This window comes from Nicotiana sylvestris, chromosome 6, assembly GCF_000393655.2.
Source record: "Nicotiana sylvestris chromosome 6, ASM39365v2, whole genome shotgun sequence".
Classification (NCBI taxonomy): domain Eukaryota; kingdom Viridiplantae; phylum Streptophyta; class Magnoliopsida; order Solanales; family Solanaceae; genus Nicotiana; species Nicotiana sylvestris.
In genome coordinates this window covers 61,622,106-61,694,194 of record NC_091062.1, presented here as the reverse complement: position 1 = coordinate 61,694,194, position 72,089 = coordinate 61,622,106, and the positions used below count along the sequence as shown (strand labels likewise).

Here is a 72,089-nt window from a genome sequence, read left to right as displayed (position 1 = left end):
AAATATATAAAATAAGGGTTTGTTCATTTGGTCATATTTTGAGTTGGGGAGCTCGGATTTGGGCAATTTTGGAGGCAATTTTCACCATATGCATTGGGGCAAGTATTCTCTACTTGGTTTTGGTTATATTTTAGGAATCCATCTTCGTTTTTGGTATTTAATTGATGATTTCAAAGTGAAATTTGGGAGGTTTTGCCTAAAATTTCATAAAGTAAATTTTTAAGTTTTGAACATCGATTCAGAGTCGGAATTGGATGAAACTAGTATGGTTGGACTCCTAATTGAATGGATTGTCAGATTTTGTGAGTTTTGTCGGGTTCAGAGATACGGGCCCAGATTGGGTTTTTTGGTCAACTTTGGGCTTTTGATTAAAGATTCGACCTTTTCAATTGGGATTGATTGTTTTAGCATTATTTGATGTATTTGAGTTTTTTGGTTAGTTTCAAGCCATTGGAGGTCAGAACGCGTGAGATGGCATTTTTGGAGCATCGCTTGGCTTGCTCGGTATTGGAATTGACTTGTTTGAGGTAAGTAATCATTGTAAATCTAGTCTTAAGGGTATGAAACCCCGAATTTCACATTGCTTTTCTATTTTAAGGTGACGCACATGCTAGGTGATGGGCATGTTGGTGTGCATCGTTGGGGATTATGACTTGGCCCGTCCCGTGGCAACTATAAAGTTGCGTATTTGACTTAAATTATATGATACTTATGTTTTTAGAAAGAATTTCCTATAAATTGGGTTGAATGCCATATTTGGGCCTTGTGCCAAAGTTGTTTGGACCCTTAGGGGATTTTTCTTATTATCTTCTCACTGTTTTTGATTTAAGATCTATACTCAGTCATGTTGTGTTTACTAATTTCATAACGCAGTCTTTATTACTCCATTTTGATGCATAAAATGATATTTTTGGGATGAGCACCCTATTTTACTGATAGCCCGAGTGTCTTGAGAGATTTCTGACTGAGTGAAGCCGAAGGCTTGTGTTGTGAGGATATTATGGGATCGGGCTGCATGCCATAGCATGTTGTTAATAATTCATGATTTTTGTGAGGCTACGGGCCTGATTGATTTATGCCACGAGGTGGCTTGTTATAACGTTTGGGCTGTAGGAGCCCCTCCGGAGTCTGTACACCCCTAGTGAGCACGGGTACCCTGAGTGAGTGATATGATGTTTTGCTCGAGGGGCTGTTCTTGATTCATATTGTGCCCGATGGGCTGTTCACGAGCGATTGTGAGGTAATGCCCGAGGGGCTGTTCACGAGCGATTGTGAGGTAATGCCCGAGGGGCTGTTCACGAGCGATTGTGAGGTAATGCCCGAGGGGCTGTATATGAGTAACTGTGAGGTTTGCCCGAGGGGCTATTTATGATTCATGTTTGCCCGAGGGGATGTTTATGATTCATGTTTGCCTGAGGGGCTGTTCACGAGTGATGTTCGCCGAGGGGTTGTTCTTGATTTATGTTGCCCGAGGGGCTGTATACGAGTGAGTTTTGCCTGAGGGGCTGTTTATATTTTCATCATTTTTACTCACTATTTCATCATTTCGTTGAAAGATGTTTTAAATAGTTTTACTGAAACTGGATTTAAATGAGCTGAGCTGATTCAAAACCCTGATTTTAAAAGCATGTTGTATTTTACTGAGATTTCATGATATGAACTGTATATGTTTTATTGCTCGTCACTACTGCTCAGTCTCTATTTACTTTTATTACTTACTGAGTTGGCTTACTCACATTACTCCATGCATATTGTGTGCAGATCCAGGTATTTCTAAACCCGGTAGAGGGTGTTGTTTACTCAGTGGCAGGTCCATCGGAGTTAGTAAGGTAGCTGCCTAGCGATCGCATCCCTGCTTTTCTCCCTCCTTATCCTCCCTTAGTTGTATTTAGTTATTTCCAGGCTATGTTAGTCTTGATGTTGTCAGATAGTTGTAGTAGATGCTCATGACTAGTGACACCCCGATGTCGGGCTTTCTTTCCGCACTGTTATTTTGATTTAAGCTCCTTATGCAGGTTTATTGTTAAATAACTTTTGTTTTGTCTTAAAAATGAAAATATTAATTGGTTTTGGTGGTGTGTCGGCTTGCCTAGTATCACGTTAGGCGCCATCACGACAGGGTTAGTTTTAGGTCGTGACAAGAGGTTTTTGTAAAATTGAGATTTAAACCTCAAATTGAGGTCGAATTTTGAAACCAATCACATAACTTAGCTCGGGGTGAATGGGTAATTGAGTTTTGGTCTGAATCTCAGGTTTTGACCAAGCGGATCTGGGTTTTACTTTTTTTGAAATCGTTAAAGATTGAATCTTTTTCACTCATGGGTAGTTTCTAAAGCTTATTTTGAATTGTTTGAATGATATTTGATTAGATTCGAGTGGTTTGGAGGCGAATTCTAGAGGAAAGGCTCCGGTTGAGCTTTGATTTAATTGCAGAGCGAGGTAAGTATCGTGGTTAACCTTGACTTGAGGGATTATGACTTATTTGCCTATTTGCTACGTGATTAAATGTGTGGGTACAACGTATATGTGAGATGACAAGTACTTATGTGTTGTTGTTGGGTGAAAGCATGCGGGTGAAATTTATTTCCTTGTGATTTATTGTCTTTTTAATTATGATATCTATGCTTAGGATAGGTTATTACTTATTTGATCATTCTTTCCGTATTTATTGCTTATTTAGTAATTTGTGAGTATTTTGGAAGTTGAAATTGGTGCCTTAGCATCATATATGACGTTAAATACAAATCACTGCATTCATTACTTTCCGAAATTATATTATTTTTGTTCCATGGTAAGAAAGAGTGTTAAAGTACGAAGGGTGAGGTCATGCCATTGTATTTATCTCATTTATTGATTTATACATAGTGAGGAAGGGTGATGTTGTGCCATTTATATCATTTATTCATTATATTGTGGTAAGGAAGAGAGTAAAAGCACGAAGGGAGATGTCGTGTTATTTCATGTTACTTATGTCATCATTTTATGGTAGATGAGAGTAAGACCATCTCCAACCCTAACACCAAATTTCACACCAAAATGGTGTAACACTAAATTTACTTCAACCATTACACCATTTTTTATACCAAAAAAGAATATTTCTTTTTATATTCTTCTCTCTTCTATATTATATTATTATCTTCTATTTAAATTTTATTTTTTATTTTCTTCAAAAAAAATCAATCTTTTTTCTTTTTTCCATATTCATCACATATAATTCACATTCACCATTTACATTATCATTTATTACAATATTATTTTAAAGGATAAATCAACTAAAAGGAAAATCATTGATAAAAGATAATTAAATAAATATTACATCATAGTCAAATTTAATTTAAGTACCACATAAATATTTAACTTTCGCCTCTATTCTCCCATAAATGCTCGATTAATGCATTACAAAGTGCGAAATGTGCATCTTTATCCTTAATTTTTTTGTATCGAGCTAAAAATTGTTCAAATCTATGATCTTCATCTACTATCATTTCTACCGTAGGAGCTAGACATTCACGTGCATCTTGAATTGGTGCATTAAGATCACGCTCATCCTCAATTATCATGTTGTGCAGTATAGTACATGTGGTCATTATATCACGTAGCACCTCTTTTCTCCAAAAATGTGATGGACCTGCAACAATTGCAAAACTCCGAATGCACGTTCAACATCTTTTCGACATGATTCTTGTTTCATTGCAAAATATTTCTTCTTTGCTGAAAGTGGCTCCCGAATAGTTTGCACAATAGTAGACCATTTTGGATATATACCGTCAACTAAATTATAACCCATGTCATATTCTTTTCCTTGAATAACATAACGTGCTGGAGGAGCAATACCATTAGCGAGATTGGAGAATAAATATGATAATTCTAAAACATTAATGTCATTGTTGGTGCCGGGCATACCAACAATCTTCTACCCCGTTCTCTCAGTTTTTTAGTAATTTTGGTGCACCTAGAAATGACATACCGGATTACTAAACTTATGTTTTATGTTTTTTAATGTAATTTCAATTCTAATGTATCCTCCTTTGATGTACTTTTAATTTTAATGTATTTTTATTTTATGTATTGTTAATTTTCTTTTTTAAATTTTAGTTTTCACTTTTCAATTTTAGCAACATTAGATATCGTACATTTGCATTTTTTATTTTTAAATAATGGTTATATTTATTTTTATGCAATTATAATAATAATAAAATTAATTTACAATTTTATATAAATATAATATATATAAAAATTAATATATCAAAAAATAGGATATAAAATTAAAATTATAAATATCTTAATATAACACAATATATGATAAATTAAAAGTCCAAACAAATAAAAAGATGAATAAAATAATAATAATAATAATAATAATAATAAAAAAAAAAAAAATCAAATTTGGTGTTGATTAATAGTGTCACACCAATTTGGTGTGACACTATTCACACACTAAAATGGTACAAAATTTGGTGTTCCCTTGGAGCAAAAAAATACCAAATTTTACACCAAATTTAGATTTGGTGCAAAAAATAGTGCACCATTGGAGATGCCCTAAAAGCACGAAGGGTGGTGTCGTTCCATTTTTATATCATCGGTTCATCTGTCTTCATTGTCGATGATTTATGTTGGTTGTTACAGGATGTTACTCCTGCTGCAATTATTGTATCTTTCCCCTTTCACATGTCCCCTCCTAGTTTGTAAATTGTTAATCTCTGTGTTTGTTACTGCTTCGTATATATATTCTTGCTCAGGTTTATTTATGTAGGTATCCTGTCAGAGCCTCGTCACTACCTCGTCAAGGTTAGGCTCGACACTTACGGAGTACATTGGGTTGGTTGTACTCATACTACACTTTGCACTTCTTGTGCAAATTTTGGAGTCGGTCCTAGTGGCGGTCAGTAGATTGCTCGAATCGAACATCCGACGAAGACTTGGGGTACAGGTGATCGGCGTTCGCAGACCTGAAGTCCTCTTCTACCCTTTTCATAGCTATTTATTTCATTTCAGAATGTTTTACTTTCATTCAGACCATTATATATATTATTCTAGTTGCTCGTGCATTTGTGACACCAGTTCTATTTCGGTTATTATGGTTTTTTCGCACTTTACTTCAGATTTATTTCATTTATTTTAATTTCTTTATCATCATTTAATTTGAACTGTAAAAAAATTATTCTAACATTGGCTTGCCTGACAAGTGAAATATTAGGCGCCATCACGGTCCCGAGGGTGAGAATTTTGGGTCGTGACATAGAACCTCTTCATAAGACATGGTATCTATAATCTGAACCTTGTGTGCTTTTGTAGCATAGATTCCTGATCCATTTATAGCTACTGGAACCTTCTCATAAGATCGACCCTCTATTACTTGTATATCATTTAATGCATTTCTTCAACATCAGAACATGATAACCGGGTAAACGGATCCTAATTCTGAGGAAAAATTTTAATTTAATCCCTTCTCTAGGTAGTTTGAACGTGGCTTTATATAAGGCTTTATTAGCTTGTCCCATTATGTTATTATGCTCTTCGTAAGTGAAATTTTCAAGAATACCTCATTATTAACTCAAGATTTTCTTAAGTATCGTCATCGCATGTTGGGGTTCGATTTGTGACGCTTCACTTGCTAGAATTATCTTATGTACCCAAGTTCCTTTGAGAAGACTTTCAGAAGTTATCTATAACTAAGCACCTCTATTAACCGTAATCGATGGGGAAATATTATGTACTCTATCTATCTTTTGCACCCTTTCATTTTACATAACCTTTAGTAAATTGTTCATTAAAAGTAAATTGATTTTTGTCAAACTAACCACAGTCGTCCATGTAGAATCGAACTTGCTATATTTGTAACGAATCTTATGCCAATCACTTCTCCTTTCCATATTGGATTACTTTATTCAGTGTCAATCCATTGGGTTCCTGATATCGCCCAATTAGCAACAGGAATATTAAACTATGAACCCCAATGGTTTTCTTCATGTCGTCCTACCAATGTAATCCTTTGACATCATGGTATATCTTCGATGTTCCGAGATGAATAGAATAGCGTGAATAATGAACATCTATCCTAATATGCAATTGTCCATGATATTTCATTGAAGCACTGGAAAATGTTGATCACGATTTCTAACACTTTTCAAAAACCATTTGCTTGTAATGCCTTGAGTGGACAGATAATTATGGCCACTAGATCCTCCATACTCTTACTAAAGTACACTTAAGACTCAACCAATCTTGAAAGTTCTGTGGACAACTGGCATATTTTGAATCTAGTTTCGAATACCTCTTTTAACTTTTCCTCAAAGGAAAATCATCCCTATCTATAAGAGATAACTCTGCCATATCCAGGCCATAATACCTTTATTACTGAGTCTGCCAAGTGTATTTCGAACTTGTTAATTGGTGAAGACCTCTAGTCAGCCTTTTTTCCTTTTGGGCTTGCTCATTTATCAAGCCACCAGTGGCTTAAGACTAAATGCATTCGTTACAATATTGATTCCATTCTTTTTTATTCTAGTTCTAAGTCGTCATATATGAAACATGTATACCATTATGGTTTTTCATTCCTCCTTATTTTTCACACTCCCTCTAGTTGTCAATGGGTTCTTATTAGGCTTGTATTATGATATTCTTTATTTGCAACTCCGATCTAATTCTGTTACATTATGATTCCCTTGTACATATAGTTCTGGACCTCATCTATTGATTTTAATCTTCTTGTTACTGTATACATTTGATGTATTTGTTCCTTGGAAGCTTTTATAGAAGCAACTGACGTTGTGAAATGGCTTATCTTCATATTGGTTCTTTCTACTTTGTCCTTTCCTTATTGTGTACCCTAAGTCTTATCCTTGATGTCGACTTTATTGTTTCCTCCTTGATTGTTTATTTTCTTTAGGTTTTTCCTCTAAATATTGTACTAACTCCCATGGTCTTGTTGTCATCTCGACTATCCCTCACGATTGCAACAGTTAGATATTATCATGGTCTATCTTTAATTTCAAGAGTCATCGTACTCGGGTTCTTTTCTAACACATTATGATTTCTCTTCCTTCTCTTTCCAATCTCAGCAATTTTCTTTGGAGTCATATCTTCCAGCTTTAACACATTCTTCAGGTTAGCATTCCCATGTATAAAGTGTTTGATTGCGCTTATTGTCAATTTATAAACCAATATCGTCTCTTTTTCCATATTGTTTGTACCCATGCTTTACTTTAAAATTGGTTATACTCCTTTCTATATAAATTCTCCCATCTTTTAGTTGGTAAACAAACGTGCTTGCAACTTAGTGCTTTACCACCTCGTCTTCCCCCTTAGGAAAATAGTTCAATGTTTCACGCTTGAAGTCCTACTCGTCTTTCCTCCTGCCGTCGGTCTGTATTCCTGGTAGCTTACGGTTGACCTATGGATGCCATTTCTTCCTCTAAGACAATTTATAGGGGTCCATATACATAGCGAGTCATATGTTCTTGCTGGCTTTCGACAAGTTTAACTTTAGTTCACATGTCTTGTCAAGGTGATATTTATAAATTTCTTTCATGTCTCTTCTCTCACTAATCCTCTTCCTCCTTCTGCTCATTCTATCACTGCAGTGCTAGCTAGTGTGAGAGTCCGTTGAATCTCTAATCGATACCTTAGTTGTAGTTCATTCTAAGTCATCCTCCAATATGGGTACCTCACATCTGTTTGGTTAAATTGACCTTTCGATAATCCCCATTAAACTAACTAATATACATGTAATGAGAATGGGGCTCACACTACTTTATAACCTCATAACCCACTTGCCTACGAAACCTATTTCACTTCCATACTTTAACTTACGTCCCTTAATAGTCTTCCCTATTCCCTTATATTGTTCTATTTTGTTTCATACAAACCATTCATAATATTCCACTTCTCGATTCTCGAAGTAATTTCAACAAAACATCCTTGATTCTGGACTTCTATACTCTAACTGGCCTAATTCTTTAGTCGTCTGATATTGCTTTACTTATCTTATACCCCATATGCTATAGAAACTTCTCGATGATATCTTTCGCATGCTCCACTTATCTTTTATATTTACTACATTTGCATATATAACAAGTTATCCATAAGGGTCGAAAACTATCCATCTGAGCTTCCACCACCGGGTAACTTTCTACTACTCAACATGAATATTATAACAGAAAATTGGGTCATGTATCTGTACTCAAAAAGTAATCTCCAGAGCCCGACTCTCCATCTCCACTCATATCTTGGTCTATATGCTTAAGCATTGGACATGCCCATATCTTGTGGCTCTTACTTCCACACCAAAAACAAACACATGTTCCTACATGCCATTGGCCAACATGCGCCCAACCGCACTGATGACATAGTGGCCGAGGCAACTCTACTTTACCCGCATTAACCCATTCTGCTGCAACCTACCACCATCTTGAATTTCTCTATCATCACCAACTGTCCTAGCATCTTAGTCCATCTAATAATCTTACATGGATCATATCCTATATATTCATATGGTCCCCCTCTAGAATTCCATGGTTGTGTACTCCCTTACCCTTCAAGGGGTCTATCCCTATCGGGCACTTTCGGGTGGCGCAAGCCTGTGAGAAAACCAACTGCGTCAATACATGTAGTAACCTCCTCACATCCTGATCAGATGTAGCCGATAGTGGAACTAGAAAAATGGTAGGTGTTGTAGCTTCTCTCTGCTCCGATAATACTGATGGAATCAGAGCAATCTGATACAGTGACTCACCCTGGTCTTCAGACAAGATCGATCTCAATAAAGGGTGTACGTCTCGTAACTTCCTAACTCTAGGCTTCAGATAGATCTGTCTCAATAGAGGGCATACATCTTGTACCCTCTCCCAAACCTTTTGTATCATTCTGGCCCACAATAGTTCTTTTAGGCAAAGTCATTGCTACACAGCTTAAATCAATGTATACATTAGACTGAATTTTCTAAAACTCAGCTCTATCGCACGATCTAGAACATGAAAGGAAGGTAACCATCCTAAATTCCCCATAGCCTACTATTTATAAGTGTGGCATGCAACACATCCATAATCAAGTGTCACGACCCTAAACCCGGACTCGGTCGTGATGGCGCCTTTTATGAAGACAAGGCCAGCCGACACTTTCTCATTCCAGTTTTAAGCAATTAAACAATAAGAATTAAGTCTAAAAAGTAATAAATAACCTAAAGGTAAGTAGTTAACCGAACAGTTTGCGAAAAATAAACCCAACACAGCCCGATATCGGGTGTCACTAGTCACGAGCATCTACCAATTCTAACACAAGTCTGAAAAGTCTAGGAAGCTATTACAAAGCCAATAATAAGGGAAAAGAAATGAGATAAGGGGGCAGAAACATGGGACTGCAGACGCCAAGCAGCTACCTCGTGAACTCCGAAGTCTGCCGGGAGCTCTCAACTCTCGTTAGCAGGATCAGCAACGCCTGAATCTGCACACGGGGTGCAAGGAGTAAAGTGAGTACTCCAACTCAGTGAGTAATAATCATAAATAAAGACTGAAAGCAAGAAATCACGTAAGGGACATTATAGGCTATAATGAAGCAGTAAAAGCCAGTTAAACGATAAATCAGTAAAGATATGTAAAAATCACTTCAATTCAGTTTAAACTTCATAAAATGCCTTTTCAACAATTAAGCAGGAAAATGACAGGCAATAAGAAAGATTGACACATAAAGGTTCTCCCCTCGGGCACAATATCAACAAAGTCGCCCCTCAAGCAATATCTTAGAACAATACCAAGCCCTCGGGCTATATCTCACATCACAATGGGTACCCGCACTCAGTGGGGGTGTGCAGACTCCTAGAGGGGCCCCTTACAGCCCAAGCGTAATATCAAGCCATCTCGTGGCATCATCACTAGGCTCTCAGCCTCATATCAACAAGCCACCTCATGGCGTACAAATCTCAGCCTCTCGGCTTCATAATCATAATTAGTATTTCCTCACAACATAGGCCCTCGGCCTTACTCAGTCCGAATCTCACAGCTACTCGGGCAATAGTAAAACATAGTACTCAGTCCAACATATCATTTAAAATATCATTTAAGTGTTAAAGTAGAGTAAACATGGCTGAGTCATGAAAAACAGTAGAATATAGCATGACTGAGTTCAAGTATAAAGTTAAAATAGTGAGGAAATATCAATAAATATCCCCTAAGGGTTCAGATAGTTGGCACGAAGCCCAAATATGGCCTTCAGCCCAAAACATGATGATAGCAAATAGTTTACAATCAAATACGCGGTAAAACAGTCATTTGGGATGGACTAAGTCACAATCCCCAATAGTGCACGACCCCACACTCATCATCTAGCATGTGTGTCACCTCAATATAGCACAATGATGTGCAATCCGGGGTTTTATACCCTCAGGAATCATTTACAATCACTACTCACCTCAGTCCGGTAAATCTCTAGCCTGCGATGCATTTTCCTCTCGAATCGGCCTCCACTCGCGTCGAATCTATCCAAAATCAAAATCACGGTGTCAAAATATGCTAAGAAAACGAAGCCCAAGCAAAAATAATCAATTTACAACTTAAATCCCAAAATTACCAAAACCCGACCCCCGGGCCCACGTCTCGGAATTTGATAAAATTCACACTAATAGATTCCTCATCTCCCCCACGAGTTCATATATATCAAAATTACCAAAATTCAACCACAAATGGTCCCTTAAATCCTCAAGTCTAGGTCTCCAATACCAAGCCCTAGTTTTCCCCAATTTTGACCCTTAAATTCCATTAATTATAGCTCTAATCCGTGAAATAATACCATAGGGACGAGTTTTTGGTCCAAAATCCTTACCTCAATGAAGTCTCCTTGAATCTCTCTTCAAAATTGCCCAAAGCTCCAGAAATCGCGTTTAAAAATGGTGAAACCTTCTAAAAATCGCGAAGGAAGAAATATATACATTCTGACCCAGGCATTTTCGCACCTGCGGTTAATCCACCGCATCTGCGGTACCACTTTTGCGGTCTAATAGCCGCTTTTGCAATTTTTTCATTATCCTCAATTTTCCACATCTGCGATGCTATATCTGCACCTGCGCCATCGCAGGTGCGGTTATCCAACCGCTTCTGTGGTCACAGCCTACCTCACCTTCTTCCACTTCTGCGGCCTTCTACCTTGCATTTGCGGCATCGCACCTGCGGTCCCCAATCCGCAGGTGCGGAAATACCAGAAGCAGAAAATCTGCAGCTCACAAAAATTCCAAACTTCTCCGTCAACTATCTGAAATCACCCCGAGGCCCCCGGGACCTCAACCAAAAGTACAAACACATCCCATAACCTTATTCAAACTTATACCGGTCTTCAAAACACCTCAAACAACATCGAATCAACCATAATACATCGGATTCAAGCCTAAGTTTCTAAAATCTTCCGAATTCCGCTTTTGATCAAAAACCTAACCAAACTATGTCCGGATGATCTAAAATTTTGCACACACATCCCAAATGACATGACGAAACTACTGCAACCCTCGAAATTCCATTCTGACCCCTATATCAAAATCTCACCTATCAATCGGAAAACGCCAAAAATCCAATTTCGCCAATTCAAGCCTAAATCTACTCCAAAACTCATTCCGATCACGCTCCTAAGTCCCAAATCACCTCCCGGAGCTATCTGAACCATCATAACTCACATGCGAGCCCTCTAACACATAAGTCAACATCCGATTGACTTTTTCCAACTTAAGCTTCCTCAAAAGAGACTAAGTGTCTCAAACCTTACCAAATCCTTTCCGAATCCAAGTCAACCAACCCGATCATATATAGAACCGATAGACAAAGCAATAAGAAGCAGAAATGGGGAAAACGGAGCGGTAACTCACGAGACGACTGGCCGGAGCGTCACATCCTCACCAACTTAAACAAACGTTCGTCCTCGAACGAGTCAAGAAACATACCTGAAGCCTCAAACAGGTGAGGATATCTGCTCTGAATCTCCCGCTCGATCTCCCAGGTAGCCTCCTCCACAGGCCGGCCTCTCCACTACACTTTCACTGAAGCTATATCTTTTGATCTCAACTTTAGAACCTGACGCTCTAAAATAGCTATTGGCTCCACATCATAGGTCAAATCATCATCCAACTGAACCGTGCTGAAATCCAAAACATGAGACGGATCTCCAATATACTTCCGAAGCATAGAAACATGAAATATCGGATGCACACTCGACAAACTGGGTGGCAAAGCAAGCTTATAAGCCACCTCCCCAGTCCTCCGAAGCACCTCAAAAGGTCCAATGAACCGAGGACTCTATTTACCTTTCTTCCCAAATCTCATAACACCCTTCATGGGCAAAACCTTCAACAGAACCTTCTCGCCAACCATGTAGGACACATCCAGAACCTTCATGTCGGCATAACTCTTCTGTCTCGACTGTGTTGTACGAAGCCTCTCCTGAATTACTTTCACCTTCTCTAAAGCGTACTACACCAAGTCTGTACCCAATAGCCTAGCCTCACCCGGTTCAAACCAACCAATTGGAGATCTACACCGCCTCCCATACAAAGCCTCATATGGAGCCATCAGAATACTCGATTGGTAGGTGTTGTTATAAGCAAACTCTACAAGCGGTAGAAACTGATACCATATCCCTCCGAAATCAATGACACAAGCACGCAACATGTCCTCTAATATCTGAATAGTGTGCTCAGACTGCCCGTCTGTCTGAGGGTCAAAAGTTGTGCTCAACTCAGCCTGAGTGCCCAACTCTCGCTGCACAGACCTCCAAAACTGTGAAGTAAACTGAGTGCCCATATCTGAGATGACGGAAACTGGGACACAATGCAATCAAACAATCTCCCGGATATAGATCTCTGCCAACCGCTCTGAAGAAAAAGTAGTATACACAGGAATGAAGTGCGCACTTGGTCAGCCGATCCACAATCACCCAAATAGCATCGAACTTCTTCATAGTCCGCGGGAGCCCAACTACGAAGTCCATAGTTATCCGCTCCCACTTCTACTCTGGAATATCCATCCGCTGAAGCAAGCCACCGGTCTCTGATGCTCATATTTCACCTGCTGACAATCGAGACACTGAGCCACAAATCCCACAATGTCTTTATTCATTCTTCTCCACTAATAATGTTGTCCAGATCTTGATACATCTTTGCAGCACCCGGATGAATGGAATACCGCGAGCTATGGGCCTCTTCCAGAATCAACTCCCAAAGCCCATCTACATTAGGCACACATACCCGGCCCTGCATCCTCGACACCCATCGTCACCATTAGTCACATCTCTAGCATCATCACGCTGAACTATGTCCTTAAAGACAAGCAAATGCGGATCATCATATTGGCGCTCTCTGATGCGATCATATAAGGAAGATCGAGAAACCACACAAGCCAATACCCGATTGGGCTCCGAAATATCCAACCTCACGAACCGATTGGCCCAGGCCTGAACATCAACTGCAAGAGGTCTCTCCCCAACTAGAATATATGCCAAACTGCCCATACTCACTACCTTTCGGCTCAAAGCATTGGCCACCACATTAGCCTTTCACGGATGGTACAATATATTAATATCATAATCCTTTAGCAACTCCAACCACCCCCGCTGCCTCAAATTAAGATCCTTTTTGCTTGAACAAGTGCTAGAGGATACGATGATCAGTAATCACACACACCATACAAGTAATGCCTCCAAATCTTTAATGCGTGAACTATGGCAGCCAACTTCAAATTATGAACCAGGTAGTTCGTCTCATGGGGTTTCAACTGACGAGAAGCATAAGCAATAACTCTACCCTCCTGCATCAACACACACCCAATACCAACTCTCGAAGTGTCACAATACACGGTATATGAACTTGAAATTGATGGCAAAACTAACACAGGAGTTGTGGTCAAGGCTATCTTGAGCTTCTGAAAAAAATTCCTCACACTCATCCGACCATACAAATAAAGCACCCTTCTGAGTCAACTTGGTCAAGGGTGATGCGATAGACGAGAATCCCTGAACAAACCGGCGATAGTAACCCGCCAAACCAAGAAAGTTGTGAATCTCTGTGGCTGAGGACGGTCTAGGACAACTATGAACCGCCTCTATCTTATTCGGATCAACCTGAATACCCTCACTGGACACCACGTGCCCCAAGAAAGCCACTGAACTGAGCCAAAACTCACACTTGGAGAATTTTGCGTAAAGCTTCTCCTCCCTCAATCTCTGTAACACAACTCTCAAATGCTCCGCGTGCTCCTCCTGAATACGCAAATACACTAGAATATCATCAATGAAGACTATGACAAACGAGTCGAGATAAGGCTAGAACACGTTGTTCATCAAATGCATGAACGCTCCTGGGGCATTGGTCGGCCCAAAAGACATCACCAAGAACTCATAATGACCATATCGGGTCCTGAAAGCTGTCTTAAGAATATCTGAGTCCCTGATCTTCAACTGGTGATAACCTAAATGGAGATCAATCTTGGAGAACACTCTCGCTCCATGAAACAGGTCGAATAAATCATCAATGCGAGGCAAGGGATACTTGTTCTTAACTGTTACTTTGTTCAATTGCCTATAATCAATGCACATCCTCATACTGCCATCCTTCTTCTTCACAAATAGAACCGGCACACCCCAAGGTGACACACTACGCCGAATGAACCCCTTATCAAGGAGTTCCTGAAGCTGCTCCTTTAACTCCTTCAACTCTGCTGGTGCCATATGATATGGCGGAATATAAATAGGTTGAGGGACCTACACCAGGTTAATACCAAAGTCAATATCCCTATCCAGCGGCATACCTGACAAGTCTGTAGGAAACACATCGGGAAAATCCCTCACAACTGGAACAGAATCAATACTGGGAGTCTCTACACTGATATCCCTCACAAAGGCTAGATATGAAAGAAAACCTTTCCCAACCATACGTTGGGCCTTCAAGAATGAGATTACCATACTAGGAACATAATCAGTCAAACCTCGCCACTCAATCCATGGCACACCCGGTATAGCTAATGTGACTGTCTTAGCATGACAGTCCAGAATAGTATGACATGGAGATAGCCAATCCATGCCCAAAATAACATCGAAGTCCACCATACATAATAATAATAGATCCACTCGGGTCTCCAAACCCCCAATAGTCACCACACACGACCGGTACACACGATCTACAATAACAATATCGCCCATCGGGGTAGATATATGAACAGGTGAAACAAGAGACTCACGGGGCGTACCCAAATAACGAGCAAAGTATGATGAAACATAAGAAAAGGTGGAACCGAGATCAAATAATACAGAGGCATCTCTATGGCAGACTGAAACAATACCTGTAATGACAGCATCAGAAGCAATAGAATCAGGTCTAGTTGGAAGTGCATAGAAATAGGCCTGACTGCCACCTGATAGACCTCCCCCTCTAGGGCAACCCCTAACTGACTGACCTTCACCCCTAGCTGGCTGAGCGGGTGGTGGTGAAGTAATTGGCATTGAAGCCGATGACTGACCCCTCTGCTTAGATGAACCTGTAAGACGACGAGGGCACTGTCTCCACATATGACCCATCTCTCCACACTCATTACAACTCCCAGGTGCTGGAGAAGGGGACTGAAGGGAACCCCTTGCACCGGAATGACTAGTAGATGCACCTGGCATAGCCGAGCCCTCAATTGATGGAGCATGAGACGAACTCTGAGCTGAAGGGCACTAAGTGAGCCCTAATGAGAACTGTGAGAACCATGACCCAATGATGCCCCACGATAACCTGGGCGAGTTGGCTAAGCATGCATGAATGGACGGCCTCTGCCATGCTGAAACTAACCTCTCGAAGGAGCACCACTATAACTACCAGATCCTTGAGGCCTCTTGGCCTCCCTCTCCTCTCGCTCCTAGCGACGAACAGACTCAATCTCCCGAGCAATGTCTACAACCTCCTCAAAGGTAGAACCAATCACCCTCTCCCTGATCATGAGAATACGAAGCTGATAAGTGAGGCCATCAACAAACCTCCCAATCCTCTCTCTATCAGTCGGAACCAACCAAATAACATGACAAGCTAACTCGGAGAACCTCATCTCATACTGCATCATAGTCATCTCTCCCTGACGCAACCACTCAAATTGTCTGCATAGCTCCTCTCTACGATACTGTGGCACATACTTCTCCACAAAGAGAACGGAGAACTACTGCCAGGTAAGGGGTGCTGCACGAACAGGCCTACGCCTCTCAAAAGTCTCCCACCAAGTGAAGGCAGCTCCAGAAAACTGTTAAGTAGTGAAAGTGACCTCATTGGTCTCCAGAATACCCGCTGTACGAAGCATCTTCTAACACTTATCCAAGAAACCCTAGGCATCCTCACCCTCTACACCACTGAAGGTCGGAGGCTGAAGTCTACCAAACCTCTCCAACCTATGTTGCTCATCCTCTGGCATGGCAGGAACTACATAGTCCTGAGTGGCTGCAACCAGCTGGGCTGGATGTGCCCCTGGCATTTAAAGTCCCTGCACTACCTGCTCAGGTGTACGAGCGGCGGGAGTCTGAGAGCCTCCCCCGGCCTAAGAAGTAGCTGCGGTTGTAGTAACTGAAACCGCCTGAGCTAGGCCAGTGCATACTGATAGAATTTGAGCCAAGGCCTCTTGAAGACCCAGAATCACAATGGGCACAGCTGGTGCCTGAGCTGGTGCTGCTGGAGCGTCCACAACTGGGACCTGATCTTGAACTAGGGTGGCTGGTGGATCTGCAGGTGCTGCCCTAGCTTCTGTGCGGGCCACACCTCTACCCCTACAGCGACCACGACTGCATCCTCGGCCTCTAGTAGCCACAACTAGTGGTACTGGTGGTCGTCCATCCTGACCAGTAGCGTGTATCCTCACCATCTGTGAAAGAATAGAATAACAGAAGTTTAGTACTCGGATCAACAAAGTCGCACGACAAGAATTTCAAGAAGATGAAGTTTTCCTAAAGGTTCTGCAACCTCTTGAGGATAAATACAGACGTCTCCGTACCGATCCACAAGACTCTACTAAACCTGCTCATGACTCGTGAGACCTATGTAACCTAGGCTCTAATACCAACTTGTCACGACCCTAAACCCGGACCCGATCGTGATGACGCCTCTCATGAAGACAAGGCCAGCCGACACTTTCCCGTTCTAGTTTTAAGCAATTAAACAATAAGAATTAAGTCTAAAACGTAATAAATAACCCAAAGGTAAGTAGTTAACCGAATAGTTTGTGGAAAATAAACCCAATACAGCCCGATACTAGGGTATTACTAGTCACGAGCATCTACCAATTCTAACCCAAGTCTGAAAAGTCTAGGATACAAAGCACTAATAAAGGAAAAGAAATGAGATAAGGGGGGAGAAACACGGGACTACAGACGCCAAGCAGCTACCTCGTGAACTCCGAAGTCTGCCGGGAGCTCTCAACTCTTGCTAGCAGGATCAGCAATGCCTGAATCTACACACGGAAAGCAGGGAGTAAAGTGAGTACTCCCAACTCAGTGAGTAATAATCATAAATAAAGACTGAAAGCAAGAAATCACGTAAGCCACATTACAGGCTATAATGAAGCAGTAAAAGCCAGTAAAGCAGTGAATTAGTAAAGATATGTAAAAATCACTTCAGTTCAGTTTAAACTTCATAAAATGCCTTTTCAACAATTAAGCAAGAAAAGGACAAGCAATAAGAAAGATAGACACATAAAGGTTCGCCCCTCGGGAACAATATCAACAAATCCGCCCCTCGGGCAATATCTTAGAACAATACCAGCCCCTCGGCTATAGCTCACATCACAATGGATACCCGCGCTCATTGGGGGTGGGTAGACTCCTGGAGGGGCCCCTTACAGCCCAAGCGCAATATCAAGCCATCTCGTGGCATCATCACTAGGCTCTCAGCCTCATATCAACAAGCCACCTCGTGGCATACAAATCTCAGGCCCTCGGCCTCATAAACATAATCGGTGTTTGCTCACAACATAGTCCCTCGGCCTTACTCAGTCAGAATCTCACAGCCACTCGGGCAATAGTAAAATATAGTGCTCAGCCAAAATATTATTTAAAATATCATTTAAGTGTTAAAGTAGAGTAAACATGGTTGAGTCATGAAAAACAGTAGAATATAGCATGATTGAGTTCAAGTATAAAGTCAAAACAATGAGTAAATATCAATAAAAATCCTTTAAGGTTTCAAATAGTTGGCACGAAGCCCAAATATGGCATTCGGCCCAAAATATAATGACAGCAAATAGTTTTCAGTCAAATACGCGGTAAAACAGTCAATCGGGATGGACTAATCACAATCCCCAATAGTGCACGACCCCACGCTCGTCATCTACGTGTACGCCACCTCAATATAGCACAACGATGTGCAATCCGGAGTTTCATACCCTTAGGACATCATTTACAATCATTACTGACCTCAATCCAGTCAACTCTCTAGCCAGCGACACCTTTGCCCCTTGAATCGGCCTCCACTCGCGTCGAATCTATCCAAATCAGAATCACAGCGTCAAAATATGCCAAGGGAACGAAGCCCAAGCAAAAATAATCAATTTACAACTTAAATCCCGAAATTTCCAAAACCCGACCCCCACGCTCACATCTCGGAATTCGATAAAATTTACATCAATAGATTCCTCATCTCCCCACGAGTTCATACATATCAAAAGTACCAAAATCCGACCACAAATGGTCCCTCAGATCCTCAAGTCTAGGTCTCCAATACTAAGCCCTAGTTTTCCCCAATTTTGACCCTTAAATTCTATTATTATAGCTCTAATCCGTGAAATAATACCATAGGGACGAATTTTGGGTCCAAAATCCTTACCTCAATGAAGTCTCCTTGAATTCTCTCTTCAAAACTGCCCAAAGCTCCAGAAATCGCGTTTAAAAATGGTGAAACCCTCTGAAAATCACGAAGGAAGAAATATATACATTCTGACCCAGGCATTTTCGCACCTACAGTCAATCCACCGCATCTGCGGTACCGCTTTTGCGGTCCAAGAGCCGCTTCTACAGTTTTTTCACTTATTCTCAATTTTCCGCATCTGTGATGCTATCTCCGCACCTGCCCCATCGTAGGTGCGGTTACCCAACCGCTTCTGCAGTCACAGCCTACCTCACTTTCTTTCGCTTCTGCGACCTTCTACCTCGCATCTGCGGCATCGCACCTGCGGTCCTCAATCCGCAGGTGTGGAAATACCAGAAGCAGAAAATCTACAGCTCACAAAAATTCCAAACTTCTCCGTCAATCATCCGAAATCACTCCGAGACCTCAACCAAAAGTACAAACATATCCCTTAATCTTATTCAAACGTATATCAATCTTAAAAACACCTTAAACAACATCGAATCAACCAAAACACATCGGATTCAAGCCTACAACAACAACAACAACAACAACGACCCAGTATAATCCCACAAGTGGGGTCTGGGGAAGGGTAGAGAGGCTGTTTCCAGGAGACCCAACATCGGATTCAAGGCTAAGTTTCCAAAATCTTCCGAATTCCGCTTTTGATCAAAAACCCAACCAAACCACGGCCGAATGATCTAAAATTTTCACACACATCCCAAATGACACGATAGAACTATTACAACCCTCGGAATTCCATTCCAACCCTTATATCAAAATCTCACCTATCAACTGGAAAACGCCAAAAATCCAATTTCGCCAATTCAAGCCTAAATCTACTCCAAACCTCCAAAACTCATTCCTATCATGCTTGTAAGTCCCAAATCACCTCCTGGAGCTATCTGAACCATCGAAACTCACATCCGATCCCTCTAACACATAAGTCAATATCCGGTTGACTTTTTCCAACTAAAGCTTCCTCAAAAGAGACTAGTGTCTCAAACCTTACCAAATCCTTTCCGAACCCGAGTCAACAAACTCGATCACATATAAAACCGATAGACAAATCAATAAGAAGCAGAAATGGAAAAAATAGAGCGGTAACTCACGAGACGACTGGTCGGGTTGTCACAGCAAGACTCTACTAGACTCGGCTTGTAGAGATCCCTAGAACAGACTTGCTCTGATACCAAGTATGTCACGACCCAAATTGGAGGGCAACTACGGGATCCCGGGCCTTACTTGCCTAGCACCAACATAATATGCCTCTATAACCACACTATCATGCATAAATGGGCCGAAAGGACCGTATGAAACAATCTGAATAAAACATAAGGGAATAATCGACATAGGACAACCCAACGTGATATACAAACTTATACATATGACATACAGGCCTATAAGGACAATATGACCATTTGTACACTCAGATTATAGGCTGACAAGGCCATACAAGCATCCACATATGTCTACAAGCCTCTAAAAGTACATAAACATCATAAAGGTCGGGACAGGACCCCGCCATATCAATCAATACATGTACCAAAATATATTGACCAAAAAGGCAAGTTAGGAGCAAGTGAAGTGCACCAACACCTTCTAATGAGCTGATAGCCTACTAAGACGACCGCCAACCTATCTATCGAAACCTGCAGGCATGAAACGCAGTATCCCTAGGCAAAAGGGACATCAGCATGAATAAAGTACTAAGTATGTAAGGCAAGAAAGCATAAATAAGAACAATAGTGTAAAGAGAGATAGGAAAGATACAACCTGTAACATCTAATTGCCTCTAAGGGCGACTGACATGAAGTGCATGATATATATACATGTGTGTGTGTGTGTGTGTGTGTGTATAGACATATACTTTTAAAAACATACACCTCTATGTGCATCATCATCTTCATATCGTACATGGCAATAATAAGGCTCAATAGAATTGTACCTAGCCACGTGGAGCTCGGTAAAACCCAACTAATCAATTGTTACACAATTGGTACCATATCCGGCCTACTATAGCGCATCTCGGTAGAGTAATATATATATATATATATATATATATATATATATATATATATATATATATATATAATGCATGTTGAACTCATGGAATCACATTCTCAACCTTTTAGAGTGGCATAAGGTCGTTGCACATTCGATTAACATTATGGGCATCCATACCATCAATATGAACCTCAATAGGATTCAAGGATCATTATACATGCTTAGGATAACATTATAAAGAAAGAACAACATGGACAGTCTTAGTTGCTAGGAGTATATCTGTTATGAGATAGCGTATCGTTTACGTTCGTTTCACTTTAGATCATGCCAAAAGAAAGAATGAAATGCCTTAATATACCTTAACCCCGTTGAGTCCTTAATACCTTTCAAGCAACTTTTCAAATAACTCAACTCAATCTACCATGGCATAAAGACATTCAAAATCAATGTTAAATAAAGGCTAAGTCTGTAACTTAAGCTAGTAGCTCGTTAACGTAAATTCAGGCTGCATCTCCCCTGTAATAAGGGCATCCTCCAATACCATATACCAACAACAACAACCAGTGCAATCTACCAATATATAAATATCAATAACAAGACATCATATAACAACAGTAAGTCACCACTACTTCACGACGGGCGGCAAGCTCGGATTGGAATTTGTATACCCATATTTCCCCTTATAGCCTTCTTACTTTAACTTAACAATATCCTCAATATGATAATGAAGTCATTCATCAATTATTCCAGCCTTATACCGTATATTTATAACAACAACAAAACAATCCACAACTTCAACTATTCTCAATTAGCAATTGTATTTATTAGTTCATGTCTAATCCATCAATTTAACTTAATCAACATCAGGATAAACTTAAGCGCATGCATTAACACAATACACGTACCTCCTAAAGTAGCTTCAAGTCTAAATCCAAGCTATACTTAGCTTACAACAGGCCTCAATGGCTATATAACACCATAGAAGTGCTAATTTTCACATAAGCTAATATTCACTTCCAACCTCAAGTTTCATATGTTTATTTCATCAATTCACTTGATAAACATATAGACATGTATAACAATGGAAATCATATAATAATCAAGTTATGTTTCCCAATTTCCAGCCATAACAATATATATATATATATATATATATATATATATATATGTAAAATAATCCAACAAAAGATAACAATATTTCTTCCCTTTTCAAGTGCTATCTTATAATCTTTCACTCCAACACCACAACCAACATGCAATTAACCTTAAACACAATCAAAAGGATATTAAACATATCATAGGAAGTATATACAATTCAAACCCTAAGATTAAATTAGCTCACCATCATCCTTATCCACCTCACAACACCATAGAGAGGTAATTCTTCACCTTTGGCTATTTTTGATATTGGATTATAGTGTATATTTTTTGGAATTTGCTTGGAACCATGGGGGAACTATTTGGGAGAGATTGGAGAGTGTTAGGATGGAATACGGAGGAAAAAGGAGAAAATCTCATCCCAAAAATGATATAAAAATAGGTGAAGGTTGGCCACCATAGGGGCTGCCTGCGTAGTCTCGGGAAAATACGAATATCTCTCTACTCTGATGTCATATCGACGAACAATTTAATACATCCTAAAATAGACTCGTATCAATTTAGTGGGTGGATCACCCCTCAAAGTACACTGGGAAGAAAATCTTAGTGACATTAGACCCAAATTTTAGTAGAATTATGAACGTAACTTGCGATAACTTTCGCCTGTTTTTATTTTACAACTTATTTTACTTATAAACGTAACATACGAATATTATATGACTAAAATACCTCATAAAATAAACTTCTTATCATTTTAAGCACCATAGTCTCACCCTAAAAGTACAGGTTATAACATTCCCAACTTGTCGACTTTTGACGAAACTTATTTTGTTCAATTCATTTAGCTTCTAAACCTTCCAACCCTCTCGGTACTTGTGTTCATGATCTTAAATATTTTTTACCTCTAAGGTAACATGATTGTGTTACTTTATACACTTTCAAAGATGATCTCATTTCCGAGCTTACATCAATTGACTTACGACGTACTTTTAAGCATGAAAACATGGGATATAACAGGTTGTTATTAGGGGTTTGTTGATTAGAGAGAGGTGGAGAGAGAGGGGAGGAATGAGAGGCAGCGGTTCAGTGGGTAAATAAGGGATTAGAGTTTGGGTCTTAGATAAAAAGGGTTTTAATGGTCGGGTGAAAGGAATTCGTTGATCATTTTTTATCAACAATTGAGGTTTTCTGGAAAAGAATATATATAGATTTTGATATGTGAGATTAATTTAGGGACGTTGAATAATTTTGATCCAACAGTTGGGATTAAGTATGAAGGAAAGGGGGTAAGAGGATCGATCAGGGCCGTCCGATGGAGTTAATCAACAAACCTTCCAACCCTCTTGGTACTTGTGTTCATCATCTTAAATATTTTTTACATCCAAGGTAACATGATTAACTTACTTTATATACTTTCAAAGATGATCTCATTTTTGAGCTTATATAGGTTGACTTACGACATACTTTTACGCAGGAAAACATGGGGTGTAATAGGTCGATATCAGGGTTTGTTGGTTAGAGAGTGGGGGAACGAGAGGCAGAGATTTGGTGGGTAAATAAGGGATTAGGATTTGGATATTAGATAAAAAGAGTCTAATGACCGGGTGAAAGGAGATCCGTTGATCATTTTTTATCAACGATTGAGGTTTTATGGTGAAAAATATATATAGATTTTGATATGTGAGATTAATTGAGGGAAGTTGGATCATTTTGATCCAACAATTGGGATTAAGTTTGAAGGAAAGGGGGTAAGCGGATTGATTCGGACCGTCCGATGGAGTAAATCAACAGTCCCAATGAAGTATATTTTCTTTCTGAAAGGCTGATATATTATTTCTTTGACAGAGATTGATGCAATGAAGACCTTGATTGGTAGAGAGTGAGACACCATGATTGCTAAGTGGGATTGGGGATCGGGTTTCGGACCGGGTCAGGGGTTGGGATTGATTTTCTTTGGGCCTTTTTTGGCTGAAATTTGAATTTAAGATTTGGCCTTTTACTTGAACAATTGAAGCATTTGCTGGGATAGCCCATTTCGTGATTAGCCCCTTCTAATATAATTAGTTTAATTAACTTTCTCAATCTTAATAATTTGAAATAAATTATACTATTATTTTGTAAACATAAAATTAGTAATTTACTATTTATGCAATTATTTATTGTAATGACCTGGCCGGTCGTTTCATAAATTACCGCTCCGTTTCCCCCATTTCTGCTTCTTTATGTCTTGAGCTGTATTATGTGGTATCGGGTTGGTTGGTTCGGGTTCGGAGTGGTTTTGTAGAGAAATGAGACACTTAGTCTCTTTTGAGTAAGCATGAGTTGGAAAAGTCAATCAGATATTGACTTATGTGAAAAAGGTCTCGGATGTGAATTCCAATGGTTCGGATAGATTCGTTAGGTGATTTGGGACTTAAGAGCGTGATCAGAATGTATTTTGGAGGCCTATGGTAGATTTAGGCTTGAATTGGCGAAATATGAAATTTTGGCGCTTTCCGGTTGGTAGTTGAAATTTTGATATAGGGGTCGAAATGGAATTCTAAAAATTGGAGTAGGTCTGTTGCGTCATTTGTGACATGTGTGCAAAATTTTAGGTCATTCTGACAAGGTTTGATAGACTTTTTGATCAAAAGCGGAATTTGGAGGTTTTGGAAACCTTAGGCTTGAATCCGAGGGTGTTTTGATGATTCGGTGTTGTTTTGAGTGTTCTGAATGTTGGTAAAAGTTTGAATAGTGTTATGTGACTTGTTCGTACTTTTGGTGGAGGTACGGGGGGCCTTGGGATGAATTCAAAAGATTTTCAGAAAGTTGGCTTTGGAAATGAGCAGCTAAAGTTGTTGCCCCTGTCATAACCGCACCTGCGGATTGGGGACCGCAGGTGCGTGATCGCAAAAGCATTGGGGAAACCGTAGAAGCAGCCAGCGTCTAGAGGACCAGAAGTCGCAGGTGCGAGAGCTTGAGCGCACCTGCGAGACCGCAGGTGCGGAAGGAGAGGCGCAGATGCGGTCCCTAGAACTTAAGTGAAAACCGCATAAGCGGTTGGTTTGACCGCAGAAGCGTAAAGAGGACCGCAAGTGCGAAATCCCTAGGTCAGAAAGTATATAAGGTTTCCTTCACGAATTTTTGCTAAGTTCTCCATTTTTCAAGACGGGAAGTGAGCTAGGGCAGTGATTTTCAAGGGAAAATCGAGGATTATCAGTTGGGTAAGCTACCTAAGCTTCATTACTTATGTTTATGACCATTTTTCCATTGTTTAATCATGGTGTTAGTGGAAATTAAGGAAGAAAATTGAGGGATTAGGGCTTGATATTGGAGAGCTTTTAGTGGGGATTTGAGGGGCCATTTGAGGTCCGATTTTGATGCTTTTGGTATGAATAGACTCGTGGGAGGATAAGGATTCTATGATGTGATTTTTTATCGGATTCCAAAACGTGGGCTTGGGGGTTGGGTTGGACCAATTTCGGGATTTTTGATATAATTTGATTATTTTCGCATGGGCCTCGTTCCCTTAGCATATATTGACGTTATGATTCTGATTTTGGATAGATTCGACGCGAGTTGAGGCTGAGTCGAGAGGCAAGGGTGTCGCGGAGTAGTATTTCATCCGGTTTAAGGTAAGTAACCATTGTAAATCTGGACCTGAGGGTATGAAACCCTAGTATTTTTTATTGTTTTGATAAATGAGGTGACACACATGCTAGGTGATGAGTGTGTGGGCATGCACCGGTAGAGATTGTGACTTGGTTCGTCTCGTAGCTAATATTAAACCGTGTATTTGAATTGAAATCCTATGATATCCCACATTTTAGAGATTTATGCTATATATTGGGTTGTACGCAATGTTTGGGCCCTTATGCCGACCTGTTTATACCCTTAGGGGTGTTTTTACTACTTTCCTCACTCTATTTGATTTGAAAGCATATCCTCAGTCATGTTTTACCTGTTTATTGTTTGAATCTGGTTTCATTACCCTACTTCTTAATACATGAAAACTGTTTGGGTTGAGTTTTCCTGATTTTTCACTGATATGCCCTAGTGGTCATGAGGTTGATGATTGAGAGAGGTTGAGGACCTAATGGTGAGGATTATATATATATACTATGGATCTAGCTATTAGCCGCATCGATATTATATACATATAGATTGGGTTGCATGCCACAGTGATATACATATGGATCGGACTGCACGCCGCAGTAATATATATTGGATTGGGCTGCGTGCCTCAGCAATATAACGCTTGTGTTGTAGGAGGCCCTCCGGATTATTATTATTATGAGATATTATTGAGCCTGAGTGCTGAGTGTGAGTGATGTTTGACGAGAGTTGAGTCACGAGTGACTAAGAGGCCATACTTATGAGTGATACCTTACCCGAGGGGCTTGTTTATGACTTTTGTTGCTTTCACTCTTTCTTTTTACTGAGCCTCTGTTGAAAATGCTGAATAAATGTATTTCAAAGGTTTTGAATTGAAACTGGCTATCAAACTGTTGATTTTGACTTGGTATTTCTGTTGAAAATTCTTATATGATTTTAATTGCTCGTCACCATACTCAGACCTTATTTACTTTAGTTACTTACTGAGTTGGCGTACTCACGTTACTTCCTTCACCTTCTGTGCAGATCCAGGTGCCCGAGCATCAGAGTGAGAGCTTCCAGCCCCCTCAGAGCTTTACCGGAGATCGCAAGGTAGCTGCACGGCGTTCGCATCCCTGTTTTCCTCCTTTCTATCTTAGTATTGTGTCTTTCAGACTTATTTTGTATTATTTTGACAGTGTTTTGGTTGTATTTAGAGGCTCATGACTAGTGACATCAGACTCGGGCTGTGGTAGTGTATTCCATACTACTTAACCAGTTTTAGAAAATAATTTTTAAAAGGAATTCGATGTGATAAGTGTTGGTTTGGCTTGCCTAGTACTGTGATAGGAGTCATCACGACCGGGGTATTTGGGGTCGTGACAAGTTAGTATCAGAGCCTAGGTTACATAGGTCTCACGGGTCATGAGCCGGTTTAGTAGAGTCTCGCGGATCGGTACGGAGACGTCTGTACTTATCCTCGGGAGGCTACAGAACCTTTAGGAAAAACTTCACATTCTTAAAATTCCTGTCGTGCGGATCTGTTGATTCTGATACTAAACTTTTGTATTCTATTCTCTCATAGATGGTGAGGACACGTGTTACCGGTCAGGACGGATGATCACCAGTACCACTAGTTAGGGCCACTAGAGGCTGAGGTCACAGTCGAGGTCGTGGTAGAGGCAAGGGTGTTACCCGCACAACAGCTAGGGAAGCACATGTAGATCCACCAGCTGCCCCAGTTCAGGATTAGGTCCTAGTTGCGGACGCTCCAGCAGCACCAGCTTAGGCACCGGCTGTGCCTATTGTGATTTCAGGCCTTTAGGAGGCTCTAGCTAAGATTTTGTCAGTGTGCACTAGCTTGGCTCAGGTAGTCTTAGTTACTATGGCTGCAGCTACTTCTCAGGCCGGGGGAGGCACTCAGACTCCCGTTGCTCGCACACCTGAGTAGGTTGTGTAGGGACATCAGACACCGGGGGCACCTCCAGCCCAGCCGGTTGCACCAACTTAGGATTATGTGGTACCAGTTATGCCTGATGACGAGCAACGTCGATTGGAGAGGTTTGGTAGATTTCAGCCTCCGACTTTTAGTGGTATAGAGGGCGAGGATGCCCAGGGTTTCTTGGACAAGTATCAGAGGATTCTTCGTACAACGGGTATTCTGGAGACCAGCGGGGTAGAATTTACTACTTTTCAGTTCTCTGGAGCTGCCTTTACTTGGTGGGATGCTTATGAGAGGCGTAGGCCTGTTAATGCATCGCCCCTTACCTGGCAGCAGTTCTCCATTCTCTTTTTGGAGAAGTATGTGCCACAGTCTTGCAAAGAGGAGCTACGTAGGTAGTTCGAGCAGTTACATCAGGGAGATGTGAATGTGATGCAGTATGAGATGAGGTTCTCGGAGTTAGCTCGTCATGCTATTTTGTTGGCTCCTATGGATAGAAAGAGGATTCGGAGGTTTATTGATGGCCTCACGTATTAGCTTCGGATTCTCATGACCAGGGAGAGGGTGTCAGGTGCTACTTTTGGGGAGGTGGTTGACATTGCCCACGAGATTGAGTTAGTTCATTGTCAGGAGCGAGATAAGAGGGAGGACAAGAGGCCTCGGGGATCTGGTAGTTTTGGTCGTGCTCTTTCGAGATGTCAGTTTCAGCACGGTAGAGGCCATCCATTCAGGCATGCTTAGTCAGCTCGCCCAGTTCATCGTGGGGCATCATTGGGCCATGGTTCTCACAGCGCACATCAGGGCTATTCATCACTCAGTGCCCTACCAGCCTAAAGTTCGTCTCGTGCTCCATCGGTTTAGGGTTCTTCCATGTCAGGTCCTTCTGTTGGTCATTCCGATGCCAGGGGTTCCCCTTAGTCCCCGTTTCCTGCACCAAGGAGTTGTTACGAGTGTAGAGAGTTTGGACATATGAGGAGGCAGTGCCCTTGTCTTCTTGAGAGCCCATCTCAGTAGAGGAGTCAACCCTCGACTTCAGCTCCAGTTACTTTACCACCCGCTCAGGCAGCTAGGGGTGAAGGTCAGTCAGCTAGGGGTTGCCCTAGAGGGGGAGGTCGATCAGGTGGTGGTCAGACCCGTTTCTATGCACTCCCAACCAGACCATATGCTATTGCTTCAGATACTGTGATTACATGTATTGTCTTAGTCTGCCACAGATATGCCTCAATATTATTTGATCCTAGTTCCATTTTTTCATATGTGTCACCATGCTTTGCTCATTATTTGGATATGCCCCGTGAGTCTCTTGTTTCATCTATTCGTGTATCTACTCCGATGGGTGATACTATAGTTGTGGACCGTGTATACCGGTCATGTGTGCTGACTATTGGGGGTCTGGAGACCCGAGTGGACCTATTGTTACTTTGTATGGTGGACTTTGATATGATATTGGGCATGGATTGGTTATCTCTGTATCATGCTATATTGGACTGTCATGCTAAGACAGTGACATTGGCTATGCCTGGTGTGCCACGGATTGAGTGGCGAGGTTCGACTAATTTTGTCCCTAGTAGGGTGATTTCATTTCTGAAGGCCCAGTGGATGGTTGGGAAGGGTTGTCTTTCATACTTAGCCTTTGTGAAGGATGTCAGTGTAGAGACTTCTAGTATTGATTATGTTCCTGTTGTGAGGGATTTTCCCGATTTGTTTCCTACAAACCTACCGGGATCGGACATGGATATTTATTTTGGTATTGATTTGGTGCCGGCACTCAACCCATTTCCATTCCATCGTATCGTATGGCACTGACAGAGTTGAAAGAGTTGAAGGAGCAGCTTCACGAACTCCTTAATAAAGGGTTTATGCGGCCTAGTGTGTCACCGTGGGGTGCGTCCGTTCTATTTGTAAAGAAAAAAGATGGCACGATGAGGATGTGCATTGACTACAGGCAGTTGAACAAAGTTACAATCAAGAACAAGTATCTTTTTCCCTGTATTGATGATTTATTTGACCATCTTCAGGGAGCAAGAGTGTTCTCCAAGATTGATCTCCGTTCAGGGTATCACCAGTTGAAGATTAGGGACTCGGATATTCTTAAGACGACTTTCAAGACCCGTTATGGTCATTATGAGTTCCTTGTGATGTCTTTTGGGTTGACCAATGCCCCAGCAGTGTTCATGCATTTGATGAACAACATGCTTCGGCCTTATCTCGACTCGTTCGTGATTGTTTTCATTGATGATATTCTGGTGTACTCGCGTAGTCAAGAGGAGCATGCGAAGCATTTGAGAGTTATCTTGCAGAGATTGAAGGAGGAGAAGCTTTATGCAAAGTTCTCCAAGTGTGAGTTTTGGCTCAGTTCAGTAGCATTCTTGGGCATGTGGTTTACAGTGAGGGTATTCAGGTTGATCCGAAGAAGATATAGGCGGTTCAGGGTTGGCCCAGGCCATCCTCAGCCACATAGATTCGCAGCTTTCTTGGTTTAGCGGGCTATTACCGTCGGTTCGTTCAGGGATTTTCATCTATTGCATCATCCTTGACCAAATTGACTCAAAAGGGTGCTTTATTCAGGTGGTCGGATGAGTGCGAGGCAAGCTTTTAGAAGCTCAAGACTGCCTTGACCACAACTCCAGTATTAGTTCTGCCATCAGCTTCAGGTTCATATACAGTGTATTGTGATGCTTCAAGAGTTGGTATTGGGTGTGTTGATGCAGAAGTGTAGATTTATTGCTTACGCTTCTTGTCAGTTGAAGCCCCACGAGAAGAACTACCCCGTTCATGATCTAGAGTTGGCTTCCACTGTTCACACGTTGAAGATTTGGAGGCATTATTTGTATGGTGTGTCTTGTAATGTGTATACTGATCATTGTAGCCTCCATCACTTGTTCAAATAGAAGGATCTCAATTTGAGGCAGCGGAGATGGTTGGAGCTGCTAAAGAATTATGATATTACTATCTTGTACCATCTGGGAAAGACCAATGTGGTGGTCGATACCTTGAGTAGGAAGGCGGTAAGTATGGGGAGTTTGGCGTATATTCCTGTTGGGTAGAGACCTATTGCAGTTGATGTTCAGGCCTTGGCCAATCAGTTTGTGAGGTTGGATATTTCGGAGCCAGTCGGGTATTGGCTTGTGTGATTTCTTGGTCTTCTTTATTTGATCGCATCAAAGAGTGCCAGTATGATGATCCTTATTTGCTTGTCCTTAAGGACAAAATTCAGCACGATGATGCCAGAGATGTGACTATTGGTGATGATGGGGTATTGAGGATGCATGGCCAGATATGTGTGGCCAATATAGATGGGCTTCGGGAGATGATCTTAGAGGAGGCCCATAGCTCGTAGTATTCCATCCATTCAGGGTGCCGCCAAGATGTATCAGGATTTGAGACAACATTATTGGTGGAGGAGAATGAAGAAGGACATTGTGGGATTTGTAGCTCGGTGTCTCAATTGTTAGCAGGTGAAATATGAGCATCAGAGACCGGGTGGCTTGCTTCAGCAGATGGATATTCTAGAGTGGAAGTGGGAGCGGATCACCATGGACTTTGTAGTTGGGCTCCCACGGACTTTGAAGAAGTTCGATGCTATTTGGGTGATTATGGATCAGCTGACCAAGTCCGCGCACTTCATTCCTGTGTGTACTACCTATTCCTCAGAATGGTTAGTAGAGATTTATATCCGAGATGTTGTTCGCCTGCATGGGGTTCCAGTTTCCATCATTTCAGACAGAGGTACTCAGTTTACTTCACAGTTTTGGCGGGCCGTGCAGCGAGAGTTGGGTACTCAGGTTGAGTTGAGCACAACTTTTCACCCTCAGACAGACAGGCAGTTCGAGCGCACTATTCAGATATTGGAGGACATGTTGCGCGCTTATGTCATTGATTTTGGAGGGTCATGGGATCAGTTTCTACTGCTCGCGGAGTTTGCTTACAACAACAATTATCGGTCGAGTATTCAGATGGCTCCATATGAGGCTTTATATGAGAGACGGTGTAGATCTCCAGTTAGTTGGTTTGAGTCGGGAGAGGCTAGGCTTTTGGGTATAGTCTTGGTGTAGGATGCTTTAGACAAGGTGAAGGTGATTCACGAGCGGCTTCGTACAGCGCAGTCGAGACAAAAGAGTTATGCCAACAGGAAGGTCCGTGATGTGTCTTACATGGTTGGGGAGAAGGTTCTACTGAAGGTTTCACCCATGAAGGGTGTTATGAGATTTGGGAAGAAGGTAAATTGAGTCCTCGGTTCATTGGGCCTTTTGAGGTGCTTCGGAGGATAGGGGAGATGGCTTATGAGCTTGCTTTGCCACCTAGCTTGTCGAGTGTGCATCCGGTATTTTATGTTGCTATGCTCCGGAAGTATATTGGCGATCCGTCTCATGTTTTGGATTTCAGCACGGTTCAGTTAGAGGGAGATTTGACTTATGATGTGGAGCTAGTGGCTATTTTGGAGCATCAGGTTCAAAAGTTGAGATCAAAGGATATAGTTTCAGTGAAAGTGCAGTGGAGAGGTCGGCCCGTGGAGGAGGCTAACTGGGAGACCGGACGGGAGATGCAGAGAAGATATCCTCACCTATTTGAGGCTTTAGGTATGTTTCTTGACTCGTTCGAGGACAAATGTTTGTTTAAAAAGGGGAGGATGTAACGATCCGGCCGGTCGTTTCATGAACTACCGCTCTGTTTCCCCCATTTTTGCTTCTTTATGCCTTGTTCAGCTATATTATATAGTATCGGGTTGGTTGGTTTGGGTTCAGAGTGGTTTTGTAGAGAAATGAGACACTTAGTCTCTTTTAAGTAAGCTTGAGTTGGAAAAGTCAACTAGATATTGACTTATGTGAAAAAAGTCTCGGATGTGAATTCTGATGGTTCGGATAGCTTCGTTAGGTGATTTGGGACTTAGGAGCGTGATCGGAATATATTTTGGAGGCATGTGGTTGATTTAGGCTTGAATTGGCGATATATTGACGTTATGATTCTGATTTTGGATAGATTCGACGTGAGTTGAGGCCGAGTCGATTGGCAAGGGCGTCGCTGAGTAGCATTTCATTCGGTTTGAGGTAAGAAACCATTGTAAATCTGGACCTGAGGGTATGAAACCCTGGTATTTAGTATTGTTTTGATAAATGAGGTGATGCACATGCTAGGTGACGAGCATGTGGGCATGCACCGGTAGGGATTGTGACTTGGTCCATTCTGTAGCGACTATTAAACCGTGTATTTGAATTGAAATCCTATGATATCCCACATTTTAGAGATTTATACTATATTTTGGGTTGTACGCCATGTTTGGGGCCTTGTGCCGACCTGTTTAGACCCTTAGGGGTGTTTTTACTACTTTCCTCACTCTATTTGATTTGAAAGCATATCCTCAGTCATGTTTTACCTGTTTAATGTTTGAATCCGGTTTCATTACTCTACTTCTTAATACATGAAAACTGTTTGGGTTGAGTTTCCCTGGTTTTTCACTGATATGCCCCAGTGGCCGTGAGGTTGATGACTGAGAGAGGTTGAGGATATATATATTATGGATCGGGTTGCACGTCACAGAGATATTATATACATATGGATCGGGCTGCACGCCGCAACAATATGACGCTCGGGTTGTAGGAGCCCCTCCGGAGTCTGCACACACTCAGTGAGCGTAGTCGACTATAAAGTATGGATCGGACTGCACGCTGCAGCAGTTATTATGATTATTATTATTATGAGATATTATTGAGCTGGAGTGCTGAGTGTGAGTGTTGTTTGACGAGAGCTGAGTCATGAGTGACTGAGAGGCTTGCCCGAGAGGCCATACTTATGAGTGATACCTTGTCCGAGGGGCTTGTTTATGACTTTTGTTGCTTTCACTCTTCCTTTATACTAAGCCTCTATTGAAAAATGCTGAATAAATGTTTTTCAAAGGTATTGAATTGAAACTGGCTATCGAACTGCTGATTTTGACTTGGTATTTCTGTTGAAAATTCTTATATGATTTTAATTGCTCGTCACTGCGCTCAGACCTTATTTATTTTAGTTACTTACTTAGTTGGCGTACTCACGTTATTCCCTGCATCTTGTGTGCAGATCCAGGTACCCAAGCATCAGAGTGAGAGCTTTACCGGAGATCGCAAGGTAGCTGCACGACGTTCGCAGCCCTGCTTTCCTCCTTTCTATCTTAGTATTGTGTCTTTCAGACTTATTTTGTATTATTCTGACAGTGTTTTGGTTGAATTTAGAGACTCATGACTAGTGACACCGGATTCGGGCTGTGTTAGTGTATTCCATACTGTTTTCCGCATATTTCTGTTGATTTTTATTCTACTTATGAAAGCTTTGAGACTTAACCGGTTTTAGAAAATGATTTTTAAAAGGAATTCGATGTGATAAGTGTTGGGTTGGCTTGCCTAGTACTGTGATAGGCGCCATCGCGACCGGAGTATTTGGTATCGTGACATTTATGGACGAACTTTATAACCTTAATAGAATTAATGATATAAATGTATTAAAATTGCCAAATGAGTAATTATTTAAAAAATAATGGTGATATAACCATATTTACCAAATCTTATCTTGAATAATTTTTTAATATTAATATCAGTACTTTTTGAAAAAAATACAATGATCTTCTTTTACATATTTATTAAAAATAGGTTACACATAATTTATTAAATTATTATCAACTAGGAAGCATAATAAATTAGTTGAGAAAAGGGAGGACTAAAATTGATCGTCAACAACATGGAAGCTGGAATCTTCAAGATTCAAAAGCTTGGTTTGAGACTTGATTTTTAGTTGTGGTATTTTTCTTTGTATTTTGAGTATTTGGATAAATTCATAGGGGATATTTAGACTAGTTGGGATAGCTTGGAGGAGTCTTGAGGCCTTGAGTGAGGTTTAGGTTTTACATGGTTAATTTTGGGAAAAAGATGTACCAGATAGAAGCTGGGCGCATCTCGGTTAGGAAGGCACTAGACCGAGTGTGCTTGGAGGTGCGACGCATCTCGGGTCGCGCCTGGCCTATGTGATGTATCAGTCGCAGCGCACCTGGATGTTACAATGTGAATTTTGACCTGTCCTATATGTATATACCCATGTGAAGATATAAGTGCTATGCATAATGATTTTGAGTAAGAATATGTTAATTCTATGTCCAAAAGTGACTTACAAGACATTTGAGGACTAAATGTTTCTAATTGAGGGAGAATGCAATGATCCAAAGGAATTTCACAAACTTTTAAGTCATTAAGTATGCTAAACGGTTTTGGATACATTATTTGTACAAAAACAATGGCTATGGATGAGAATGATATTATTTGAATAAATGAATATGGTTATAACATGGTTTGGAAGGTCATAAGGATACTAAACTGTGTGGAGTAATAGCTTGGAGTGGTTTGGAAAGAGGTAAAGGAAATGAATGTTCAAATAAAACAAGACCTGCTTTTAGAGGAGTATTGCTCCCAACCTTAAGGAATTTGGATGTGGTATTAGGATGAAAGTTGTAGTTTTTGATTCGAATTTTCATCAGTTTAAATCGTTCATCATTTGAATATTTGAACAAGGACTTACAACATTATGGATTACCTATATATGTTAGATCATATGATTTTATGGATTAGTCATACACCGTTCATATGTATACTCTCCTACAAATATAATTCACATTGATATGTGTCGTTTGGCATGTGAGTTGTCTGTATGAATTCAGATATACGTTTTGATTTGTCCAAGTTTTGATGATTGAGCTTAAGGCTCCGATATGGTGTGTGGATTAAATATGCCTCTCATGATTCACTATTACCCGATTATCACAACCATTGTACGTGTAGGTTTATGATGTTGCGATTGCTGATTTATGGTTAAAGTTTGAATCATTATCATGCATTTGATTTATGTATTCTTGTCGATACATTTTATATAAATAATGTACTTATGCATATTTAAATATGTTGTTTCTACGCTTTTGTTACTATTATTGTCATATAAATATTGCACAACTTTATGCAAGTAAGTATTTTCAATACAACATTCTCCACTACTTTGTAAAAAACGATCAATGGAACTTACTGGGCACTTCCCGTACTCACGCCATATTTCTATATTGTGTGTACAGATTCGGACCCGAATACCAATGTTCCTCGCAAAGGATTTTAGGAAATCGTCTACTGGTAAGCTGCTTACTTAACTCATAGTAGCTTGGAGACTCTTTTATCCTTTATTATTATACTTCATTCAAAATAATGATGTATTATTTTAAGACAATTGTATTAATTCTTTCTTAGTTCACTCATAACTTGTATCACCAAATCATATGATAGTGTTGCCTTTAGACTTTCACAATATGTTAGATATTTTATTACAATTTACGATATTGCCTTACTAGACTTGATATCTTTTTGGCTTTTGAGGATTAATGATTTATAGTCGGTTTGTTTAATAAGTATTTGGGTGCCATCACGGCCTTATGTGATCTGGATCGTGACGGAGCTCATTAGAAAAACTACAATTGAAGGGACCAAGTTAAGTACATCGTCCAAAAGAAACTATGGACAGCATGCTCCTTGATTTGGACAAGTCAAGGATGCAAAATACAAAATCATGTAATTTAACTTTAACAATAAATAATTAGAGTGAGAATACATATCACTTCTATGCTTAAGTATTCAATATACATGTATTGCCAATGGCAAACCTATGTTATAGGTTATGAGTGCTCAAGCACATATTATTTTGGGAGCCAAATCTTATTATTTATAATAAAAAATAGTAATTCGTGCAAATATATTAACTGAGCATGCAATCTTGGTAATAACTTAACAATAACAGTAATTAATCACCCATAATTTAGGTCCATCATTATATCTTGTATTTATTCGTTTGATTTTAAAAATCAAGGTAATAAATTTTTATCCCCTCCCTAGGCTCTTCAATTGGCAAGTCAAAGTCACATTGATTGTAATATTGATTAACAACTACTTGTTTAGAAAAAAGAAAAATGAAAAAAAGAAAAAAACTAAATGACACAATCACAAAGAAAAAATTTGGGGGTGTGTTTGGTATGAAGGAAAATATTTTCATCATGGAACATAAGCGGTTTTATCACTTATTTTTCCTTGTTTGGTTGGTGAGTGAAAAATATTTTTCGGAAAAGGAGTTTTGAAAAATATTTTCCCTTTTCTTGATACGGAAAATATTTTTCTCCAATTAAAGGAAAATAAGTTTATGAGAAAAATATTGAAAATTAAAAAATATTTTTTTTCCTTCGTACCAAACACACCCTTAATTTTTTAAAAAGTAAATATCTAGGCAAGTGATTTATTTATTTTTCGGAAACTTTTCTTGATTATCAGTTTTATTTTGCCTGCTTTGTTTGTCACTCAAGGGGGGGAAAAAGAGTACTTGCAAAGATTAAAGAAGAGAAGGCCGAGTAGAGACTTCAGTGTGTGCGACTCCCAGTGAGAGAGAAACAAGAGGATGTTAGGAAAAGAAGAATCGAACACGGTGTTGACGTTGCTCAAAGCCGGAGATCATCGGCCCTTCGATCAGATCGTCGCCGACTTCGCCTCCAGCTTCCCTCCCCCTCGCCAATTTTCTGCTTGCATCTCTCTCGCCTTAATCCTTGACGTAAATCTCCCTCTCTCTCTATGTGCGTGTGTGTTTCTCTATCTATATATCTTTCTAAATGACTAGAAGAGCAGTTCAATTGAAAAATTAGGGTTTTGAATATGCTAGACTAGGTTTTTTGCTGCCCATTTTAGGGTTTTTTCATAGTTGGTGTATGTGGTGAGTATATTTTGACATCCCCATTTCTGTAAAGTTGAATATAACAATTCATGCATTTCGAGCTAAGAATGGGTTTTCGATTTGGAGAAGAGGAGGCAATAAATTTTTGACCTTCAGAGCAATTCAGTTTTTCAATTACCAATTACAAGTTTTGAATTTGCTTGAATCTAGCTGCTCTTTTCTTGAAACAGAAAGGAAAAAGAGCAAAAATAATATTACTATTAGATTTGTGGTTTATCAAAATAAAAGGGCTGCTATTCTGATAGATTTGTGTGATTTGCAAGGTTTTTAAAAGCAAAAATAATTAATTTTTCTTAGATTTGTGTAAGGAATTTAAGTATTCAACTTTTTGAAGAAATTGCCATCACGATCCCCCCGACGGGTGACCTAGTGGTCGAGAGTTAAAATAACAACCTTTGAATCCTAGCAGAAGCTAAAGTACATGAATCCATCCCATATGCCTAAGCGCTGGTGGAGAGAGTTTTCTGGTATCTGTGCTAGCAAAAAGTAGTAGGTAACTAGTGGATTAGTCGAGATGCCCACAAGCTGCCTTGTACAATGTACACCAGTGTGCAAGGCAAGGGGTTTGACTTGGATATAGGATTTCCGAAAAGACATTGCAATCAAGGTTTTTCTTGTTGGAGGGAATTGTCTTCCATTCTTTGGAACCTGGAAAAAGCAAGGGGTTTGATTCGGATATAGGATTTCCTATGGTCCTTGTTTTCCACATTCAGAAAAAGTTACTTCATACTTTTTTTTTGGGTTCTTGAAGTGATAATCAAAAGTTGCTTTGAGTATCTTTGTATTTCCTCTGTAACTTATCAACAAAAAAAAAAAAAGAAAAAGAAAATCCGTGTAGTTCCTTGTACCTTAGTCTCTCTCATCACACCTAGAAGTTTTCTTATATTGGACATCTATATCTCGTAGATGAGAAAAGTTTCGCAACTTGCAGCTATTAACAGCCCGGTATACCATCTTCTCTGCAGGGAAAACTTCTTAAACCAGCACAGAGATTAGTTGCTTTTGCAATTCTTCAGCAGGTTTATTCCTCGCAGGAGCCTTCATCAAACCCGTTCATTTCGTTGCTAGTAAATGTAAGTGCAGGTTATTAATGTTCATCATGATTCCATTTGCTATTATTTTGTGTCCTGCAAATTGAATGGCTGTGAAGTCCTGTAACATGCAAAATGTATTCAATGCAATATTAAAATATGTTCTCTGAAAAATTTTTCAATTTCAAAAAAAAAAATGTTCTCTGAAAGATTTGTGCTAAGATTTCTCCTTTTTTCTTGTGGAATTTAATAAATTATAGAACTGTACTCATGCTCGACTTTGTAATGTTAGGATGTCCAACAGTGTATAGTGTCTCATGCATTTACTTCTTCAGCACTTTTGGTTGCTGCTCGTGGTTCTTTTTCTTAATTAAGCAGAACTATAGTAGAAACTGCTTTCTAGTTTCTGCAAACTAAGGTTTGTACATCATGGTGATGGAAGGTATCGAGTTGAAAAAAATAGGTAGTTGCAGGTCGGAAGAAATTTAGAGGTTCCCTTACTTTTAGGTATATCTTGAGGGAGGTGCATGATGGGGCTACAAAGTTATTTATAGACATTACTAAGAGATGGCAGAAAGGCATTCATGAAGAAAAGGAACTAAAGGGAAGTGTAATGAACGTGAAATAAGTTGAAAAGTAAAGTGCAGCAAGTAGAAATGGTGAGGATGGCAAAGAGAGTGCAAGTGAAAGGGAAAGCCGTTGTAACTTCCGACTCTAGCTTCTGATCTGGATTTAAATAGAATAATACTCCTTTTGCCTCTTGTTTTTTGTAGCCTCTATAACTGTCTAAATCCTAGAAAACCAACTCTAGCATGATGCTTTCCAGCAAAAAAAGAAAATCTGCAATAAGCTGATGCTTTCAACCTTTAGCGCAAGAAAGTGATGGAAGAAAACCCAAGAATTATTGCAGCGCTGTAAAACATATAAGATCTATCATGCATACAGGTAGAGTGCATCATTAATGCTTAGCTGAGTGTAAAGAAAACCTTTTTATGTGTGTATCCATATGTAGGCTATCTGCGATAGACAATTGGGAAGTTCTCAATGTTCTTCGAACACATAAAAGCAGACATAAAAACTCTTAAGGCAGATTGAGACAGTTATGGAGACTTTATGGTAAAAGCAGGATCAGTTTATGAATTTCGAGAAAATTAGCGGGATCAGTACCTTAGATTGTTGGACGAACAAAATGGTTAATCAAGCGTAGTTGCTGGTGAGATAGTACAAAGAGAGGTATATGCTTAGAAGCTGAGCAGATTCAGGATTTTTATTCTAACCAGCCTTTGGACTCATTAAATTTTTTATTATGATTTGGATTAGGTGCATGCAACTTGTTAACAGTGTTCAAGGGAAGGGGTAGTATAAATAGTTATATGTGGGGGTAAATTTTAATTGTAAGACTGGAAATTTTAAGTCTCCTGACTTGAAAAAAAGCAAAAATAACACGACTTTCTGTGAGCTGTGCACGAGTACAGAGAGACTTATACTGCTTTGGTAGCTGATCTTTTGTAGTATTCACGAACTATCTATCTCATATTACTCTCTCCCTTCACATGCACCTCAAACCACACACTTAATGTTCAATGAGCTTTCATTCACTATGAATTTAGTATATCACGTTCTTTACCTTTAAGTGATAAGCTCTTAAAAGTGATTTATATGACACATTCTGCTTAAATTCCTTGATAGTTGTGATTAGATGACCTTTATGTCTTCACTATGATTATTTGTTTTGCTTATTTGCAGGCAGCCTGTGACGAAGAAGCTGAACCATGTGAAAGAGCTTTTATTCTTCAGTTGTTGGGCTCAGCCAGCTCAACCAGTAGCAGAGAGGTTTAACTATTGGTTTCCTGTGTGTGTATAATGGTCATGTTTAGAGGGTAAAAAGGCCCTGGTTTTGTGCTCTTGCTTCTGACGTTTAAAGCTTAAAGCAAACCGTATTTTGTGTAAGATCAGTTGTAAATTAAGGGCTATAGTTGTCTGTGATGGACTTACTCAATCACAAGACAATATAATACTAACTATTTCAACTTGTTATGATGATAAAATTTGTTATTTACTTTTTTTAAAAAGAGAATAGGTCCATTGCTGCAGAATAACTGTTCATCCACCCAGATGGCTTACTGGGTATTGTGGTCACCTGTATGATGGATTGCTAAATAGAGTTTATTGTGTAGGCGAAGTAGAGCTTTTTGTCATGGTCCTTTGAGTAGTACAACAGCTGCATTGCTCTGATGGAAATGTTTCATCATTGAGATGGGGGAAAGACAGAATAGCCAAACCTTACTATACCTGCAGTATTAAAGTGCAATTCCGTTCTAAGATGTAAAAGACACTTTGAATATGCTATATCAACATAATTTTTCTGTCTTCGCACCTTTCCAATTTTAAGCTTGTCAGAAGTCAGGAATGCATTCTATGCCCTGTCCCGCTCAACCCCCAGACCAGGAAAGGGAAAAAAGTATATTAAGTCTGGGCAGGGTTATTTGGTTTATAATTCTGCTCAGTATGTTTTAAAGCATCTTAGTTTGTAACTCTAGTCAAAATTATTTGGTTTCCTTTACCCCGAGTGCTTATTTTTGAAGTTATGCCATATTAGAACTGTTTCAGAAGTAATGCCTCATTGCAGGTTCTTAAGCAATCAGCAACAGATTACATGAAAATGTTTGATCCTTCACAACATGTAAGTGACCAATATTCTCATATCATCTTTTTCATTACTGGTGGTTACATGTACGTAAACTTATCCTCTTTCATCTCAATTTTGAACTTCACTAGTCTTTCCCCCAACGAGAGCAGTTGCAACAGCAATATGGTAGCAAAGCTCTACCAGAACAGCTTCATTGCTTGTTCAGGAACAATTACGTGAAAAATAGCATTCCTGACCCTGATGTACCTCGTGGCTGTGATAGCAATTCATCAGAGTATGACTCCATGCTTTTATTTCTTGGTATTCTGTTTAGGTTACTACTTTATCACCAAAAAGTCCAGTTCCCCTTCTTTGTTTCCCCTTCACAGACCCACCATTGGAGAAGTTTTTTTTTTCCTGTGAATTTTCCATCCTGGTATCTTAGTCTTGCATTGATAACTCAAGTTGGTCAATGATTTCTTATTCTTGGACATTATTTAATATTTAGCATTGGCAAATTTCAGGTTTGATCTCCCTGGATCTAAACCTAAGATTGGATCTGGGGATGTTGATGAGACGATAACTGGATTGTTATCAAATTTGTCATTGGAAGGATTAGGACCTCAATGGATCAGGCCTTATCCTCCCAGGCTTCCTGTATTAGATGGAGAGGTAAGGACTATGTGCTGTTATGTCAAGGGAATAAATTGATCAATTTCTGGAGTATGTTAGATAACCCTCATATCTGCTGCAGCTAGTGTGGCTAAACCCTGATTACAATTATGAGCTTCTATGGGATCATGGGATGTGTGCCGATACTAGCAGAGGAGCTGCAGTCAGGGATTTGATTGCAAAAGCCCTAAAAGGTCCACTTGCACCTGCTCAACAAGAGGTGCATATGCTTCCTGTTGGATATTCCACTACATACTTGCTCAAGTTCTATTGTTATTATTATCTAAATGACTGATTCACAAAATAAAGGCTTTTTTCCTGATAAATAGGTCAATCTTGGCCTTTTTTCTTGGATTTCTATGGCCATTCCTTGTGGATATAATTTCATGATGGACCTTTATGAGAAAAATGTAGGGTTGCATGCCAATGGAAAAAGTGACAAGGTGGAACATATCCAAAGAAGGTCAAGTTTGCCTATTCGTATTTATTGAACCTCGGTTTTCTGGTTCTACTTCTCCACGTAACCCAAAAAAAAACAAACAAAGAAAAAAAGATTTGGTGGTTCAACTATATACCTGGTGGAATGTTGTCTAGACTATGTTAGTTTTGCAATTGACCATGCCGACTTTGAATGTTGGCAACGCTGGGCAAATAGCTGCTCTAGTAGATCCTAAGTAGGATAGATAATATTATCTTTTTTTGTCATTAAATGTAAATTTTAGTTATAAAGACCGGTACTAAGTTGGAGCTGCAGTATATAATTCTCTAAGGAACTGATGAAGTCTCATAGATGTTCAGCCTAATCTACATGCTCATCCTACACCAGAAAGTAAGCAAAAGTATACTAGTGCATTTGATCTTCAAATTGAGTCAGCTTTATGTTCAAAAACGTATGTAATTCTTTTCTTCTGTAATGTCCACCAGATGCATGCTGGGATAGTATTCCATATTCTTCTTCGGTTTCACTCAGACCTTTCCTGTTCTAGCTCCTTGGTGGTTCTTGGCATGACCAATCTGAGACCCAAAAGTTTTAGACAATACGCCATAACTGGGATTCTGGGCCAACACAAAATAAGAATAGGGCTGTTCCCTTCAGCCTCTTCCCTATGTGTGTAGCTTCTGCTGCAGATTTGCAATCCTTGTTCAGAAGATTGTCTTGTCAAACAGGTTTCATAAGCCATTGCGAAGAGTTAAACCATCTTATATGGTGCTTTTTTAGAGATTCGCTTTTCAGCTCTAGGATGAGAGATTTCTGACCATATCCTGCTAGCAAGAAGAGAGTTGTAGCAAGATTCACAGTGAAGACCCTATTGCTCTGGGCTGTCCAATTCAGCCTGTCTGCTTTGAGGCGAGACCGTGAAAGCCAGTAAATTGAGAAACTATACTATCCTTCCAATTCTCAATCACTCCTGAAGACAATGTTCCTGCCATTTTTACTTCTGCAATAGCCAACTCTATTTCTGTATTCTGGAAAACGGTCAAAGGATCACTGAATCGTTGTTTGAGCTCCAGTTATCATGCCAGAAGGTATCCTGCAGCATCACCTGCCTTGCAGCAGATTCTGTCAACTAAACCGTTCCCATTTCCTTGATATGTTTACATACCCCTAACTGATGAGGAGTTGTCACTCCAAGCATTCTGCATCCCATACTTTTCTTTCATTACTTTCTTCAATATGGCCTATTTAAAGACTATCTCCCGACAACCACTTTCTGGGAGCCTTGGGCTATTCCTTCTCATTGGCTGTGACAGAGCTCCACCTCATCAGCTGATATGTCCTCTTGTTCCTTACTAGAACCAGATGTCTCCTAAGGTTATCCAGTCTCCTCTATTTTTTGCTGGCATAAGGAACAAGAACATGACATATGTTGGCAGGTAGTCTAGTACACTGTTGATAAGGATCAGTCGACCCACCAAAGAAAAGTATTGCCTCTTCCAACATGCCAGCTTCCTTTCACATTTCTGCCCCATCTCTTGCCATATGCCTCCAGATTTGTGCTTTTATCCCGAAGGGAGGCCTAAAGATGTTGCAGGTGAGCTTCCTTACAAGTTACAACCAAGTACTTTAGCCAGGTCCCTAATGTTTGGGAGTATCATTAGCTGATTATGTTATGCTCTTTATCCAGCTGTTTTTAGTATGCATCGTACCTAAAAACAACTAATATCAACCTTAGATATCTCAGCTGCTCTACTATAACACATAGAATCAATGTGTTGAAATGGCTAAGGTGTCCTGCCCATCACAAGTAGGTTTAAAAATCTTATCTTCATGCAGTACCAGTTTGATCATTCTTCTAAATCTTGCATAACAAATATGAACAAGAAAGGAAATACAGGTTTCCCCTGTCTCTGTCCCTTTATGAAGAAAGAAAAAAAACCCTTTAGGTCACTCATTAGTAAAGAAAGAGAATGACATTGTGATGATATAGAAACTTATCCAATTAATCCGCGTTTCGTCAATTCCCATATCTCAGCATATTCATAAAAAACTCCAAATTTACATGACCATATGCTTTTTGTATGTGTAGCTAGGAAATAGGCCAAATTTTTTCTCCTTCTGTCAAGACATTCGTTTGCTACTAAAATTGCATTCATGATTTCTATCTCCCTTCTGTATGCAATTTCTGTTTTAGTTTCTAATTTATTGACAACCCTTTTTAACCTCTGTGTGTGTTGCTTTAATTGATATTGTAAAGCTCTCAACCTAGCTTTTTGATCTGAAATTCTTTTAAAATCCATGGAAATATGAGATGCATTTAAGCTTTTCTCGAGAACCTCACGAAGATGGAAATCATTTATGGCCTCGTTATGTCATCCTTCAACACTTTCTAGCAACTCTAAACGAAACTCATTTAGTACCCATCTGGACTAGGAGTTCCTTCATCAGTTTCTTAGCAATATTTATATTATGAAGCAGTACGAAAAGAAAAAGATTTTTTCCTTATATGATTGGATTAAAAAGTAACTTTGGGATTGTTGAATCACGGAGAAAAAAGAAAGAGAAAAATAAACATATAACGCAATGAAACCGTCAATTGTATTTTTTTTAACTACTCCGAAAGGAAGGATGGCAATTTGATCCTTTACCCATTTGTGTAATTTTGATGATTTTAAGAAAAGAAGAACTTGTATTTCTATGCGTCTATTTATATCTCAAGAACAAGCTGCTTATACAAGGTTCCTATGACCTATTCAAATCAAGTAAAGATCTAATCTATGGCTTATTCAAATGAATAAGTCAAGCTGTTACAGATAACAGAAAACAAGGAAACAATATATAGCTTATTCAAAGCTGTAAATATATGACCTATTTGGGAAACATTATTCCTAAAAGTTCTCCTACAATCAACATTCCTCCTAAAGTTGGTGCAAAGATGTCACACATGGCCAACTTGCAAACCAGTGTTTGAAAGGATTTTTTGTTGACCCCTTTCGTAAACAGATCTGCTAGTTGTTTCTTTGATGACACATGAAGCAAGTCAAGACACCACTTTTGATCTATCAATTTCAACATGTCTCATCTAGTCTATGTTGAACAGGATTATGAGTTATATTGATTGTAGTCTTGTTATTATAATACAAAGAAAAGTTTACCTTTTTTAGACAATCTCAATTCCTTTAGTAGCTTTGTAACCACAGAAGTTCATAAATACCCTGGGCCAAAGCTCTATATTCTGCCTTTCCACTTAATCTAGCAACTAAACTTTGCTTCTCCAAGCAAGTAAGTTCTCTCCTACGAGTGTATAGTAACCAGATGTAGATTTTTCGTCAGTTAGAGATCCATCCTAGTCCGCATCTGAATAGGTTTCTACTTGGAGGTGGCCATGTTTGGAGAAAAGGAGACCTTTGCCTAGAGCAGATTTCAAACCGTAAAATGTGAAAACATCTTGCATATGAGAATCCCGAGATCATGCATTAACTGATTCACCAAGCTGACTGAATAAGCTATATTTGGTCTAGTGTGGGAGAGATAATGAGTCTTCCAACCAATCTTTGAGATCTCTCTTTATTAACCGACTCTCCAGTTCTGCTTTGTAACTTCTGATTGCTTCCAATGGGCGGTTTTGCCAGTTTGCAACATGTCGTACCAGTTTCTTTCAAGAGATCTAAAATATATTTCCTTTGAGAAATAAAGGTTCCTCTTTTTTATCTAGCAACCTCAATTCCCAGGAAGTACTGCAATTATACTAGATACTTATTTTAAATTCTTGTGCCAACGGCTTCTTTAATCGGGTCATCTCCTCTTTGTCATCTCGTCATTACTATGTTATCAACATAAACTATGAGGAGTGAGTTTACCCTTTTGATGTCTTATAAAGAGGGTGTGATCAACATTGCTTTGTTTGTTGCCGAAGGAGATCATTCCTTTGTAGAATCTGTCAAACCAAGCTCTAGGGGATTGCTTCAGTTCATACACGGCTTTCTTCCGTTTGCGTACCCTTCCTTGACTTTGTTCAACATCAAATCCAAGAGGAATCTCCATATACACCTCTTCTTCTACATCAAACTGTTGTAAGTCCCAGTCAAGATTAGCTGCACAAGAGAAAAGAATTTTGATACCGTTCATTTTAGCAACATGGGCAAATGTCTCTTGATAATCCACTCCACAAGCAATCTTGCTTTGAATCTTTCGATTGAGCCATCGTCTTTGTGTTTCACATTGAAGATCCATTTGCAGCCAACTAACTTCTTGTCTGGTGGTGAAGTGATAAGTTCCCAAATTGTATTTTTTGACGAGGCCTTCATTTCTTGAATCATAGCTTGCTTTCATTTAGGATTTGCAAAAGCTTCCTACCAATTCTAGGGAAGAGACACAAAAGAAATAGACAACGTAAAGGCCCTATAGGAGGAAGCAGAATTATAGGAGACTAAATTAGATAAAGGGTGTTTAGTGATGCAAGATCTGACTCCTTTTCTGTTAGCAATGGGAAAATCCGATTCATTAAGAAATGTAAATAACTAACCAATATAAGAAGGTTCAGCTTCGGTAGATCGCATGATGGTTTCTTTCTATTTCTCTGAGTAAGGTTTCAAATCAGGCTTATCCACAACGTATCCTAGGAAGAATCTCCCAGAAAAAATTACCGAAATGTGGTCTAGTCGCCGACGCGTGAGGCTGACGGTTGCCGGAGTTGGACTTATGGAGGCGCATGAGGCCGTCTTTGCCGAAGCTGCTTGTTGGGGTTTTGTTGCCGTAGAGAGAGAGAGGGGGAGCCTGTGGTGGTATTAGTTTCCCCACAGGCCACAACACAATAGAAAGCTTGAAAATTATTGTGATGGTAGGCGATGGAGAGAAACTCGACCTCTTTTTTCAAAAAAATAGAACCCTAGTGCTGCAAGGGAGAAAAACTCACCTCAAAAGGCAACAATGGCTCTGATATCATGAAGATTTTAAGAAAAGAAAAAGAACTTGTAGTTCTGGTGTCTATTTACATCTCAAGAACAAGCTACTTAAACAAGGTCCAACTGACCTATTCAAATCAAGTAAAAATCTAATCTAATGCTTATTCAAATGAATAAGTCGAAGCTGTTACAAATAACAGGCAACAAGGAAACACTATAGGACTCTGTTAATCTATGACTTATGCAGGAAACAATATTCCTATAAATCCTCCTACAATTAACAAATTTTGCCTCGAAGGGTTTTTGAAGTTGTTCGCTTTCATCTTCAGTTATCTTTGGAGTGTCTTCTATATAAATATACAGTCTCCACTTTGATTCTGTTTGTATATAGTTCTGTAGAATTCTACTATCGTCTGTCTTAATGTCATCTTGATCCTCCTTAATTATTTGATTCACTTGTAACTTTTGTTTATCATCTGTCTTAATGTTTATTAGTCATCCTTAGATATAATTTAGGTTTTTTCCTTTCTAATGAAAGATATGTAGAAGTTTGTCTCTGCGAATTGGCTTTCTCGCACTTGGCAATCTCCTTCAATCTATCTGCAGATTTGGCTTTGGCTTTAGGAGTTATTTGTCTGCAAGTTCTCTTTTCTTCTTTACTTTATCTAGATTTAGGATTTGTCGTATTAGGTCTGATTTTCTCTTTTCTCAGTTGCAAAGGGACGTGTGCTCCATTCCTTCAGCTTGAGAAGCATTTTAATTTTTTTTCTTTTTTCTTTTTTGCCTGAACATAATCTGGTATCCTTGGTTCCCTTCTACCTCAAAAATACTCTGCCAACTTTGGACCATGTGTATGAAACTCTAAACCTTCATTCACAGGTTTACCAACTTGAATTAGGAGCTAATGTTTTCCTGGTGATAACAGTGAGCATAGGGGCAGTGTGATCTGATGATAGTCCGATGGAGCTGATTTTTTAATTTAAATTCATCATCCCACTTAGTGGAAAAAGAAATCTGTCAATCCTTGACGCTACTCTTGCATTGTCTCCTTTTTGTTAGGTAAATTTTCCACCAGATAAAGAAGGGTCAATCAATTCCATTCTTCTACCATTTAGAGAATTCAGCCATTGTGCTGTATGTCCTATTGTTGTTGTTTCTTTCCGTTGCCTACTTGGTGGTATTATTACTGAGGTCCAACACAACCCCTGGCATTTGACATCTCAAATAAAAAATCCACCCTCTTTTTTCTAATAATGTTAGAAGGTAGAACTATATACTCTAGTGTCAACATTCTGGAAAAAGCTCGACAACATAACACTAATGCTTCAGTGGCCACTTGCCATAATTTCACCTGCGTATTCTATTTTATGCCATAAAAAAATTTAACATCTCGGCCTACTTGATGCACCAAGATTACATGCCCCACCCATTTGCATGCGAATTTGTCTAGCTGCTATCTCAGTAGATCTTCAAGTTTCCTTTTTCACAAGCAGCATATGTCTTGCTCTCCACTTATGGCCAAACAATTTTCTCTGTCTATGTTTTCCCTTACTGTTCAAGCCCCTTATATTCCAAGTTATGATCCTCGACTTCATTTTCGTCCATCCATCGACAGTCTTGGCCTGCTCAGTCTCCTGGTTGACTTAGAATTCTTGGTTTTTGAGCTCTCTTTATCCGTTTTACCTTAGAGTCGCTTGAATTGCTTGCGGTGACAACACCCTTTTCTTGGTGGTATATATCAATAACAAGAAAAAAGTTCAGTGCTTTGTCCTCAGTTTAGAAAATCGATCTTGGGTCTAATTCAACCCCGAAAGCTAACTCGAGATGAGGATTGTCCAAGATCATACAAGGAGGTAATATCTCATTCCCTTAGCCAGTGTGAAACACTTAAACACACACTGCATGCCCATGGCTAAACATTTAATGCAGGGACAGTATAAGGGCCCCATATCAGTAAACGAAGAATTGGAATGAGTTGAAAATGGACTTTGGGCCTAACACAACTCCAAAATTTTAGCTCGTGAGGTGAGGGTTCCCAAGACCACCTAAGGAAAACAACATTACATTTCCTCTACCAATATGGGAAGCTTAACATCCTCAAAGCCTTCAAAGTTGGCACCTAGCTGCTTGCGTAGTCTATGGTATTCTCAAATCCAAGATGATGTTTCCATCTCCATTGGGTGTTTCTAGAAAACGTGGTTGACCTTTGTCCTTTGATATTGCTAGTAATGGGACTTTGTCGCATGTCTCAATTGTGGAAGACTTCCTCTGGGAGCAATTTCTCCATTCTAAGGCTTCTTTCTCACTTTAATGACCATTAATCCCCTGAATTTGATTCCTCTGTTTCATGCTGCCCAAGGTACCTTGTCGGTTTTGCCATTTGGCTTTCCTCCTCTCCTTTTATTAGGTCAAAGTATTTCGAGATTTTAGTCGGTTAGTAAGATATGACCAAAACTTTAATTATTACTAAATTGAACATCAATGTTTCTATTGGCCGCTTTGAGGCCCACCTATGAGGACCTATAAATGAAATTCTCTGGCTTCACTTTGTGTTTTGCACCTTCTTAGACCGTCCTCCTTGTGTGCTTGCTGTAGGCCCATTATTCTTGTCGATCATGTCTTCATGTCCACCTTACATTTGCCGAGTCCTTGACCATTTTCTCCTTTTCCATGTGAGTACCTCTCATTTGAATGACCAAATCTGAATTATGGAACTTCCCAGAACAGGTGTGCTATCTCCTTGTTGCCTCAACTAATTATATCAACCTGTAATTCATCCCCAACGACTCCTTTTTGACCAATCCAAAGATATATACATTGTCCGTCACTGTATGACGGGAAGGAACCCGAAATTGAAGCACTCACAAAGTTCTTAAAACCTTCTTTTTCAATATGGCTAAAAGGTTGCTCATTAAGAATTATCATTTTAGCTAAAGCCCTTCTGCAAAGTTTTTTATCAAATTTCCAAGAGACGGGCATTCCCATATCCTTTTTACCACCTGAAATTGGTTGAAAGCCTATCAAACTTTGATTTGTTTCAACATTATAGGGAAATTTCACACACCTGCTCATATGACCTTTCAATCCCGACGTTCCATTTTTGATATTAAAATCTTCTTTCGTAAAATCACAGTATTTACATTTTACAATTGTTACCCCATTAGGACCATCAACCAGCTTTTGAAAGTGTTCCTACACAACATATCTTTCTTGAATGCCTTTCCTTTTATTGCTTAAAACTGAATCAACTTCACTTGTAGCCGTGGTTTCATTTGAACCCCCCATTTTCACCTATTTTACTTTTTGGTATATCATTCCTCAGTCTTTTGTCTAGTCTATGTTTCTATTTTGATTCTTGTGTTGGTCTGTGCCTAAATGGAAACTTTACTCCAGCTCCTCTAAGACGTCTTGTGAATTTCTAAATAGTGTCTTGATCACTTGGACGAGTCCATCGGAGTTGGTTTTCAAACTAGTTGCTTAGTCTATCTCCAACCAACCACTGCTCTCACTGACTGTCGCCCATAGATTTGTCTCCAGCCGCAAATATAGCGCAACCCAAACAGTCTTATCCATACTCGTTTTAGTTTATAGATATGTTGGGAAACAGCCAGCTGCCACTGTCCACCATTTCAATATCATTTCTTTCCGGACCATTCCCTAATTTAATTTTGTCTCTTTTCTCAATTCCCTGATTTTTAATTTAATTTTTCTGGACCATTCCCTGATTTGTAGTCCATTCATTTCATAAACTTGGCCCTTGCTGTGTGCTGTCACCATCTGTTTGCTCAGAATCCACCTTTGAATATTAGAGCTTAATGGATCTAGCTTCAATTCTTCTGACTAGCCTAGTCGTCTGCTGTCGTAACTCGGAAGTCTTTTCTCGATCATTCTTTGCCTATTAATCCATCCCCCGATCCATTACTCATCTTCTCTGTTTTACCATCTCAGTAACTATATGTTACTGAGAATCTCAGAAAAGTTTTTCTTATGCGTTGGCTTTTTCTACAATTTTTTTGGACTTTTATAGCTGTCTTTCCTGAGGTGTTGTCCGTAATTTCTGGCTTAATAATAACATCACTTATAGCCCTCAGTTGCAACTATGCCTACATACCTCCCATAGATGTTAAAGTTTTGCAAGATAATATTCCCACCTCAGTCTGGACAAGTTTTCAGTTCCTTCTGATTCTCTAGGTGAAGTATGTTACAATAAGATCAATCTGCTACCAATTGTGTTGCGGCTAATGAAGTTTCTGCTCCTTGCCACCTATTAGTACTTTTGAAAGAATTAAACTTGCAACTCAAAACCCAAGACAATGGATTGGATTACCCAAAAACCTGATCTCTTGTATAGGGATGACAAACGGGCGGTGCGGGTTTGGGGCGGTGCGGGGCGGGTTAAAATACTTTTCATAGAAATTGATGCGGGGCGGGTTGCGGGTCTATGCAGGTTTATGCGGGTGAAGAATTTATGGGGTCATTTTGCCTTTTAAGTCTTGATCTCCAATAGGTAATGCTGATCAGACCCTGTATCCTTATTTAGTAACAACAAGCTCTTTGATTCTGTTGGTGTGTGGAGTGGACGAGATGAATCAGGAACATTCGTGACTCGTTTTGTCCGTAGGAATAGTGGTAATAATTTTAAACTACTTTATAATTCAATTTTGTAGATTATCGTTTCAGTTTTAAAAACTAAAACTGGATGTACTATGTTGACATTTTCCAGTGTCACTTTCAAGAGAAATTAAGAAGCTAAACATAAAAAATTGTTGTTTTAAGATACTGCTGCGTCATACTTCTTGTTGTTGTGTTAATTAGAGGCCTTCGGTTAAGTAGAAGTGCATTGTATCCTTTAGAGGGCAAAAACAAAGGCAGAAACAAAGAAGGCAAGAGAAACACATAATGTTAATTACAACCAATTTTGCTTTTGAAAGTTTGATCATATTCGTTTGCCATTTAATCTAATCTTCTTTGCTGAGGAAACAGACTGATTGGTTAACAAGAAAGTAAAATAAGTAAACAAAATGAAAAAAAAAACTTATGCGGGTGCGGGGCGGGGCGGGTGGACGCGGGTCAGTGTGGGGGTGGGTGGACGCGGGTGAAAATGCTATGCGGGGCAGGGCGGGTTGAGATCTTCGCGGGTGTATGTGGGTTTGCCCTGCAACCGCACCGCACCACTTGCCATCCCTACTCTTGTAAAATCTTATATATTCCATGTTGGACAACCATATAGCTCAACATCCTGGTTTTGGGATTCACATCTGATTACGTATGGAGTGACATCGTCATTTATTTTTATTTTGTGTAATATTGTCCTGAGCTTAAATAGAATGACATTGCCGATGTGAATTCATATAGCCAGCTTCTAACTTGTTTGGGATTGAGGCATAGTTGCTTTACTTGTGATGACGATCTTACTAGTGAGAATGAGCTTAAAAATGTCTGCTTTGATACCATGGGGAAGAATTTGAGCATCGAACAAAAATCTTAACGTAAATGGTAGAGTAGCTAAGATCTTGGAAGTTCTCATTTAACCAGGTGGGACAAATATAGCCTGTGATGTTTTCATAGTGATAGCGTATGATTTTTACCAGAAAATGGTAGGTTTTCCTTTCCATTCCCCAACTGAAATATAAATCAACTTATCACTTTTCACATCACCTTATTGTAGCCTTAAGTTACCATGTTCGGTTCGAAAATGGATGGTTTTGTTGTAGTTGTTTGATAGTTGCTCGCTGTTTGAATCAATTTTCGAGAGAGAATGGAGAAGCTCTGCACCCTAGGCTCATCATTGGTTGGATAGTATTCCTTCAAATTTTCATTACAAGTTGTTTATTCCTGCTTCTTCAAAATAATTCTTTAATAGGAAGCTTTAGTTTAGCATAGCAAATTCATTATTTCTTATGACTACCGAGAGAGTAATGATCGAGAAAGCTCATTCACTTATTCTTTTCATCTTGTGACTTTTGGTGTATTCATTAGCAACTTCTTGAAAGTGTTTCTCTTACTCTTGACCAGCAAGTACTATTGGAGTTGGCAAATGACCCAAAGCTTGTCTACCATTGTGGGTTGACACCAAGGAAGCTTCCAGTATGAGTTCTGCAACCCTTTGTATTATGAGTTCCTACTAACTAACGGCTTTCCTGATTCTGAAGATATTATGTTCTCTTTTCAGGAACTTGTGGAGAACAATCCTATTATTGCAGTTGAAGTTCTGGTTAAGCTGGTCAATTCACCAGAGATTGCAGAGTATGTCCTTGTTCCTTGATCCCTTGTTTATTGATTAACATTCGTGATGCCCTTTTGTTCATGATTTCAAAGCCTTATATGCTAATTCCGAGATTGCAAGTGTCAGTTAAGTGGTTTAGTTGAACTGTCTTTCTTTATTGAAGGTTGTAGAACTACCATTCCGTATTTTGTATGGACGTTGCACTGAATTTCATCACACATTCTGAGATTCTGCAGTTTATATCTTGTTGCAGATATTTTACCGTTCTTGTTAATATGGAGATGAGTCTTCATTCAATGGAAGTTGTTAACAGGCTCACTCAAGCAGTTGAATTGCCAACCGAATTCATACATATGTACATCACCAATTGTATATCTTCCTGCGAGAACATCAAGGTCCTCTATCTGCACAACTTCTTTTCTATTAGTTGAACTTTCCATTGACTTGAAGCGGCTCAATTTATTGAACCGGGCAATTATTAGGTTACTCGGAGTGTGACTTATTCAAACTCTTAACTGACCAGGAGGCAGGAGTTACTTGGGTTACCATGCTATTCTTGAATTGGTTTCTCACCCATTTATCGTCCCAATTTCAGATTGGTGTTGTGATGGAGGAAACTTGGTATTTCTGTAGGTTCCTTGATGATGTTCCTTATCATAAAGCATGTGGGGTGAAATACTATTAATTTGGGAAAACAGTGTTACTTGCCTGCAACTATCCTGCTTCTGGAGATTATAAGACCTTTGCATCTCATTCTATTTCGATCATGTAGTTCTTTTCGGTTACATTTTTTGTTATAGCTGGTAAAGAATAGATGTCACAAGTTAGTGAATCAGTGAACTGATACTTAGTATAATAACGGAAAGGGTGTGAATCTGTTTCACTTGGAAGTGGGCTCCAAATCTCTAATGTAGGAAGGAAAGGGTCTGTGACATATGAATTGTGTGTCATAAGCGCTCATTGATTTCCTTTTGCTGACATTCCTAGAATCTACAATGTTATTCTCATTTGTTGCGTGGTTAACATACTTCTTTTCCAAAATTTCAGGATAGATATATGCAAAACCGACTTGTAAGACTTGTCTGTGTTTTCCTACAGAGCTTGATCCGGAATAAGATCATAAATGGTAAGTGTCTATTATCATCGTTTTAGTGTATTCCATTAATTAAATAGCATGCAATACAACATATATTCATACATCTTATGATGAGTATTTTGAGAATTCAACAAGAAACAAGCAGCTAGATGGAGCGCAAGTGCCAATTTATCTGTGGGGTTGGGACAGAGGAAGAATGAGAGAATAATAACGAGACTAGATGCATTAAACCAAGATGCACACCTTTAATGCTCGGGTTGATGTTTGCTTATCTGTCACTGAAATTTTGGTATTTCAGCTTGCAGTAACTTTCTGAGCCTAGTCTTGGCAAATGCTGTTAAGTGCATAATGTGTGGACTATATGGCCTACCCTTGCTTTTAAGTTAGTACCATGCATTGATGTACGTCTGTATTTCTTAATTAAAAATGTACGTCTGCATTTTATTGGGGAGTGGTTACTGGTTGTTCTTTGTTCGATTTGTGAGAAAACCACAAAAGACATCTGTGGGATACCAGGATGCTAAAAGATATACTTGTTGACTGAATACTTGGTGTTTCTTTTTTTCTCTGCAGTCCATGATCTCTTCATTGAAGTACAAGCATTTTGTATTGAGTTCTCAAGGATTAGAGAGGCCGCAGGGCTGTTTAGGCTTCTGAAGACTTTGGAGTAGAAGCTTGCCTTATTCACCCAATTCCTTAGATAAAGTTTTATTTGATGTAACATGTGTACATGTGTTTTGATTTTTTTTTTCTCTTGTTTCTATTCCGTTCTTCCTGAATAGTTAGCACCCAAATGTGGGTCATTGTATCCTTGGATCAGAAAAGTTATCATTATAAAGTTTATTTCGCATTTAGCACATTCATTTTTCCCAAATTTAAAAATGAAAAAGAGTAATCCCTTGTTTTCATTGTGGTTCCTGGAAAGAAACGTTTTGATTGCTGATTAGTCACTACCATGGACCGTTCTTTGATGGCTATTCTGATAGTACAAAGTAATATTAGAGTTGCCTACAAATTGCCCAGTGGAAAAAACGGATACCATAATTGGTAAAACGGGTTGTAAAAAAAAAAAAGGAAAACATAATAATTTGGTTAAAGCATGAAAAGAAAGAGCGTTATGCTGAAGACTGGCAAAGATTGCCCAATGTTTTATGTAGTGACTAGTATCACTTATGGAAATCAATAAGAAGTCAAATTAAAATTAAAAGTCGAACTAAAAGTAAAATTGTAAAGTTGGCAATTCCTTATGCTTCAAGTTGGGATTCGGAAAGTTGGCAAGTTTGCAACTCCTTATACTTAACGTTTTCCCATCATTCAAGATTTCACTTAATGTTTTTTTTTTGTTTAACCATTGCGTATTCGGAACTCAGTGGTTTGACTATTTTGGATTCGGGTTGAGTGAACCCATTAAGGAGTGATATATCAAAAAGTTCTCCATTCTTGAGCTTGAGCCTGAAATTGTTATTTGGGATCAAACAATTTAAAAGGATATAGATCGGAATGATTACAAAAGGGCTGGTGTTTAAATAGTGCCTCCGTTTTTTAAAGTATTTAGAAAATGATGTCCCACACACACTTATTGCTTGTCAGAGATATTTTTTACCGGATTAATAGATTTTGTGTCATATTTACTCTACGTATATTAATCATTCTTAACAAGTTTTACTCGGTTGGCGTGACTTTATGATTGTTCAATTGTTCACCAAACTCTCATATTGTCATTACTTTGTGTTAACCGCATTTGACCTATTTGTAAGATTGTTCACAAATTCGACCTAGTTGGCATAATTTTGTGCTTGATCAATTATTCACCAAATCGTACCAAATTGGAATGACTTTATGTTATCTACAACTGACCTATCTGCTAAATTGTTCAAACACTACAGTTGACCTCTCAGTGTATAAACTAAAAATTTACGCACAAATTATCAACATTCAAACAAGGCAGAATACCTAGACGGCTACCTAAACTTGGCTCACTCTTTCAATTTGCTACCTCAATTTGGCTCTGTACCTATTGACTACCTGTCTTTATTGACTTATGTGTCTATTAAATACTGCTCACTTACCTGGCATAAAACGTGAGTGCCACCTATATTGAGCGCGTGAACTTTTCATTTTTAGGCTAACATGGCTTTTCAATGGTACAAAACAATAATTTTATCTCAACCCCTTTTATAAACCCACCAACATATAATCCTAAATTCATTTTTTCTCTTTCTTTTCTCTTCGAACATTGCTAAAGAAAGAGCCCTAACTTATCTCATATTCTCTTTTTATAAATCTGTCATAGTAGACCTATTCCCGGCATAAAGTCTTGTTCTTTCCCTATCAAAGCCCTAATTTTTCTCATCTTGTACTCTCTTCTTAGACAACAATTATAGAGCTCAAATCCTACAATCAGATTGGTAAAAAATGGTGTATTTCTGTCGATGTGGGCGTGTTGCATTGTTTTAAACATCATGGACTGATAAAAACCCAGGTCGTAGGTTCTATTGCGGCCAATTAGGCAAAGTAAGTGTATTTTGTCTATTTTTATGATAGCCTAAATCTTCAGACCCTCCTCAAATTGCAATGCGAATCTATTCTTTTGATAACCTAAATCTATTCTTTATTGCAGGCTCCTGGTGCATGCGAATTCTTTAGGTGGCACGATGATCAAATGCTGGAGCAAATAAGGAGATTGATTTCTGGTCTTTTGAGGAAAGTTAATACATATGAAAAAGAGAGGGTTCAGTCAAAGTGGATAATTGTTGTACTTGTTGTTTACATAATCTGGACTTGGTTTAGGGATTCTATTTAGTTTATTATAGAGTATTGGTATGTATTATGGAATGGTGCTAAGGCAATGTACTTAGGGTCAATGTAATATGCAATTTTACCTTCAATTGTGTACTGCTTAAATGCATCATTAATATGAATATTCGGGTTAAATTTTATGCTCTATTTTGACAGAAGTTTTCAGCTTGTATTGGCTTTGTAATTTTTGATAGCGATAACCTCCAATAACAATGATAATGAATCATGACGAATACCAATCACAATTACTCAATGACAAATGCAGTAGATATATAGCTCATTATAATGAGCTCCCAAGTTAAACTAGTCAGCCAAGGCAGAATACATAGACACAAAAAACTAGTCAGCCAAGTATGTTACATAGACAAAATAAAAGTTTAATTGGCCTACTAAGTCCGGCTATTTTAAACACCTAACAACATCCAAAATATTGACTAAAACAAAGAATTTCCTATACAAACTACTTGTCACTTGTTCTTTCATGAAGGTGTTGTTGTGTTGCTTCTTCTAGTTGACATTCTCATCTGTTGTAGCTGGGCAGTTGTTATTGCCTTTCTTCCCTTCCATTTCAGGCCATGTGGTTTAAAGCCAATGTCAATATTGGTACTAGATGTACTCATAAAAGATATTCCACCCATGATAAGTCTTTCACCAGTTGTACCAGGTTGAAATTACCCAAATAATTACACTTAATCAGTACCAATTGTAAGCATCACATTCTGGTAAATCAAAAAGGTCATGGTTTACTTACATTGAGTATTGTCCTTGATGTTTCATAGTCTACATATAACCTAAATCCAGTTTGATTTTTTTGTCCTCTAACTCCTCCTCCAACATCAGTTGGTTCTGTTGGTTCTCTTACTGGAATACATGGCCCCCTATATCCATCTTCAGAAGCACTTTCCCTTCCTCTCTTTATTCTAGCAGTAGTACCCCTCCCTATTCCTCTACCTCTTCCTCCAGCAGTAGTACCCCACCCCATTCCCCTACCTCTTCCTCTAACAGTAGTATCCCTCTCCTATTCCCCTGCCTATTCCTCCAGTTGTAGTACTACCCCTCTTTGTTCCCCTGCCTCTTCCTTTCGCATTTCTTCTTACTGCTGATGTGTCATGGCATACAGATGTTGGGACAGTATTTGAAGCCTGTTGGCTTGATTGAGTTTGTTGGCTTGACCGAGCTTGTTAGCTTGATTGAGCCTACAAATTATATATATATATATATATATATATATATATATATATGTACATATAATAATTAGAATAATATAAAGCATTGGTGTACTTACCACTCCTGGACAGTGAGTTTTGTTATGTCCTTGTTGTTGTTGACATTTCGAGCAAGTAATTTTTACTCTTTTCTTGGACCACTTTCCCCATTTCTTTTTAGGTTCATCTTTAGACTTTCTTCTATACCTTTTTGGTCTTTCTGGCATCACCTTTGGAACTAGAGGTTTAATTTTGATATTACTAGTAGCATGCCACATGTTCATGCTGGTATTGGTTGAATAACATACTTATAGGCCCTGAGAAAATAATCCTTTCTATACCAATTTCTACATGCTCGCCAGGTTCTTCATTTATATATCTATAAGAACATACAACATGGAGACATGGTATTCCTCTCAACATCCAAGATCTACATGTACATGTTTTATTTACTGTGTCAACAATGAATGTGAGATTTTCCTCCCCAATCTCAAACATTGTATCACCATTAAATAGAACATAGCATCTTCTTGAAAGTTCTTTACTGTCTTCTAATAGTAGTCTAGCCATTGGTGAGATATCTGAAATCCATGTAATAGCAAAATTTCTCATATCTACATGCCTTGTAATAATCTTATGTCTAATCTCTTCCAATATGCTAATGATTGATTTGTGTCTAAGCCCTAGTATTCAAGAATTGAATGTCTCACACATATTATTCTCAACTACATCACACTTAGCATGCTCACTAAAATATGCCCTACACCAATAATCCTTGTTATAGCACAATAAATCTTCACATATTCTTTCCCCAGCATGCATAATGAAGCTAACTCTGATTTAAATTTTACCTCAGAAGATGACTTTGCACATCTCCAAAATTATTTTCTTCTTTCCTCTCCTTTTCACTTCTTAGACCAATTTGACCAAATATGCCTGACACACATTTTGTGTTCAGCACAAGGGAGCAGCTCACTAATGCTTGGTACAAGTCCCTGCAAAATAGTATATGCAAAAGCAATTAAAAGCAAGAACAAAATAAATAAAACCAGTAGAAACACAAAAAGAGTATATGTGGATTCCTTCAGCATATTTGACATGACAGTTAATCCTTCTCCATTGCCTAACTCTAGATCTGTAATCAAATGGTCAATGAACCAACTCCAAGAATGCTTAGTTTCTGTGTCTACAACAACCCAAGTTATTGGATATATCTGTTAGTTGCCATTCTTCCCAATTGCAACCAACAATTATCCTTTACAAGCTCCTTTCAAGAAACAACCATCAAATCTTATTATTCTCCTGCACCCCTCAAGCTATCCCTTTTTTAAAGCATCAAAGCATACATAAAAGTACACAAACAGATTCTTCCAAAGTTCTGTTTTCCTATCAGTCCTAATCCAACACGAGCTTCTAGGATTTGTTTGTTTAATCATTTCAGCATAATCACATAGTCTTGATAATTCCTCTTTCTAATTACCCATAAATTGTCTAATAACTCTCATTTTAGCAGATCTTCTAGCATAAAACCCCAATTTATCCCTCACTAAATTCTGAATTTCCAGTATTGAAATTCCAGGGTGGGATGTGATTCTGTCCTTAAATTTATTGGAAATAAATTCGAAAGAGCACAACTTGTTCTTACTATATATGGGGCACTTATGAACAGGGTAATAGTTCTTGACAATAAAATAACCAGAAGTAGAATCAATACTAGCAAACAATAACCATTTACATTTCTTGCCTTACACTTTACCCTAATTCTTCTTGAATCTTTAGGCCTTAATTTTAACTACACTTTATATTCAACTGTGTATTTGGCTACAACTTTTCTAAATACATCTGCATTTTCAAATACCATGCCAAGTTCAAATATGGCAACTTCACAGTTTGGATCATACCTTACCTTGTTTCTTTTCCTTCTTTTAGGAAAATAAACATCTTCCTCAGCATTTGGATCTAATTCATCTTGGCTATCATCACTACATATGTCTGAACTATCAATGTGTTCTTCATCCCCTCCTAATTTACCAACATACCTGGCAGCTTTGTTCTTTCCAATGTCCTAAAATCTTCTATCTATTCCAGCTTCCCCCAAAATAACCTCTTCAACATCTGCAATTTTCTTTCTTCTTTGCTCATCATTCTTGGCATCCTTTCTCTTCTCATTAAATTGGGTATTCTTGGCAGTCTTTTTAGATCTTCTTTCATCTCTAAAAGTCCTCAATTCATCATTAGCATCAGTGTCATCCTCTTCAGGAAGAGCCTCCAATTGTGAGTCACTTTCAAGATCAAAATCAGTCCATTCTATATTTAGATCTTCAAAGGTATCAACAGGAAGTTCCTGAAGTTATGCCCCATATATGTCTGCCCCTTCCACTATTCCAACATCTTCTAGGTATCCCAAATCCCACCTTGGACCACTTTCTATATAAAAGGGCTCACTAGTTGTCACGACCCTAAACCCAGACCTGATCGTGATGACGCCTCTCATGAAAACAAGGCCAGCCGACATACTCCCAGTTCATTTTTAAGTAATTAAATAATAAAATCTAAGTCTTAAACATAATAATAAAAATCCCAAAATAAGGTGAATACTACAGTTGCAGAATAGACATAGCCCGACATCGAGGTGTCACCAGTCATGAACATCTTTCATAAAAACTACAAGTCTGAAAGAGTCTAAACAACTATTACATAACTAAAACAGAAGAAAATAAGATAGAGGGAGAAGCACTGGGCTGCGAAAGCCGGGAAGCTACCTAGTAAATCTCCGGAATCTGCGGGAAGCTCTCTCAACCCTCGCAAGCAGGACCTGAAACGCCTGAATCTGCACACGGGGTACAGGGAGTAAAGTGAGTACTCTAACTCAGTAAGTAATAATAATAAATGAAGACTGAGCGATAAGAAATCACATAAAGGCACATCAACAGGCTATAAAGAAGCAGTAAGATCCCGTAAAAATAATAAAACAGTGGAAACATGTAAAAACACTTAGTTCAGAAGAAGCTTCTTTAAAACACCATTTTAATAGTTAAATAGTTAAAGAGGAAGCAGCTAGAACAGATAAACACAAAAAAATCCGCCCCTCGGGCACAATGTCAACAGAATCCGCCCCTTGGGCAATATCATGGAACAACACCAGCCCCTCGGGCTATATTTCATATCACAATGGGTACCCGCGCTCACTGGAGGTGTACAGACTCCGGGAGGGACCCCTTACGGCCCAAGCGCAATATCAAGCCATCTCGTGACATAATAAGTAGGCTCTCGGCCTCATATCATCAAGCCAACTCGTGGCGTACAAATCTCAGGCCCTCGGCCTCATAATCATGAATCGGTGTATCCTCACAACACAGGCCCTCGACTTTACTTAGTCAGAATCTCATAAGCCACTCGGGCAACGGTAAAACATGATGCTCAACTCAAATTATCATTTAGAATATCATTTAATGTCTTAAAATAGAGTAAACATGGCTGAGTTATGAAAATAGTAGAATATAGCATGACTGAGTACAAGTATAAAGTCAAAACAGTGAGGAAATATCAGTAAAAATCCCCTAAGGGTTCAAATAGTTGGCACGAGGCCCAAATATGGCTTTTAGCCCAAAACATGATGATATAAAACAGTTTTCAGTCAAATACGCGGTAAAACAGTCATTCGGGATGGACTAAGTCACAATCCCCAACGGTGCATGACCCCACGCTCGTCATCTAGAGTGTACATCACCTCAATATAGTACAACGATGTGCAATCCGGGGTTTCATACCCTCAGGACAACTTTTACAATCATTACTCACCTCAATCCGGTCCAAATCTCTAGCTCGCGATGCCTTTGCCCCTCGAATCAGCCTCCGGATGCTCCAAATCTAACCAAAATAAGTGCAAAACCATCAAAATATGCTAAGGGAATAAAGCTCACTCGAAAGAAATCAAATTACAACACAAATCCCAAAATTGGCCAAACCCGATCCCCGGGCCCACATCTCGGATTCCGATAAAAATTACATCAATAGACTCCTTATCACTCCCCAAGTTCATTCATATCAAAAGCATCAAAATCCAACCACAAACGACCCCTCAAATCCCAAATTCTAGGTCTCCAATTACAAGCCCTACTTCTTAAATATTAGGCTTAAATTCCATGATTAATTAGGTAGAAATCATATAAGAATCGAGTATTAAGTCCATAAATCTTACCTCCAAGTGTTTTCCCTTGAATCCCTCTTTAATCCTCTTCAAAAAGCTCCAAAATCGCCCAAAAATGGTGGAAGTTAACCCCAAAATCGCGGACAAATGGCTATTTAAACATTCTGCCCAGGCATCCAATCCTTCTTCGCGAACGCGGTCAACGCCTCGCGTTCGCGAAGCACAAACTGACTTTGACCAAATTTCCTTCATTGCGATCGCGACTCCAAGCTCTCGAATGTGAAGACCTAGCTCCCTTACTCACCGCGAACGTGACTCCCCTTCCGCAAACGCGAAGAACAAATCCACCTGAACCCAACTGCTCAACTTTCCTCTACGCGAACGCGATGCACAAGACCCCAGCCCTTCGCGAACGTGGAGCCTCCTTCGCGAACGTGAAGGCTAATTCCTCAGCCTCACCTGCTAATCCTTCGCGAACGCGAAGGTCAATTTTTCTGCAACACTTCAGCAGATTTTCTGCAATTCTCAACATCTAGAAATGATCTGATTGACCACTCGTAACTCACCCGAGGCCCCTGGGACCTCAACTAAACATGCCAACATATCGCATAACATCATTCAAACTTGTTCCAACATTCGGAACGTTCAAAACAACATCAAAGCACCAAATCCGCATCGGATTCAAGCCTAAGACACAACGGAACTACTGCAACTTCCGGAATTCCATTCTGACCCCTATATCAAAATCACACCTATCAACCGGAAAACACCAAAATTCCAATTTCGCCAATTCAAGCCTAAATCTACTCCGGACCTCCAAAATACATTCTGATCACGCTCCTAAGTCCTAAATCACCTCCTGAAGCTATCTAAACCATCAAAACTCACATCCGAGCCCTTTAACACCTAAGTCAACATCCAGTTGACTTTTCCAACTTAAACTTCCTCAAAAGAGACTAAGTGTCTCAAACCTTACCAAAACCTCTCCGAACCCGAACCAACCAACCCGACAATACAAAATACAGCTGAACAAGGTAATAAGAAGCAGAAATGGGGAAAACAGAGCGGTAACTCATGAGACGACTGGCCGGGTCGTCACATCCTCTCCCTCTTAAACAAACGTTCATCCTCGAACGAGTCAATAAACATACCTGAAGCCTCAAACAGGTGAGGATATCTGCTCCGCATCTCCCGCTCGGTCTCCCAGGTAGCCTCCTCCACGGGACGACCTCTCCACTGTACTTTTACTGAAGCTATATCCTTTGATCTCAACTATCGAACTTGACGCTACAAAATAGATGCTGGCTCCACATCATAAGTCAAATCATCATCTAACTGAACCGTGCTGAAATCCAGAACATGAGACGGATCCCCAATATACTTTTGGAGCATAGAAATATGAAATACCGGATGCATACTAGACAAGTTGGGTGGCAAAGCAAGCTCATAAGCCACCTCCCCAATCCTCCGAAGCACCTCATAAGGCCCAATGAATCGAGGACTCAATTTACCCTTCTTCCCAAATCTCATAACACCCTTCATAGGCGAAACCTTTAATAGAACCTTCTCACCAACCATATAGGTCACATCCCGAACCTTCCTATCAGCATACCTCTTTTGCCTCAACTGCACTGTACGAAGCCTCTCCTGAATTACCTTCACCTTTTCTAAAGCATCCTGTACCAAGTCTTTCCCCAATAGCCTAGCCTCAACCGGCTCAAACCAACCAATTGGAGATCTACACCGCCTCCCATACAAAGCCTCATATGGAGCCATCTGAATACTCAACTGGTAGCTGTTGTTATAAGCAAACTCTACAAGCGGTAGAAACTGATCCCATGACCTTCCGAAATCAATAACACAAGCACACAACATGTCCTCCAATATCTGAATAGTGCGCTCGGACTATCCGTCTGTCTGAGGGTGAAAATCTGTGCTCAACTCAACCTGAGTACCCAACTCTCGCTGCACAGACCTCCAAAACTGCAAAGTAAACTGAGTGCCCCTATCTGAAATGATGGAAACTGGGACACCATGCAAATGAACAATCTCTCGGATATAGATCTCTGCCAACTGCTCTGAAGAATAGGTAGTACACACAGGAATGAAGTGCGCGGACTTGGTTAGCCGATCCACAATCACCCAAATAGCATCGAACTTCTTCATAGTCCGTGGGAGCCCAACTACGAAGTCCATGGTGATCCGCTCCCACTTCCACTATGGAATATCCATCTGCTGAAGCAAGCTACCCGGTCTCTGATGCTCATATTTCACCTACTGACAATTGAGACATCGAGCTACAAATCCCACAATGTCCTTCTTCATTCTCCTCTACCAATAATGCTGTCTCAGATCCTGATACATCTTCGTGGCACCCGGATGAATGGAATACCATGAGCTATGGGCCTCCTCCAGAATCAACTCCCAAAGCCCATCTACATTGGGCACACATACCCGGCCCTACATCCTCAACACCCCATCTTCACCATTAGTCACATCTCTAGCATCATCATGTTGAACTCTGTCCTTAAGGAAAATCAAGTGAGGATCATCATACTGGCGCTCTCTGATGCGATCATATAAGGAAGACCGAGAAATAACACAAGCCAAAACCCGATTGGGCTCCAAAATATCTAACCTCACGAACCGATTGGCCAAGGCCTAAACATCAACTGCAAGATGTCTCTCCCCAACTGGAATATATGCCAAACTCCCCATACTCACCGCCTTTAGGCTCAAAGAATTGGCCACCACATTGGCCTTCCCCGGATGATACAATATAGTAATATCATAATCCTTTAGCAACTCCAACCACCTCCGTTGCCTCAAATTGAGATCCTTCTGCTTGAACAGGTGTTGGATGCTGCGATGATCAGTAAACACCTCATAAGACACACCATACAAGTAATGCCTCCAAACCTTCAACGCGTGAACAATGGCAGCCAACTCCAAATCATGAACAAGGTAGTTCTTCTCATGGGGCTTCAACTGACGAGAATCATAAGCAATAACTCTACCCTCCTGCATCAATACACACCCAATACCAACTCTCGAAGCATCACAATACACGGTATAAGGACCTGAAGCTAATGGCAAAACTAACACTGGAGCTGTGGTCAAGGCTGTCTAGAGCTTTTGAAAGCTCTCCCCACACTCATCCGACCATACAAATGAAGCACCCTTCTGAGTCAACTTGGTCAAGAGCGATGCGATAGATGAGAATCCCTGAACAAACCGACGATAATAACCCGCCAAACCAAGAAAGCTGCGAATCTCTATGGCTGAGGATGGTCTGAGCCAACTCTGAGATAAAACTCACACTTGGAGAATTTTGCATAAAACCTCTCCTCCCTCAATCTCTGCAACATAACTCTCAAATGCTCCGCGTGCTTCTCCTGACTATGTGAATACACCAGGATATCATCAATGAAAACTATGACAAATGAGTCGAGATAAGGTTGGAAAACACTGTTCATCAAATGCATGAATGATGCTGGGGCATTGGTCAGCCCAAAAGACATCACCAAGAACTCATGTGACCATATCGGGTCCTAAAAGCTATCTTAAGAATATTCGAGTCCCTGATCTTCAACTGGTGATAACCTGAACGGAGATCAATCTTGGATAACACTCCCGCTCCCTAAAGCTGGTCAAATAAATCATCAATGCGAGGCAAGGATACTTGTTCTTAATCATTACCTTATTCAACTGTCCATCCTTCTTCTTCACAAATAGAACCGGCGCACCCCAAGACGACACACTAGGCCAAATGAACCCCTTATCGAGGAGTTCCTGAAGCTACTCCTTTAACTCCTTCAACTCCTTTGGTGCCATACGATAGGGTAGAATAGAAATGGGCTGAGTGCCCGGCACCAGGTCAATACCAAAATCAATATCCCTGTCTGGTGGCATACCCGACAGGTCTGCAGGAAACACATCAGGAAACTCCCTCACAACTGGGACAAAATCAATACTCGGAGTCTCTGCACCGACATCCCTCACAAAGGCTAGATACGAAAGACAATCCTTCCCAACCATACACTGGGCCTTCAAGAATGAGATTACCCTACTGGGAACATAATCAGTCAAACCTCGCCACTCAATCCGTGGCACACCCGGTATAGCCAATGTCACTGTCTTAGCATGACAGTCTAGAATAGTACGATATGGAGATAGCCAATCCATGCCCAAAATAACATCAAAATTCACCATACATAATAATAAAAGATCCACTCGGGTCTCCAGACCCCCAATTGTCACCACACACGATAGGTACACATGGTCTACAATAACAATATCGCCCACCGGAGTAGATACATGAACATGCGAAATAAGAGACTCACGGGGCATATCCAAATAACAAGCAAAGTATGATGACATATAAGAAAAGGTGGAACCGGGATCAAATAATACAGAAGCATCTCTGTGGCAGACTGAGACAATACTTGTAATAACAACATCGAAAACAATAACATCGGGTCTAGCTGGAAGTGCATAAAAACGGGCCTGACCGCCACCAGATCGACCTCCCCCTCTAGGGCGACCCCTAGCTGACTGGCCTCTACCCCTAGCTGGGTGGGTGGTGGTGGTGAAGTAACTGGTGCTGAACCCGATGGCTGACTCCTCTACAGAGATGAACCCGCAAGACGACGAGGAAACTGCCTCCACATATGACCCATTTCTCCACACTCATAGCAACTCCCGAGTGCTAGAGATGGGGACTGAAGGGAACCCCGAGCACCGGAATGACTAGCAGATGCGCCTGGAATAGAAGAGCCCTAAACTGATGGAGCACGGGGCAAACTTCGAGCTGGAAGGGCACTAAGTGATGACTGGACCTGATGAGAACTGTGAGAACCATGACCCGTTGATGCCCCACGATAACTTGGGCGAGCTGGCAGAGCATACCTGAATGGACGGCCTCTGCCGTGCTAAAACAAACCTCTCGAAGGAGCACCACCATAACTACCAGATCCTCGAGGCCTCTTGGCCTCCCTCTCATCTAACTCCTGGAGACGAACTGACTCAATCTCACGAGCAATGTCCACAACCTACTCAAAAGTAGCACTAGACACCCTCTCCCTGGTCATGAGAATACGAAACTGATAAGTAAGGCCATCTACAAACCTCTTAATCCTCTCTCTATCTGTCGGAACCAACCAAATAGCATGATGAGCTAACTCGGAGAACCTCATCTCATACTGCGTCACAGTCATCTCCCCCTGATGTAACCACTCAAACTGCCTGCACAATTCCTCTCTACGAGACTGCGGCACATACTTCTCCAGAAAGAGAACGAAGAACTGCTGCCAGGTAAGGGGTGCTACGCCAACAGGCCTACGCCTCTCATACGCCTTCCACCAAGTGAAGGCAGCTCCAAAAAACTAAAAAGTAGTGAAAGCGACCCCGCTGGTCTCCAGAATACCCGCTATGCGAAGAATCCGCTGAAACTTATCCAAGAAACCTTGGGCATCCTCGCCCTCTACACCACTGAAAGTCGGAGGTTGAAGTCTACCAAACCTCTCCAACCTACGCTGCTCGTCCTCTAGCATGGCAGGAGCTACATAGTCCTGAGTAGCTACAACCGGCTGGGCTGGGTGTGCCCCAGTTGTCTGAAGTCCCTGCACGACCTGCTCAGGGGTGCAAGAGCGAGAGTCTGAGTGCCTCCCCCGGCCTGAGAAGTAGCTGCAGTAAATGAAACCGCCTGAGCTAGGCTAGTGCATACTAATAGAATCTGAGCCATGGCCTCATGAAGACCCAGAATCACAATGGGCACAGCTGGTGCCTGAGCTGGTGCTGCTGGAGCGTCCACAACTAGGACCTGATCCTGAACTGGGGCGAGTGGTAGATCTGTAGGTGCTTCCCTAGCTGCTGTACGGGTCACACCCCTGCCCCTACCGTAACCACGACCGCATCCTTGACCTCTAGTGGCCACAACTGATGGTACTTGTGGTCGTCCATCCTGACCGGTAGCGCGTGTCCTCACCATCTATGAGAGAATAGAATAATAAAAGTTTAGTACTTGGATCAACAAATTCGCACAACAAGAATTTCAAGAATATGAAGTTTTTCCTAAAGGTTCTGCAGCCTCTCGAGGATAAATACAGACGTCTCCATACCGATCTGCGAGACTCTACTAAACCTGCTTATGACTCGTGAGACCTATGTAACCTAGGCTCTGATACTAACTTGTCACGACCCTAAACCCAGACCCGATTGTGTTGGCACCTCTCATGAAGACAAGGCCAACCGACACACTCCCAATTCATTTTTAAGCAATTAAATAATAAAATCTAATTCTTAAACATAATAATAAAAATCCCAAAATAAGGTAAATACTATAGTTGCGGAATAGACATAGCCCGACATCGGGGTGCCACCAGTCATGAGCATCTATCATAAAAACTACAAGTCCGAAAGAGTCTACACAACTATTACATAACTAAAACAGAAGAAAATAAGATAGAGGGAGAAACACTGGGCTGCGAACGCTGGGCAACTACCTAGTGAATCTCCAGAATCTGCTGAAAGCTCTCTCAACCCTCGCAAGCAGGACCTGAAGCGCCTGAATCTGCACATGGGGTGCAGGGAGTAAAGTGAGTACTCCAACTCAGTGAGTAATAATAATAAATTAAGACTGAGCGATAAGAAAATCACATAAAGGCGCATCAACAGGCTATACAGAAGCAGTAAGATCCAGTAAAAGCAATGAAACAATAGAAACATGTAAAAACACTTAGTTCAAAAGAAGCTTCTTTAAAACACCTTTTTAACAGTTAAACAATTAAAGGAGAAGCAGCTAGAATAGATAAACACATAAAAATCCGCCCCTCGAGCACAATGTCAACAAAATCTGCCCTTCGGGCAATATCATGGAACAACACCAGCCCCTCGAGATATATCTCATATCACAATGGGTACCCGCGCTCACTGGGGGTGTACAGACTCCGGGAGGGGCTCCTTACGACCCAAGTGCAATATCAAGCCATCTCGTGGCATAATCAATAGGCTCTCGGCCTCATATAATCAAGCCACCTCGTGGCATACAAATCTTAGGCCCTCGGTATCATAATCATAAATCAGTGTATCCTCACAATATAGGCCCTCGGCCTTACTCAGTCAGAATCTCATAAGCCACTCGGGCAATGGTAAAATATGATGCTCAACTCAAATTATCATTTAAAATATCATTTAATGTCTTAAAATAGAGTAAACATGGCTGAGTTATGAAAATAGTAGAATATAGCATGACTGAGTACAAGTATAAAGTCAAAACAGTGAGGAAATATTAGTAAAAATCCCCTAAGGGTTCAAATAATTGGCACGAGGCCCAAATATGGCTTTCAGCCCAAAACATGATGATAGGAAATCGTTTTTAGTCAAATATGCGGTAAAACAATCATTCGGGATGGACTAAGTCACAATCCCCAATGGTGCACGACCCCACGCTCATCATCTAGCGTGTGCGTCACCTCAATATAGCACAACAATGTGCAATCTGGGGCTTCATACCCTCAGGACAACTTTTACAATCATTACTCACCTCAATCCGGTCCAAATCTCTAGCTCGCGATGCCTTTGCCCCTCAAATCAGCCTCCAGATGCTCTAAATCTAACCAAAATCAGTGCAAACCCATCAAAATATGCTAAGGTAACAAAGCCCACTCGAAAGAAATCAAATTACAATACAAATCCCGAAATTGGCCAAACCCGACCCCCGGGCCCACATCTCGGATTTTGATAAAATTACATTAATAGACTCCTTATCACTCCCCGAGTTCATTCATATCAAAAGCATCAAAATCCAACCACAAACACCCCTCAATCCCAAATTCTAGGTCTCCAATTACAAGCCCTAGTTCTTCAATATTAGGCTTAAATTCCATGATTAATTAGGTAGAAATCACATAAGAATCGAGTATTAAGTCCATAAATCTTACCTCCAAGTATTTCCCCTTGAATCCCTCTTCAAAAAGCTCCAAAATCGCTCAAAAATAGTAGAAGTTAACCCCAAAATCGCGGACAAATGACTATTTAAACATTCTGCCCAGGTATCCAATCCTTCTTCGCGAACGCGGTCAACGCCTCGCGTTCGCGAAGCACAAACTGACTTTAACCCTATAAATATTTACGCTTGAACTAACCAACATATGTTTATATTAAATTTTAACAAGCCAAGCATCTTTCTATGTTATTGTTTTTTACCTTTTTCACCGAGCCACCGCAAATTCTTCTTCATTTTTCATTCTCCATCTTTCAGATTCATATAACATGATGTATAACAATGTATGTATACTTTTATATACTATTATATATTGGAAATACATCCTTATACATTATATATACATGCTATAATCAGTGGCAGATGTAGTGTAGTATCACCAGGTTCAACTGAACCCATAACTTTTGACGCCGAGTAAATATTTATGTATAAAAATTTGTTAAAATTACAGAAACAGTAGATATGAACCCACAACTTTAAAAATCTAATGGGTCATATGCTAAAATTTTAAAAGTTAAACCCATAAGATTTAAATCCTGGATCTGCCTTTGGCTATAATTAATATATATGTATACGGTCAAAACCGGGCTTGCCCTTTGTATGAATAATCGAGACTAGAATATGATTGTCCAAGGTTCATCCTCGTGTTATATCGAACCATGGTGCAAAGTTATATCGCCGAGCTTGTGACCCAGAGACCAATCAAGATCGAGATCAGCCAAGATCGAGACCAAGTAAGATAGAGATCTGTCACACCTCCTTTTTACCTACACCCGGGAAGGGTGTATAGGGAGTTTTTCCAATTAAAGGACAATCGAAACGAGATTTATTTTATTAAAATTCAGAGTCGCCACTTGGGAGATTTATAGTGTCCCAAGCCACCGGTTGAATTCCGAATCGAGGAAGACTTGACTCTGCTTAATAGTCCGCGAACCAGAAATCCGAGTAAGGAATTCTGTTAACCCGGGAGGAGGTGTTAGGCATTCCCGAATTCCGTGGTTCTAGCACGGTCGCTCAACTGTCATATTCGGCTTAATTATCTAATTTTAATCAATTATGAACTTATGTGCCGATGTTAGCTTTTTAGCCTCTTTTACTTATTTTAAGGAAGATTTCAACATCATCTGAAACACGTCTTTGGACCACGGCACATGAAATGCACCCGCAGTCCGAGACACATTTTATTTAACGTTGTTGATATTTGGATTTGGGTTACATGAAATGCACACCCGCGTTTAGGAAGGTAAGTTATTAAAATAACGCGCCTAAAGCAACTACGCATTCGCAACTTTATGAGGGCCATGGAAAATTCACTAAATGGCACGCCTCGAACTCTCAAGATAAAATATTACTTGATCGATGGCCATGCTTTTAAAGTTTTATTTGGCGCGACACACCTCGATTCATTCTAACCAAAAGGTTTCTAAACTAACTAAACAAGGCTTAAAGACTATAATTACTCCTAAGTTAATGCTCAAACTCGGATTAGTAATCCCAGGGCCAGCACTAAGCAAGGTCTAATCTAAATTGTGGTTCAATTTTCATCTTGCTAATCATAAACCCAAGTGTGATGGAAACAAACATTTTAATCACGCGAGACGGATCGAGCCAACTATAGTCCCAATGTTATTTGGATATTTTCAAAGGAAAGCGCAGAGTGGCCAGGCCCGGTCCCAAAACACATGTGTAGTTGCCCCTTACTACTGATTA

The 72,089-nt window shown here is 39.9% G+C and overlaps 1 protein-coding gene across 2 annotated transcripts; it reads left to right on the top strand.

Annotated features, from left to right (window-relative positions):
• The first annotated feature begins 36,763 nt into the window (after positions 1 to 36,763).
• LOC104214562 (uncharacterized) lies at positions 36,764 to 55,082 on the top strand. Of its 2 annotated transcripts, none has more exons than XM_009764248.2 (12): positions 36,764 to 37,046; positions 38,192 to 38,299; positions 40,004 to 40,090; positions 40,887 to 40,940; positions 41,036 to 41,181; positions 41,411 to 41,558; positions 41,641 to 41,778; positions 52,917 to 52,988; positions 53,074 to 53,147; positions 53,381 to 53,522; positions 54,175 to 54,253; positions 54,797 to 55,082. In XM_009764248.2, exons 1-12 carry the CDS (start codon positions 36,897 to 36,899, stop codon positions 54,892 to 54,894), a joined length of 1,296 nt encoding a protein of 431 aa, XP_009762550.1. In that variant the 5' UTR covers positions 36,764 to 36,896; the 3' UTR covers positions 54,895 to 55,082. The 2 variants fall into 2 exon arrangements, with proteins under 2 accessions (XP_009762550.1, XP_009762552.1); XM_009764250.2 differs by lacking the exon at positions 54,797 to 55,082 and adding an exon at positions 53,651 to 53,756.
• The last annotated feature ends 17,007 nt before the right edge of the window (positions 55,083 to 72,089 follow it).

Coding starts and splice junctions, on each gene's coding strand:
- LOC104214562 (XM_009764248.2), top strand. CDS start 36,897: ATGTTAGGAAAAGAAGAATCGAACACGGTGTTGACGTTGCTCAAAGCC. Junction 53,523..54,174: donor CTTCCTGCGAGAACATCAAG/GTCCTCTATCTG, acceptor CCAAAATTTCAG/GATAGATATATGCAAAACCG. Junction 54,254..54,796: donor CCGGAATAAGATCATAAATG/GTAAGTGTCTAT, acceptor TTTTCTCTGCAG/TCCATGATCTCTTCATTGAA.